Below are 72,089 nucleotides of genomic sequence, written 5' to 3' on the forward strand. Positions count from 1 at the left end.
TTGTAAAATGGTGTCGCGCTAGTCCATATCCAACAATACTGATAAACAGACTGATATATAAGAGTAAGTCCCAAATGTGCTGGCAGAGTCCACATCCACTGTAATGATGGAGAAATGTGAAACAGGAAAGACCACCACCAAGCAAGATATTAGGGTACTCTTACCGACTGTACAGACCCCTACGGGTCAAAACAAGCCCAAAATGTGTTGCTAACACTGGCAGGAAGGGACCAAACAATTTCCAGAAGCCTCTTTCCAATACTGATAAAACTGGGTTCCCCCAACTCCTCCTTCAGGCACTCCAAAAATATAAAAAATAGAATCCCCTCATGGTGTAGCATATCAATACAGCATTTATTTGTGAAAGATAAAAAGCAGCTTACATTTCCATGGAGGTGTACTCGCACATCGGTAGCGTGGGTTTCTAACTGACAAGATGGCCGCCGCGTCCCTCGTCTGCGCATGCGTCTCGGCGCCAGCCAATCCCGACGCGTTTCGTCATGAAATGACGTCGTCAGGGGAACATTATGCCATAACTCCACCAGTAGAAGGGGAAACCCCCCTGTCTATACTGCCCTAATAAAAGATATGCAGCGACTATACCATCCAAAGGTCACAATACTGGTACCTGGGGACTGGCTGACCAGATGGAAGTATTATTACAAATAATTTGTCCGATAAGCACATGACATTCCTTTTACAGCTTCTATGAAGTAAAATTCTGCAAATTTTGCTCCATGAACTGGAATGCTGATGTAATAGGATGCAAAATCGGATGAATGATCACACGGGAAGGAACTTTAACTTGTAATTTAATTAACAGCTGAAAAGTAGCTTCAGTAATGCAAAATAGGCTCAAAATGGCAAAGAGCATCCATAAATATAGACTCTTCACAGCAATGTGTCTGTAACTCAATCAGGGTCCCATGTGACTGCATAGCATTGCCTCTATAAGAATCTACGACACAACATAGAGTCTAGCTGAGGATTGCTAATACAGTAAAAAAAAAAGTTCAGAACACAACTACTTGTGATTATCCTCCTAAATAGCATCCCTCACAGAGAAGTCCAGGGTAGCTCTGGAAATACAGGTGAAGAGCTGGAGGGATCCCAGGGCCCCCAAGCACTAGGGCAACCCCACTGGAACTGCAGTACTCTGGCAGCAGTTTGGGAAGGGCTCCTCACAGTAGCGGGTCTTCCAGAGAAGCTGCATGCTATTAGGCTCCTGCCCAGCTAGCTACCCCATGCTGGTTCTGACAGTGGAGGGCCTTTTACCTGGCTGCAGATCACTTGTTTAGCTACTTCCCCCTGATCAGGTGTGGTCTTTCTGGACTGTGGAAGATGGGAAGTGGAGAACTAATTTTCCCTGGGTAATGGGCCATACACACTATACAATTTTGTTTAGATTTTTTCCTTCAGACTTACCAAAACCATATAATATGAGGTCAAACCTAAACACTTTCAATTTGTATGCAATCAGGCAGGCCCTTGCACTACATAGTAAAGGTAAATCTAAAGGAAATCTGACAACAAAAGTTGTATAGTGTGTATCCAGCTTAAGTCCAGGAACCCAGGGAGTTTTGGGAAAATGAGTTAAATGGCCTACGCCTCCATCTGAGCATGGCTATGCTACAGTGACACTGAGGATGGAAGCAGACATTGGGGTTGATTTGCTAAAGGTATAGAGGCAGTGAATACTCGCTTTGCAAATTGAATCTTCAATTTTAGCTTGGTAAATAGGGTGAAGCTATATTTTCTTTAACTACCCAATCATGTGTAAGGAAAAATGTATTCAGTCAAAAATATTATTTTCTTGCAAATGATTGGAAGATCAGTGAACACCCACTTTGCTATATAAACAGTATTTTAGTAATTCCGTTCCCTTAGTATTGTACCATGGTCTTTACATATACAGTCTTTCCTTAATATATATTAAAGTAGTTGTAAAGGCTTAAGGTTTTTGGAATTCATGAAGGTAAAAAACCTTCTGTGTGCAGAAGCCCCCTAATACTTACCTGAGCCCCATCTCGATCCAGTGATGTGCACAAGAGCAGCGGCTCTCCCATGTCTCTTCCTCCTCATTGGCTGAGACAGCAGCAAGGGCCATCGGTTCTCACCATTGACTCCTGCTAATGTCTATCACAGCCAGTGAGCCAATGTGGAGAGAGCGGGGGCAGGGCTGAGCTGCACTCCCTGTGTGAATGGACACACGGAGTAGCGACTCAGAAATGAGCTCAGGTGACCCTACAGCAAGCTGCTCGCTATGGGGCACTGAGCAGGAGGGAGGGGTCAGGAGCACCGGTGGGGGGCCTGAGAATAGGAGGATTGGGCTGCTTAGTGCAAAATCATTGCACAGAGCTGGTAAGTATAACATTTCTTTTATTAAAAGAAAATATATCTGCCTTTAATATCACTTTAAGGGCCTGTTCACACAAGCAGCTGAGCAGCAGTAAAATATGTACTTCTGACCCGACTAAACCTGCAATGGCAGTCGGATGGGTTATACGCTTGCTGCAACAGGCAGGCAGGCTATGTCATGGAGGAGAGAAGAGGGGAAGTGTTTGTAGTCCAAATAAGGAGCAAAAATTAGAGTGACTACTCTGCTCCTCCAATGATGCAATGAGTGAGCACGAGGTAAAAATAAAGGAACAAAAAAAAGCTTTACAAAGGAATCAAATGAAGCTATCATATCTAAGGACTGCTAAGCTGCAATATATTAAAACTTTGTTTTTTTGCTTTAGATACACTTTAAATCTGAACTCCAGGATAAGCAAATATTATCTAACTACAAGAGTCCTGTATATTCTTATCTGGATCTTGGTGTGCTTTGTGAATTTCTTTCAGATTTGTGCAGTAATCCAGTGTGAGACTTTCCCTCTGTGCAGGAGTTTCCTGTAATAAAGACCGCTCACTGCTACTCTCTCTCCTTGTGCAGGATGACTGGTCTTGTCTCCGCCTCCTCCTGGAAAAACATTTGCTGCGCACAGAAGGGTCAATGTATAAAAAATTTGTTGCACGAATGTGACACACACCTGCACAGCCCCAACAAAACTGCTCCTGTTATGTGTCATTTGATTACCTCCTATGATTTTAGCAGCTATCTGGTGCTGGCCATAATGTGGTATTTTATTTGAACCACTTGCCGACCGCCGCACGACTATTTACTGCGGCGGTCAGCCCCTCACAGGCAGAGCGACGTAGTACTACGTCGCTAGCCTGTGAGGGTCTAGGGAGCGAGCGCGCGCCCCCACGGGGTCACGGACCCCCCCGCGTGTGTGACCGGCAGACCAGATGTCCGCCGGTCACTCGGCGATCGTCGGTGCAGAGGGAGAAAGGCAGGCGGCTAGTGTAAACAAGCCGCCTGTCATTCTCCCCTGTGTATGAATGGTGATCATACGGTTCTACTATGTAGGACCGTTGATCACTGTTCATACACCTCAAGCCGCAGCCAATCACAGTTAGAATCACGCCCCTAGGGACACACATAACCCCTCCCTCTCAAAAAAGTTAACCCCTTCACTGCCAGTGTAATTTTACAGTAACAGTGCATATATATAGCACTGATTACTGTAGAAATGTCACTGGTACCCCCAAAAGTGTCAAAAATGTCAGTCAAGGGTCCGATCTGTCCGTCACAATGTCGCAGTACCGCAAACAAAAATCGCAGATCACCGCCATTACGCGTTAAAAAAAAAAACAACAAAAATGACAAAAATCTTTCCCTTTGTTAGTAAACGCGATAACTTTTGCGCAAACCAATCAAAATACGCTTTTTGCGATTTTTTTTTTTACCAAACATATGTAGCATAAAACAAATTGGCCGAAAATGTTAAAAAATTTTGATTTTTACATTTTGTTGGGGGGGAATTTCATATAAAAAAAAATGTGAAAAATATTGTTATTTTTGCAAAATTGAAGCTCTTTTTTTGTTTATAGCGCATGATCAAAAAATCGCACAGGTGATCAAATACCACCAAAAGAAAGCTCTGTTTGTGGGAAAAAAAGGACGTCAAATTCGTTTAGGTACAGCGTTGCACGACCGCGCAATTATCCGTTAAAGTCACGCAGTGCCGAATCGCAAAATAGGCCCTGGTCAGGAAGGGGGTAAAATCTTCCGGGGCTTAAGTGGTTAAATACCTCAGTCAGTTAGTCAGTTAAAAAAAACACAATATGGTTACTAGATGGCAATTACAATCATAGGAGATACAGAGATAGGGGGCAGAGCCACATTGCCGTGGTCACAATGCGTTGTGAACAGCCCCCTCTGGCTGTATTGTAGGCTTCAGATATGCCGTTGGGGAACTGTAAAACTGCAGCACAACTGTTTGTTTTTTGCGCCCGGCATTCGCCCATGCCCCAGAAAGCAGTAAAAACCAAAATTTGCTTGTAACCCTTCCCAATTCTGTCCAAGAACTATTAAAGAAAATTGGCTGGGCTTCCACTTGAACCCCTCTTACGTAACCTTTTTCCATGGTACGCCCAGTTGCTGAGAAGCTGCTTTTTATTATTAGCTGAACTTACTGTCTCCAGACTCTTCCCAAACATGGTGTTTATCTCGGTGTTAGTAAACTGTGAATAGATAGTTTTTCCAGTAAAACACATAAAGAGGAGAATTACCATTAAGCATCTGGAAAATCATTCTGGGTTTGTAATGTCTTGGCTATGAGTTGCTCTGATAATGGTTTTATATAGAAAAAGAAAATCACTTAGTGAGAGACAGAGGCTGCATCCTGGGTCTGAGTAAATGGGAACGTGCAGCTAAAATACAAACTAGACCCTGCCTGGAAAAGAAGTTCATAGAATCTGCAGACATTGCCATGAATTCCAAGATGGAAATACAGTACATCTACAGTATTTTAATCTCTGTGAATGTTACCGGCCTAATTAACATTTGCTAAAACTGAACACTGGGATAAGCAAATAAGAGTTGGGTATTTTTAAATGTACCCTGGTGTTCTTTATGTATTTTTTCCAGATCTGTGCAATAATTCACTTTTCCTCTGTGTAGGAGTCACCTGTAATAAAGACCGGTCACTGCTGCTCTCTCGCCTTGTGCAGAGTGGCTGGTCTTGTATCATGTCTGCACAGTCTCTGACCATCTCTTGTATCATGTCTGCACAGTCTCTGACCATCTCCTGTACCATGTCTGCACAGTCTCTGACCAATTCTTGTATCATGTCTGCACAGTCTCTGACCATCTCTTGTATCATGTCTACACAGTCTCTGACCATCTCTTGTATCATGTCTGCACAGTCTCTGACCATCTCTTGTATCATGTCTACACAGTCTCTGACCATCTCGTGTATCATGTTTGCACAGTCTCTGACCATCTCTTGTATCATATCTGCACAGTCTCTGACCGTCTGTTGTATCATGTCTGCACAGTCTCTGACCATCTCTTGTATCATGTCTACACAGTCTCTGACCGTCTCTTGTATCATATCTGCACAGTCTCTGACCGTCTCTTGTATCATATCTGCACAGTCTCTGACCGTCTGTTGTATCATGTCTGCACAGTCTCTGACCATCTCTTGTATCATGTCTACACAGTCTCTGACCATCTCTTGTATCATATCTGCACAGTCTCTGACCGTCTCTTGTATCATATCTGCACAGTCTCTGACCGTCTCTTATATCATGTCTGCACAGTCTCTGACCATCTCTTGCATCATGTCCACAAATGGTAGCAGTCATTAAAAAGGTGGGGTATACATGGGCAGAGGAAAGATGGTGGAGTCAGGGGCGAAATCAGGGGCGGCAAAATTAGGTTTTGCTTAGGGTGTCAAAAATCCTTGCAAAAGCCCTGGATCTGCACCTATAAATGTGAGTTAGTATTTTAATAAAAATTGAGTTATACAGTTCAACAGTATGTTGGTCCTCTATACTCTTTGAGCATTACCAGTCTGAGGGTCACTGCACACCTGAAGCAAGACCCTCCACCACAGGAAGAGAGCCGCCAGTCCAGGGATATTAACCCCCAAGGGGAAGGTTTATACAGACCTGGGTCAGGTTTATAAATGAAATAAGTATAAATGAAAAAGGCTGGGGTGAGTGTACCCACAGACTGGTGAAGGTGCAAAAGGTGTTTTGCTCATTGAGCACACAGAATCCATGGAATCCATCACTATTATTTATTCAAATTCATCTGTTTCACTAATAGTTTTTTACATATAAGAGGGTCAGCAGCACTTTACTGCTTTTTATTTAGTTTTTATGTACTGTCAGTATATGTGGGAACACGTATAGGTGGAAGCAGCAAAACCTACGTACATTTATTCATTATAGCCTTGGTACCGCATGTACACATAGTAGCTGAGGGGATCATACTTATTTATTATATCACATGTATGCTGCCATAGATTAGCGTCAGCAAAGGAAAATTATGATCAGTATTTGATACAGTTTTCCATTTTATATCATTTGTGGCTATTGAGAAATACACTGCCTGGCCAAAAAAAGAAGTTACCACCAAAAAAAAAAAGATAACACTCTCTAATACTTCATTGGCTTTGATTACGGCACGCATTCGCTGTGGCATTGTTTCGATAAGCTTCTGCAATGTCACAAGATTTATTTCCAACCAGTGTTACATTAATTTTTTACTATGATCTTGTATTGATGATGGAAAGAGTGGGACCACTGCGCAAAGCCTTCTCCAGCAAATCCCAAGGATTCTCAATGGGATTCAGTTCTGGACTCTGTGGTGGCCAATCCATGTGTGAAAATGATGTCTCATGCTCTCTGAACCACTCTACCACAATTTGAGCCCGATGAATCCTGGCATTGTCATCTTGGAAAATGCCCGTACCATCAGGGAAGAAAAAAATCCATTGATGGAATAACCTGGTCATTCAGAATATTTAGGTAGTCAGCTGACCTCATTTCTTGGGCACATGCAGTAACTAACCAATAGGATAAATACTATATTCTTAGTTTAGTTAGTTTCTTAGTTAATTCCAGGTGGTGACCTTTTTTTGGCCAGGCAGTGTATATTTATGTAAAAGTTTTTGTGATCGGAGTTCAGCTTTAAAGAAACTCTGTCAGGGGCAAAAAAATCTCAGCCAAAAGTCTCCTGTAAAGTAAGAGATTATATACAATACTTACTATATCTGGTCCATTGTCCATTTGTTGAATCCTCTCTCTACCACACAGCAATTCCACCCTGAAAAATCTTAACATTTTCCAATGGCCAATGGTATACGCAATTCCACTTTAAACTCAGGCCTATACAGGTGCATCTCATAAAATTAGAATATCATCAAAAAATTAATTTATTTTCGTAATTCAATTAAAAAAAGGAAACTCATACTGTATATTTTACAATAATATTATATTGCTGGTCGATCAAGCACAGTGATACCATGATCATTAACCACTTACTCCAAAAGCATGTACCTGTACACCATTTTGAGGAAGTGGTTGTACCGGAGTGATGCCTGCAGCTACAGGCATCACCCAAGTAAAATTTTTTAGAGCAGACCCCTTCCGCCGCATTCTGCCGCTCCGCCTATGTCTCCGTCCCACTGGGAGACCCGAGCGACCAGCCGATACGTTCGCCGGCTGGCCCGGAGACCCAAACAAAGCTGGAATCGGCTTCAATCGGGTCTCCAATGCAGTAACCCAGAAGCGACGTCACAACATCACTTCTGGTTTACTCAGCAGGCAATGGCGCCAATTAAAAAAAATCCAAAGTATACAAAATGCAGATTTTGGCATTTTGAATACTTTGAGGCGTAAAGGAGGGGTTTGGGGTCTTATAGACCCCAGATCTCTACATAAAAAAGTGTCTGTCTCTGCCTATTATTGTAGCAAGGGATGTTTACATCATACAATACACATAGTTTGGGGTTTTCACTAGCTGTAAGCCATAATCATCAAAATGAAAAGAAAGAAATGCTTGAAATGTATCACCCTATCTGTAATAAATCTATATAAAATATGAGTTTCACTTTTTTAATTGAATTACTAAATTAAGTAACTTTTTTGATGATATTCAAATTTTACTACATGCACCTGTATGTTAGATAAGGAGATGCCTAAAGCATAGAACCGATACAATACGTTATTTTAGAACAACATTAATAGCGCTAAACAACACTTTAGGTATCATCATATGACATTATCCAACAGAGCAGATCTGCCTTAACTTTCTTCTATCATGTGACATCATAAGACTTGCCCATTCAATACATTCTGTCCAAGTGACTTCTTTTGGACTTCCTCAGGAGAAACCCCATTGGAGGAAACATGTACATATCATTTTGTATGTATCACCTCACTGACCCCTGTCCAACATGAGAGAATTCTAGAGACAGAGTGGGTTAGCATTTACACCAACGATGAGTCCATGACTGAAAATGGGGGATGTAAGCAATTGGGCAAAATTTACTTTATTACCTAAAGATTCTATTCATAAAGCAACTCATAGGGAGAGATGGGTAGGAAATTCAAACACAAACTTATATCCCCTGGGTGTATCCAAAGCCTAGGGGCTTGCGGGAACCCAAGGGATTGTAGGTGTCCTGGTTAAATGAGCTCACACCTACATCTGAGCATGCAGTGTCAAAGGGCGCTTTGCTACATGCATAGAAAAGGTTCTAAAGTGACAATGAAAATGAAGGTGAGTAGAGGGAATCCATGAGTGCCATATGTAGTAAGCCTGAGGGTAACCCATTTACTTATACACCCTCCAAAGCGTTGGAGTATATTATATTATAAATCAAACTTAATATTTTGTTTAAATTAGCTAAATACATTTCAAGTACAAAAACCGAAACTGTGAAAAGTCTTACAGTTGGTTTTCTTTGAAAATCAGCCACAACTTGAGTAGAAAATTCTGTCCCCTGCCAGCATGCTGCAGAGCTTTGCTGATTACAGAGCTAAAGGTCTGATTTAGTAGGGAGCGTATTGGGCATCTGCAGAGAGATCACAGAGAGCAAGGGTCCCACTCTTCAGGTGCTGGCTGGGGTCAGGCTTTTCTATTCAGGTTGTGGCTACTTTAGAAAGAAAACTAATAGCTAGTCATGAAAAACATTTAGTTTTGATGTACCTGGTTGGTATTTAGCTGATTTAAACTGAAAGTTCAGTTGGGCTTTAACCGCTTGCCGACCGCCGCAAGTAGATTTACTGCCGCGGTCAGCCCCTGCCAGGCAGAGTGACGTTAACGTCACTAGCCTGGGAGGGTCTGGGGAGCGAGCGCGCCCCCGCGGAGGCGCGCTCCCGCTCCTGCGCGGTCACGGACCCCCCCGCGCGTGTGACCAGCGGACCCGATGTCCGCCGGTCACTCGGCGATCGGCGGGGGAGAGGGAGAATGTCAGGCAGCTTGTGTAAACAAGCCACCTGTCATTCTCCTCGGTGTAAAGACACTGATCACACGGATCTACTATGTAGATCCGTTGATCAGTGTCCTTACAGCTCAAGCCACAGCCAATCACAGTAGAAAGCACGCCCCTAGGGACACACACAGCCCCTCCCTCCCAAATAAAGTTAACCCCTTCACTACCAGTGTATTTTTACAGTAACAGTGCATATGTATAGCACTGATTACTGTAGAAATGTCACTGGTAAGCCCAAAAGTGTCAAAAATGTCAGTCAAGGGTCCGATCTGTCCGCCACAATGTCGCAGTACCGCAAAAAAAATCGCAGATCACCGCCATTACGCGTTAAAAAAAAAACAACAAAAATGACAAAAATCTTTCCCTTTGTTAGTAAACGCGATAACTTTTGCGCAAACCAATAAAAATATGCTTTTTGCAATTTTTTTTACCAAACATAGGTAGGATAAAACAAATTGGCCAAAAATGTTAAAAAATTTTGATTTTTAATTTTTTTTTTGGGGGAATTTCATATAAAAAAATGTGAAAAATATTGCTATTTTTGCAAAATTGTCGCTCTTTTTTTGTTTATAGCACATGATCAAAAAATCGCACAGGTGATCAAATACCACCAAAAGAAAGCTCTGTTTGTGGGAAAAAAAGGACGTCAAATTCGTTTAGGTACAGCGTCGCACGACCGCGCAATTGTCCGTTAAATTCATGCAGTGCCGAATCGCAAAATAGGCCCTGGTCTTTTAGCAGGAAAATCCTCCGGGGCTTAAGTGGTTAAAGCTGAACAAAACCCTCCCAGCGTCTTATCCTCCAAGGGCAGTGCTATCTTAGCCTCTATTTAGATCTGCAGTTACCATGGTGCTAAACTTGTGATGAATACAATATCTAATGATTCATATACAAGATTTTATTTATAGGCCAGTACCAGTAAGATTGTTTGACAAAAGGTTCAATGACTATGGCATGGGGTGCTTAGTGTAGCCCAATACTCCCACCATGTACTCCGGTTTCTGTAAATAATTTCATACAGGTTTCTTAATTCCCTTCATACCTCCATTAGCTGCGTCTGGTAGTCCGACCACCCACATTAAACTGCTGCTGTCTGAATAGACCCTACAGCCGTGCAGACCTGATGCCTTGCACGGGGCCCCAACATTCCTGGCTATTATAGTATAATGCCACCTTCCTGTAGGAAAACAAAAGACTTGTTCTAGTGCAGCACGCATCTGGTAATAGGTGAGCCGTACAGAGGCACGGGCCCAGGCAGCCTTAGAAGAATTACTCTGCTTCCAGATCAGCGCTCAGTAACCTTTTCCATGATCATCTTGTTTTGCTTTGCTTGCTTGACAATTTCCCCGTTTGGAAAGGTTAACAAACCAGAAACATGAAGCATATCCGAGTAATCATTGTAAAACCATCTGCAAAATTATGTTGTCTAGCAGAAGGGCTGGCAGCCTGTATGGCATTGTCTATGAGTCTGTAGAACTACAATTGACAGCATGTCTTGCATAACTGAAGCCACATGGAACTTACTGAGCAAGAAAACTGAGGTTACCATGTTAAATATTAAAATTGATTATTGAAGAGTAAGACCCAGCCAAGCCAATTGACCCGTTATTTGTTAAAAAAAGTGTACAATGTTCCTTTTCTTTCCCTTTGCCTTTCCTTTTCCTTACTTTCTTTTTCCTTTCATTTTCTTTTCCTTTCTCTCCTCTCCCTTTCCTCTTTTTCTCTTTCCTTTTTCTTTGCTATTTTCCCTTTTCTCTTTTTTACTTATCAATTTCCTTTCCCTTTAAAGGTTCTTAACCTTTTGTTTTGTTTTTTGTTTTTTACAATTATCATTATTAACAGTCCTATTACATACTAGTAAATTGGTTTTACTTTACATATGAATAGCTTGGAACAGCTGAAAGAAAATCATTATTATTTTATCATATTAATTTACATAAAAATAGGAAATCACAAATACACAAGTGAGCTACAACTAGTGAAGTTGTTGCTGTTGTTTTTTGCACTGAAAACATGGATTTAGGATCCAGTTACTGGAATCCTGTGTCAATTATAATTATTTGTTCAGTGATCCGATCCTGCACCCCCATCATTTGGTTCCCATACCCAAGGTTAAACATTTTTATAAGATTTTTTGAATATTTTTATTTATTATCTTAAGGGGGAAACATGCAGTCAAGTAAATATGAAATATTGCATATACTGTATGTTATGTATACTCTGAGCTTTAAACACATTTTCCTCCGTTTCCCTTAAGAAAAAAAAAAGAAAAGTTGCTTACAGTGCTCTATAGTGAAGATGAATTTTACACACAAAGGTATGCAATGATGTTAAAATGGCATTATATGTATAAGATAGGACTGAAGGCCTTCAAGCCTGCTAGGAACAGTTGTTCCAGTGCCTCAGTGCCTATCGCCCACATTTAGGGCTCAATTTGATGGGCGAAAAGGGCCACACGCCGTAAAGAGTAAGCATATTTTTGAGGTAAGGAGCACATATCTTGGTGATCAGCTTCGGGGAACAGGCTGTACAAATCAATGACAGGTTAACCGATGCCACAACAGTTTGCATGTAACCACAGTTTGCATGTAAGGTAAAGTAGTTACATGGGTTTAGGGTTAAATGAGTGGTGTGGGATGCAGACAGTTTGACTCTAGAGGTATTTGGTCCCTCCTGGCAATCTGAATGGATCCTCAATGCCATTTGAACATCTTTACCATGGCTATTTGATATTCACACCTTTGCCCATGTGGCTCATACAGCTCAAACTTATCCTAGACTTAATTGGATAATGTATTTAGTACAAGAAACTTTTACAAACTTTCACATTACATCATGTTATTGGACAATAAGCAGCTACCTTGATACATTTTATGACACCATGGTTATTGATTTAAGGTGACATGGGGATGCCCATGCTGGCTGTGAATGCTGAGGCATGCTTCCAACACATGTTTGAACTGTGGAAGCAACTTGGTTTAGTGGTAAAATGTCTTAAACATTACATAACAAGGCCATTTTGGTTAGATACCATTTCCCTCAATTCCAACAACCAGTCCCTTAAAGTCTATTGACCGCCTCTTAAAAATTCTAGGCCATTTTGGTCAGATACCATTTCCCCTAGTTCAAACCTCCAGTCCCTTAATGTTTATTGACCTGCTCTTACAAAGTCTAGGCCATTTTGTTCAGATACCATTTTCCCAAGTTCCAACCTCCAATCCCTTATAGTCTCTAATAACCTCCTCTTACAAAGTTTAGGCCATTATGGCCAGATGCAATTCATTCTACTACATGGAGAGAACATTCCTAATGGGTTTCAAACCCATAGTGAGGAAAAGTAACAGTACAAACTGCTTAGCCATAACATTGTCCTGTACCAGACGACTGGCGAAAAACTGGCTGCAGTGGTCAGCACACATTTTTTTTTCCCTCTCTCGTTGGGGTTCATCTTTTCCCAAAAAAATCCAGCTGCCAAAAGGCTTTCTCTCTTTTCCATATCAGAATGCTGGGTGTTGAATCTGGAGTCCCATTGGTTGTGCCCAAGCATCCTGTTTAATTCACCTTCTGCTATCCACGCCGTTAAAGGGTTTATTGGGCTTTTGGCTGCATCTTGATCTCATTTATTCCTTCAGATTACAAGATGAAATCCTTGTGTATGGTTTTGGTAAGCGCTGTAGTCTGCCTGCATTTAAACACATGTTTTGTATTAGTTATGTAGAGTGGTGACAGGAAATGGTATGCAAGGCCTTGGAAGAGCATGAAAGCTAATTCCATTACCTCTTTCCAGGGTGGCTTGTTACACTCACATAGGTAAACTCTTTCCAACTGGAACTGAATTTAAAGTACAAAAAGAGCATTTTAAAATGTGATTTATAGGTATACAGTGGTGCGATCAGAACTTATAGTTTATAGTCTCTTGTCTTGAGGATACTGGGTAAAAGGAGGGCACCAAAAAACTTGTAATTTGTAGATGTTGGACAAACTAATTTTCTGAAAGGATAAGAAAAAATTTTCATCAGGCAATCAAAATCGACAGATGTTATCAGTGGGAATAACCAGCAAGAAGGGGGTATTAATTCCGTGTTACAGCTTCTTGAATCATCTGGTTCCAATGATTGGAGACACAAGGCCAAATCTTTATAGATATTGGTAAAATATCATCCTGTTTATTTTCAGCCTGAGAGGAACATAAAGCCTTAAGAAATTAGAAGGAATGTATTGGGGTTTTCTACTCTATTCACTATGCTAAAGATCATACACCTTAAAGTGCTTGTAAAGACTGAAGTTTTTTTACCCTAATGAGACCCATTGGAATTAGCGCAGTTTCTGCACATTTCACACTTTTTAAAAAAATTATTGGCGTACAATCACTTTACCACTGACGTTTAATCAGCCTGTGTTTTTCCTCCCCCCTCTTCTCAGCTTCCTCATCAATATATTAGTTATCTTTTTAAATACAGTCTTCCTGTTTTCATTACATACTTTATTTTAGGCCCAGTGACACCATTACTGGGTGTCTGTGTTTGCAGGCAGACCATGACTGGTGGGGGGATATAAACCGCTTCCTGAAAACATCGCCATACCTTGCTTTGGTACTTTTTAAGACGCCACGACTCTGATTCTAGCAATCACCTGGCTCATGGGAAGAGTAATGCAAATATCAAAATGCCTCAAAGGGTGTAGATGTGGGGGATTCCTAGGCAGGCTGCATTTAACCACTTAAGCCCCGGAAGATTTTACCCCCTTCCTGACCAGGCCCTATTTTGCGATTCGGCACTGCGTGATTTTAACGGACAATTGCACGGTCGTGCGACGCTGTACCCAAATGAAATTGACGTCCTTTTTCTCCCCACAAACAGAGCTTTCTTTTGGTGGTATTTGATCACCTGTGCGATTTTTACTTTTTGCGCTATAAACAAAAAAAAGTGTAAATTTTGAAAAAAATAACAATATTTTTCACAATTCCCCCCAAAAAAATGTAAAAATCAAATTTTTTTAACATTTTTGGCCAATTTGTTTTCTGCTACATATGTTTGGTAAAAAAAATTGCAATAAGCGTATTTTGATTGGTTTGCGCAAAAGTTATTGCGTTTACTAACTAAGGGAAAGATTTCTGTCATTTTTGGTGTTGTTTTTTTTTTAACGAGTAATGGTGGCCATCTGCAATTTTTTTGCGGGACTGCCACATTGCAGCGGACAGATCGGACCCTTGACTGACATTTTTGACACTTTTGGGGTTACCAGTGACATTACTACAGTAATCAGTGCTATACATATGCACTGTTACTGTAAAAATGACACTGGCAGGGAAGGGGTTAACTTTATTAGTGATCAACGGGTTAAGTGTGTCCCTAGGGCAGTGGTTCTTAACCTGGGTTCGATCGAACCCCAGGGGTTCGGTGGGTCAGTATCGAGGGTTCGGCACACCCTCCGCTAGTACCACTTCGCTGTCAGGGACTATTTCTCCAGTTTCGGGCATGTCCTTCCGCTCCCGCTCCGCGCTGTCATCATGGAAATACATAACATCCAGTGGCGTAGCGTGGGGGGTGCAGGGGGGGGGGGGCGGCCGCACCGGGTGCAACATCTGGGGGGGGGCGCATCCACTCCGCAGTGTCATGTCACTCACTCTGTCATGATAGGCTGGCCGCCGCCGCCCGCTGAGTCTGCTCGCACTCGCAGCTCTCTCTGCCCCTGGCTCACTCTCACTGCTGGCTGTGCAGCTCGGCTCCCGGCCGAATCCGATCCAGCCGGAGCCGGCGTCGCCCACTGTGGAGTGGTGGTAGGGGGGGGGGACAGGCCAGGCGTGCGGTGCGGAGAGGGACTGTCTGGGGGAGGGACTAACCCGTGCAGCGGCCGCCTAGCGCAGCGCGGGAGAGAACCACCAGTCCAGGCAGCCGCAGCAGCAGAAGAAGCCGGCAGGTGAGAGGCCAGAGAGCCAGTGGTGACAGTGGTGCTGCAGCCTGCAGGAGGAAAACCTAGCCTGTGATCGGGAGTCGGGACACAGGTGAAAAAAAAGGTAGGACTGGAGTAGTACTGGCTGTACTAGTCTAGTGACTGACTGTCTGACTGACTGTGTGAGAACACTGAGCAGACTATGTAAAGGGGATCTATTTTATAGGGAACCTGGCCTGCTGTAAGGGGGGAGATCTAAATGGGGGACGGGACCTCACCTCACCCTGGCCTGCTGTAAGGGGGGATCTATATGGGGGACATGATCCCCCCTTACAGTAGGCCAGGGTGAGGTGAGGTTCCCCATATAGATCCCCCCCTACAGCAGACCAGGGTGAGGTTAGGTCACTCTGGGGTCCCCTATATAGACCCCCCCTTACAGCAGGCCAGGGTGAGGTTAGGTCTCTCTGGGGTCCCCCATATAGATTCCCCCCTACAGCAGGCCAGGGTCCGGACCTCACCTCACCCTGTCCTGCTGTAAGGGTGGAGATCTATATGGGGGACGGACCTCACCTCACCCTTGCCTGCTGTAAGGAGGGATCTATATGGGGGACCTGGGATCTATATGGGGGACCTCACCCTGGCCTGCTGTAAGGGGGGATCTATATGGGGGACCAGGTCCCCCACATAGATCCCCCCTTACAGCAGGCCAGAGTGAGCAGAGGTCCCGTCCCCATATAGATCTCCCCCCCTTACTGCAGGCCAGGGTGAGGTGAGGTCCGGGGTCCCCCATATAGATCCCTCTCACCCTGGCCTACTGTAAAGGGGGTGATCTATATGGGGGACGGGACCGCACCTCACCCTGTCCTGCTGTAAGGGTGGAGATCTATATGGGGGAGGGGACCTCACCTCACCCTGGCCTGCTGTAAGGGGGGATGTTGGACATAAAAACAAAGAAAAGCCGCGCATTTCTGAACTGGTCTCTGAAAGACAACAGCAGAAGTCACACTAATTTGCAGTAAATATTCATTATTATGTTTTTGTTTTTGTGTAAAAATGTTTTAATGGTTTTGTTCTTTGTTCTTAATGGTTTTGTTCATTTTGTGCACCTATGTATAAATATATACCTAGAATAATATATACCTATGTTTTGAATTTGAAAAAATCCAATTTTATTTTTCCAATTAAGAAGGGTTCGATGAATGCGCATATGAAACTGGTGGGGTTCAGTACCTTCAACAAGGTTAAGAACCACTGCCCTAGGGGCTTGCTTCTAACTGTAAAGGGGTGTGGCTAGTGGTGTAACAACAGAGACATACGCTCCTACATAGCAGGACCGTATGATCTCTGTTATTACACAGGGGAATATGACAGGCGGCTGTGTTTACATTAGCCGCCTGCCTTTCTCCCTCTCCACGGGGAGATTGCGAGTGACCGGCGGACATCGGGTCTGCCAGTCACTCGCGCGGACTGCTTAGGGAACTAGAGCGTCACAGGTGAGCGACGTAGTACTACGTCACTTTGCCTGTGAGGGGCTGACCGCCGCCGTAAATAGTCGTGCGGCGGTCGGCAAGCGGTTAAATGCAGACAGGCTCTATCTGACTTGCTGCTGCTTCTTGCTGCTGCACACTTTAAAAAGCCCACAGTGTGCAGTGAAATCAAAGTAAGCAATTACAATACAGGAGAGGCACCAAGACTGAAGGCAAGACTGAAGTGCCACTTTAGGAGTAGCACTTTGGGTAAATATTATCTTAAGGTTTAAATCTTTAAACTGTATTTTACTATTGCAATCATCATTTTACACATAAACATTAGATACATAAAAAGGATCCCTAGAGCACAACAGTAAGTTACAGAAGCAACATAGCTGAAGCAGCATCCTTAAAGACATAATATATCTAAATGACTGAGTCATTTCACTGTACAAAGAAGGGGCTTCTTTAACCACTTCCCGACCACCCGCCGCCTTTTTAATGCGGCAGGGGGGCTCTCCTGCGCAAACCGATGAAGGTCTACGTCGGTCACGCGCAGGAAGCTAGGGGGCAGCGGGGAAGCCGATGCACGGGTCAGGCGGCTCCGATTGCTGCCTGACACCCGCGATCACTCCCCACTGAAAGAGAAGAATGAGCGGCTGTTGTAAACACAGCCGACCATCCTTCTCCCTGAAATGATCACAGAGCTTATGTGATCCTTCTATATAGGATCACATGTCTCTATGGTCATCTCAGAAGCCACTCCCCCCCCACAGTTAGAATCACTCCCCTAGGATCACATTTAACCCCTTGATCACCTATACTGTTAACCCCTTCCCTGCCAGTGTCATTAATACAGTAACAGTGCATATTTTTAGAACTGATTACTGTAGTCACTGTCACTGGTCCCCCCAAAAGTGTCAAAAATGTCAGTTAGGGGTCCAATCTGTTCGCCGCAATGTCGCAGTCCCACAAAAAATCACAGATCACCGCCATTACTAGTAAAAAAAACAATAAAAATGACATAAATCTTTCCCGTAGTTAGTAGACGCGATAACTTTTGCGCAAACCAATCAAAATACGCTTATTGCGATTTTTTTTTTAGCAAACATATGTAGCAGAAAACAAATTGGCCTAAAATGTTAAAAAATTTTGATTTTTACATTTTTTTTTGAGAATGTCTTACAGCAGAATGTGAAAAATATTGTTTTTTTTTTCCAAAATTGTCGCTCTTTTTGTTTATAGCGCAAAAAATAAAAATCACACAGGTGATCAAATGCCACCAAAAGCTCTATTTGTGGGGAAAAAAAGGACATCAATTTAATTTGGGTACAGCGTCGCACGACCGCGCAATTGTCCATTAAAGTAACGCAGTGCTGAATCGCAAAATAGGGCCTGGTCATTAAGGGGGCAAATCCTTCAGGTCTTAAAGTGGTTAATCAAAGGAGCAAACTGGGAATCTTTGTGTGAAAAGAAGCCCCATTTGCTGGTTCAAATGGAAAAAGCAAAAATATCAATTTGTATGAATATGTCATATTTACAGAACAAAAAAAAAGGAACAAAAAATCTGATCATTGAGGTTTATAATGATGTCCATTGTGCTTTTGGAACATATCATAACTGTCAGTCTGGGCCTGCTTAGCCCCCAAGTAACCTTACAATTTACCATCAGTAGAGGAAGTGTTTTTACAGTAAGAACAGCAGTGGAATGCCTAAGGAAAAAAGATGGTGAAATCAATGAAGGAATTTAAAAAAGGTTTGGGTAATTTTTTTTTTTTTTAAATAATGGAATCTAATATTACCATTACTAGGGATACTATTTTCCTAAATCTAAACTAGTCTGACTGCCCTGTTATGATGTCTGGTGTAATCACAAAAAAGTGCAGCGCTCTCCGGTAATAAAGTGCATTCAAATTCTAGTGCATAAATAAATATCTGAAAACAGTGTAAAAATCATCTATGTATAATAAATAAATTAGTAACATGAGTCTATATTTTCTTTTGAATATATATACAATCCAACAATAAATGATTCAATGTCCGTGAAAAAAAGAGGTGCAGTCACATATGTTGGAGATGCAACAACTTTAAGCTTAGCCTATTAACTGCAGTTCACAAATAGGACACTAGATGTCGCTAATGCTCAGTGATATGCTATGCATTTTCTATGATGTGTTGTAATTTCCTGTACATTGTACTGTACTTGTTGGTTACCTTTTTCCTGTCTGTGTTTTTCTCACCATGAGAAGTTGACATCTTTGCTATCTGTGGTTATGTTCCAATAAAAGAAGCCTGTTCCTGTTACTCCACAATGTCTGATCTGAATAGACTCCGCTGCACCCAGTGATCGCACTCTGCAACACCATACACCAGAAACTCTTCAGTAACTGTCTCTGATCACGACAGTGCTCTTCACCCCACCTATGGGTGTCTTCTCACCTGCTTGAATGGAACTCACTAATTAAAAGAGGTCTATATGCACTTTGCAGTGTTATAAGTGCAGAGATGTATAGTAACTAAGTAGAACTACTTCACTACTGTACTTAAGTACCGAAAGGCGGTATCTGTACTTTCCTAGAGTAGAGTTTTTTTCTCCTACTTCCACTTTTACTTCACTACATTTTTTCGATGATTTCAATACTTCTACTCCGATTTTTTTTTTTTTTTTGCTGCATAGTTACTATTATAAAAATTACCACTGCCAGAACAGTAGATGGCAGGTTTCATGAAGCTCAAAACATGTGTATTATCAGCGCATATGAAAATAAATGCTACTGTATGTATAAATAAAAGCTGCATTTGAAATAATAAAAAACAATATGATGTTCAAACTTTTGACTTCTTTCTTTAATAACTACATAACACAGTACTTGTACTTTTACTTTCAGTACTTGAGTAGCAATTTTTTTTTCAAAACTACTGGTACTTTTACTTTCACTACTTGAGTAGCAAAATTAAAAAAAAAACTACTTGCAATACTTAAGTACAAAAAATGTTGAATACTTTAGTACTTCTACTCAAGTCACTTTTTGATTGAGCACTTCCACTTCTACTCAAGTCACTTTTTGATCGAGCACTTGTACTTTTACTCAAGTATGGGTTTCGAGTACTTTATACAACCCTGTAAATAAGTGGCAATGCTCCCACTGGCCGTCCACTCCAAATCTATGGCTCTCAGCAGCTCTCAGCGTGGTGTCAATCATATAGGAGGCAAGAGGAAAGAACCATAGTGCAAATCGCTAATAAAAAGCATTTATTTCCATATAAAAATCCACTCACATTTCAGAAGTAAAAAACAAGCATTTCACAATACAATCCTCGGCATACATAACTCCACCTGGTCCCAATGTGATTACGTCACCGCCCACCTCACACGTAGTGCCCAATGGGCTTTCTCAAAGGTTCAGGCTGACAGACTATGTAACGTTATCAGACCCACTGTATGTAATAGCAACTAAGCAGTACAAAAATAATTCTGCCAGTAATGGGAGTTCCTGCGGTGTAAACTGTACCAGACATCATTATCTGAGATTATTTGTTTTCTCCTTTAGGATTGCTCGAGGGCTGTAGAGGACTGAAATTAACACAAATGCCAAGTGGCCCTATACTGGTTGAAAGTGAGCAAACAGGCACAGCTGAATATAGAAGATCATTATTGTAGCTGGACAGTTACTATTTTTGGACTCTGAAAAAGAAAGACTTAGCAAGCTTAGCATATTTGTCCTTATTGATGGGCTATTCGGTCCTTTTTACAAGTCCATCTCTCATTATCTTCTAGGAAGAAGCCAACATCAATGTAAGGATTGATTCAGTAGATGTAATGAGTTGTGTACAGATGTACTCGATGGCTAAGAAAATTATACCAGATATACTGAAGGAGCAAAATAAGTATTTGTTGTAGAACCTACCATAACGACCAGTATACATCAGCACTTTCAGCCAATGTTTCAAACTTCATGCTGCCATTGGCTCTTCTATAAAAGTTAAGGAGTAGAGAGTTGTAAATCACTAAAAATAGGAATGTATTGAAATAAAACTTAAACATAAATCTCTCCAGCTCAGCTTTATACAGTGCATGGATTTAATCAAAGGTAATGGCAGACCCTTACCTGCTCCTGCTCTGTAGGTTCTATTCAGATGAGGTTTTAGTGTGAAACGGTAAGGAACATTGTACTGGTTTCACTGGATTAACCCAGGCTTAATGACACAGGCTATGCATGTGCTCGCTCCTTCTATCCCCCCCCCCCCACCCTCACCTCCTGGCTGCATTAGTACAGATACACAGAGGAGGATGGAGGATGTGGCTTCAATGGAACCTGGGGCATTGCACAATGTAAGAGGATGGGCAGTGGACTATAGGGGATACAACTTCCTGCCTGCACACAGAGGAGGAGAGAACAGGACTTTTCCTGGGCACATCTGCAGAAATCTGGGTGTCTAGTGCGGGGAGCCAGAGAGCATAGACCTGCTGCTGGGGTCTGTGCAAAGTGCTAGAGAGGACAGAGCCTATGCAGAGGCTTGGGTGGCATCTTGGTGTTCTGTTTGACCAGAGAGCATGTGGACCAGAGCCGAAGATTGAAACACTAAAGGGCCATGCTGGGACCGAGAACTGGAGGGACCTGTTACTGTGAGAACCTGTTCATGAATACCTGATCATGAAGACTGAGCCTTCTTGACAACTGACCGCCAAGCGCGTTGACCGAGATCTGCTACACACCAGGAGGGGTAAGCTGAACCATCTGTGCATTTCTCAACACAGATACAGTTAATGCATTAGAGACTGTCCTTTGTTTAGCAGTCCATCAACTATCCACTGCACACTCTTAAAGGGACATCTACATGTGCACTACCTTACAGAAGGGCCCCAACTATAGCCGGCTAATACTGACACTTAGGCACCAGGTACTTTAAAGCCACCTTCAGAGGTACCCCTTTGACAGTAGCTTTTACATCCACCCACTATTGGGGCTGTATGCATAGTATGCACATGGGGACCTTTATTACTACAGTTCACTTGATTGCATTCCTTTGGTTCAGTGTTCATCCTACTTAGTTCAGAATTTTTAAATGTATTCAGTTGCCTACCTATTCGTTTATGCATTATGTTGACCTACTTTTTTACAATATACTTAGTTTATCAACCACCCAATTCCTTGTAGCCTACCTTATAGAGTGGTAGCATACTAACCCTCACACAGGTGTGAGTGGCCTTCAACCTATAACCTGTTGTGTCAGTGGGGACCAAGTACCTTAAAAGTTGTGGCAGAACAGAGAAACCATTATCTCAAGAAGCTCCTGCAGGGGTAAGTGCTACACGTGCATATTGCATTTAATGGATCATTTGTATTGGAATCAGGTTTTTAGCACAATTATTATGGCATACTTTACAGTATGTCATTGCCAACATTTTCATCACTCATATATTATGTAACGGATTTATGTAAGTTCAATAGGATTGTCGCAACAGTATTATTGGCATTAGCATTAGCTTTCTATTTACAATAATGTCATTTATAAAACTATCAAGAAGAAATGTGTTGGAGGTGCTGGATCTGAAGTGTGTTTGCTCTTGAAAATTGATGCTGCTAGTTGAACCCTCCAATAAATGAGTCACTCTCACTAATGGAGTTTATACGGTAGCCAATTGGTGTTCATTCTGCAAACATGGTTTAACCATAGAAGTCTGCTTTTTTTGATTTGCTTTTTGACTGAAGGTTGAAAGTCGAAAGTTGTCTCATTTTGATGGTAATCATGAAGAGAGACACCCAAGATCTGCCTCACTTATTGCATTGGGAAGACCTTGATCTTAATCATATCAGCTTTTTTTTTTTTTCATAGAAATGCAGTTTATTGAGAAATAAGAGGCATGTCAAAAGGTATGGAAAAAGATCATATTAATATTTTATCAGACTCTAGCACGAGCAATACAAAAGTTCCCCACATTACAGCAGCATTGAATAGATTGCAAAATAAAACCTAAAATAACAAAAGAAACTGAATGCCCAGTAAATGTCCCAACACACCTTCAAACATTGTGTACAGTCATACACTCAAGTAAATATGTAATAATAGATTCTATTAGAAATCTTTTTGTAGAGAAGTGATTAGATGGTATCAGCTAGCATTGGCTGCTCTGACAGATGCAAATGGTGGACTTTTTTCCTTTTAGGCATTGGAATTGTTTTTCATTAAATGAATATCTGATTCTACCATCTCCTTTACCAGCTCTTCAAATGAGACTTTGGGTTCCCAGCTCAGCTTCTGTTTGGCTTTTCTACAGTCTCCTTGGAGGAAGTCCACTTCAGTTGGTCTGTAGTACTTGAGATCAACTTTCACATAAATCTTTCCAGTCTCACTGCAGCCCACTTCATTTTCATTCTTGCCCTTCCACACAATGGTTTTCCCGATATGCTTGAAAGCTTTCTCCACAAACTTCCGAATGCTGTGGACCTCCTCAGTAGATATCACAAAGTCCTCAGGCTTATCTGTTTGCAGCGTCAGCCACATAGCATCAACATAGTCTTTGGCATGACCCCAACCCCTCTTGGCATCCAGATTTCCAAGGCTGAAACACTCCATCTGTCCGAGGTGAATCTTAGCTACTGAACGGCTAATTTTGTGGGTTACAAAATTTTCCCCCTCGACAAGGACTCTAATGGCTGAAGAGAATACCATTGACTGCAAACCGGTTATACGCTTCCCTAAAATTAACGACAATCCAGTAAGCATAGAGTTTTGCTGCACCACATGGCGATCAAGGGTAAAATGGTGTGGTTTCCTTCTGGGGGATTTCCTGTACTTTTCCATACAGTTCACTTATTGAGGCTTGATAGAATGTTGCTGACTCAATTGAGCTACATGTCTTCACTGCATTAAGAAGTCACAAACTACCTACACCATCAACGTCTGCTGTGTATTCTTTCAAGTCAAAGGAAATCTTTACATGAATCTGAGCTCCTAGATTATAGATTTAAGTAGGTTTGACATCATTTTGACCAAACTGGTACTGTCAGTGAGATCTCCATAGTGTAGATTCATATTCCCTTCAATGTGAGCTTGTGGATTCTTGTACAGATACTTAATCCTGCCTGTGTTGATCGACGTACAATGCCATGCACCTCATAGCCCTTTTCTAACTGGAATTCAGCCAAATAAGAGCCATCCTGGCCAGTAATTTCCGTGATTAGTGCCACCTTCCTAGGCTTTCCACCATTGGATGGGGATCCGTTTTACTAATTGCATGCCATGCTTCAAGACTGTTGATCTGCGTAGAGAAGAGTCCTGCTGTGTGCTCTCAGCCAGGGGAGGGCTGGCAGCCTTAGGCCTGGGGGGCAAGTCCAGTCAAGTGGCCCATTGAACCACCGAATCAGCTCACTATCCATGCCCACCTGGTTTTAGAAGGGATATTGATGTTATGAAGCAAGACAAATATAATACAATGTGGTAACATCATTTAATGTTAATAGCAACAAAGGAGGTTTAACAAAAATAATGCATCAATGCAGCCTCACCAGTGCCCATCAGTGCAGCCTCATCAGTGCCGATCAATGCAGTCTGATTAGTGCCCATTAATGCAGCCTTACCAGTGCCCATCAATGTAGCCTGATCAGTGCCCAGTAATGTAGCCTCACCAGTGCCCATCAATGCAGCCTCACCAGTGCCCATCAATGACCATCAATGCAGCCTTATCAGTGCCCATTAATGCAGCATCACCAGTGCCCATCAATGCACCCTGATCAGGGCCCATCAATGCACCCTGATTAGGGCCCATCAATGCAGCCTGATCAGGGCCCATCAATGCAGGCCCACCAGGGCCCATCAATGCAGCCCCACCAGGGCCCATCAATGCAGCCCCACCAGTGCGAATCAATGCAGCCTGATCAGTGCCCTTCAATCCAGCCTCAAGAGTGCCCATCAATGCAGCCTCACCAGTGCCCATCAGTGCAGCCTCATCAGTGCCCATCAATGCCTATAAATGCAGCCTCACCAGTGTCCATCAATGCAGCCTCACCAATGTCCATCAATGCAGTCTGATCAGTGCCCTTCAATGCACCTTGATCAGTGCCCATCAATTCAGCCTGATCAGTGCCCATCAATTCAGCCTGATCAGTGCCCATCAATGCAGCCTGATCAGTGCCCATCAATGTAGCCTCACCAGTGCCCATCAATGCAGCCTTACCATTGCCCATAAGCTCAGCCTCATCAGTGCCCATCAATGAAAATCAATGCAGCCTGATCAGTGCCCATCAAGGCAGCATCACCAGTGTCCATCAGTACAGCCTTAGCAGTGTCCATTAATGAACCCTAATCAGTGCCCATGAATGAAGCCTGATCAGGGCCCATCAATGCAGCCCCACCAGTGCCCATCAATGCAGCTTCACCAGTGCTCATCAATGCAGCCTGATCAGTGCCCATCAATGCAGCCTTACCAGTGCCCATCAATTCAGCCTCATCAGTACCCATCATCTCAGCCTCATAAGTGCCCATCAATGCTTATCAATGCAGCCTCACAAGTGTCCATCAATGCAGCCTCACCAGTGCCCATCAATGCAGTCTCACCAGTGCCCATCAATGCAGTTTCACCAGTGCCCATCAATGCAGCCTCACCAGTGCCCGCCAGTGTAGCCTGATAAGTGCCCATCAATGCACCCTGATCACTGCCCATCAATTCAGCCTGATTAGTGCCCATCAATGCAGCCTCACCAGTGTCCATCAATGCAGCCCGATCATTGTCCTTCAGCTGCGCCTCATCAGTGCAGCCTGAGCAGTGCCCATTAATGTACCCTGATCAGTGCCCATCAATGCAGCCTGATCAGGGCCCATTAATGCAGCCCCACAAATGCCCATCAATGCAGTCCCACCAGTGCCCATTAATGCAGCCTCACCAGTCTGCACAATTCCCCCTGCCCCTAGTCTCCACAATCCCCACCATCTGCACAATCCCCCCTCCCCCAGTCTGCACAATCCTCCCTCCTAGTCTGCACAATCCCCCCCAGTTTGCACAACCCCCCCAGTTTGCACAACCCCCCCAGTTTGTACATTCCCCCAGTTTGCAAAATCCCCCCTCCCCCGTTTGCACAATCTCCCCACAGTCTGCACAACCCCCCCCCCCCAGTTTACACAATCCCCCCTGCCCCTAGTCTCCACAATCCCCCCCCATCTGCACAATCCCTCCCTCCCCCAGTCTGCACAATACCCCCCTCCTAGTCTGCACAACCCCCCCCCCAGTTTGCACAGTCCCTCCCAGTTTGCACAATCCCCGCCAGTTTGCACAACCCCCCTCCCCAGTCTGCATAACCCCCCCGCCCAGTTTGCACAACCCCCCAGTTTGAACAATACCCCCTCCCCCATTTGCGCAATCCCCCCCAGTCTGCACAATCTCCCCTCCCCCCATTTGCACAATCCCCCCTAGTCTGCACAATCCCCCCTCAGTTTACACAATCCCCTCTCCCTCTAGTTTGCACAATCCCCCCTCCCCTTAGTCTACACAATCCCCCCCCAGTGGACACAGTTCCCCCCCCCAGTTTACACAACCCCCCTCCCCCTGTCTGCACAGTCACCCCTTAGTTTACACAATCCCCCATCCCCCCAGTCTGCACAATCCCCCCCCCTCAGTCTGCACAATCCCCCCCCCCGCTTAGTCTGCACAATTCCCGCTCAGTTTACACAATTCCCCCTCCCCTCAGTTTACACAACTCCCCTCCCCCCAGTCTGCACAATTCCCCCCCCCCCATTCTGCACAGTACCCCTTCAGTTTACACAATCCCCCCTCTTCCTAGTCTGCACCCCCTCCCCAGTTTGAACACGGAGAGTAAGAAATTAGAAGGGAAAGAAGAGGTAAAGCAAAAAGAGGTTGGGGGAGAGAGGGGGGTTGTGCAGGGTGCAGATAGTTCACTCACCAATTAATTTTCCCCCCTCTCCACAGGTCGGCTGAAAACAGTGCAGGCACTGCATGCAAGGGGCTGGAGTGTGGGTGGCGTTTGGGTGGAAACAAATGGGAGGAGGAGTGTTGGATTATGCAGGCGGCCAAGTGAAGGAGGAGCTAGGAAGACAGTGGGCGGCGACGGGACAGGCGACAAAGCAGACACAGCCCAACTTCCAGGAAACCCCTGTTCTCTGACAAAGTGAACAAGAAGACACAGACAGACAAAATCAATCATGTCAGGTTTGAGCAGAATCCATGTTGGCATGATGGATTGGCAGAATCCATGTTCAGAAGAGGACAGTTTTGGCCTTGGCGGAGATATAAGCCTAATTACAGAAGCACCAGGCAGGCACACAGAATTTTCCATAGCACTCTGAAGTCAAGAAACAGTCTTTGCAGCTTTGTTTTTTTTGTGGTTGTATTAGGGGTTTTGGATTTGGATGGGGTTAAGGGTATTATGTGATGCTCATTTGACTTTAGTAGAAATTTTCAGGGACAACTTCTTCCATACAGTCTATTTACACACTCCTTAGCTCCTCCAGCACAAAACTTGCCTTAAGCACAAAATTCCCAGGACCAACTGGTAAACTGTTAGGTGATCTGACAAAAGGGCTCAGTCAGATTTTAGCAAATGCCGTGTACAGGTAGGGACCGCAGGCCCCTTGTTTGTATAGCAAAGTCCCTGTGCCCAGATGTCCTCCTGTGGCTACTGATCCCAGCACCACCTCTTCAGGCACTGCCAGCCCACCTGGCTGCATTTGCCCCTTTCTCTAACCCTCCAAGCTAAGCTTCCACAGTCCTCCCAGACTGGCTCTGCACCAATCTCAGACTGCTTTCATCCAGTCCTCCCAGGCTGCCTCTCAGTCCTCCCTGACTGTAGCACTCACCAGTCTACCTGGCTGTCTTCTTCTTGGAGATCTCTTGGATGTGCTCTCTGGCTCCTGCTGTCCTCACACCTGCTCCTGTCCCACAGGAAAGGATTCCTTCTTGGGATATCAGAGGATCCCTCTTGCACCCAAGCTCCCAGGCCCAAGGTCACCCCCCCCCCAGACTAGGGGGTTACCCTCAGGGGGCCCACTGGCAGCCTCCTAGCACTCTATCTCCAACGTCCACTAAACTCTCCTGCCCAGCTGGGCTGACCCTGAGTATTTGAGGGAGCCTGCCCCCTGCCAACCCATCCATTGGGGATTGTCCAGGGCCCTCATGAATACTCCAGGCAGCTCCTCCTAACCTCCCCCCCATTATTCTGGAAATTTCCAGCAAGTTCAAGAAGTAGGGGGAGGTACCAGAGATGCTGCCTGATAAGTCATACCAGCCCTCCTTGGATCACTCACCCAACCCAGATTAAAACACAGGTTTGGCTGCCAGCCAAGCCAAAACATTTTAACTGCACTGCCAAAAACCAAACACTACCTAATATAGGACATTAGCGGTGCTACAGGAGGCAGGGCTGCTATTAGAAATCGCGGCACCCCGTACAGACTACCTGGCAGGGCACCCCCAAGAAAATATTAAAGAAATATTTAGCTAAAATTACAACAAAATCACTATTAGCAGACACAAATATAACAGAACTCGCATAATTCCTGCTAAATCTAAAAAAAAAAACTACGTTAAATAAAAAAGAAGATGAGATGAGAAAAATATACAGGCTGGGCAGTTGGAGCTCAGTGATCAGAGAGACAGAGAGAGAGAAACAAAGTTACAATTTACAAATAAACTCCTGAGCAGAGATAAGTGCTGGGAGGGAGGGGGGGCCACACAAGGGAGGGGGATTAGTGAGGGACAACTGTCTCATTCTCAACAGATAAAAGCTGATAGCAGGGAGAGGGACAGATCAGATTCAGGTGCTGGAGGAAGATTTCTGTATTTGTTGTCCATCACTAATCCCCCTCTCTGTGTGGGCCCCCCCTGTGTGCTCGGGCCCCCTACAAGAGGGCTGGTGGTCCCTCCCTATCAGCGGCCCTGTCAGGAGGTAAGAAACTTTACAGTCTGAAATCTTCAAACTGTAATGTGGACTTATGAAGTAACTGCGCTGTACCCCTCAAAGAGCATATATATTCAAAGAATGTCAAATATGCATAAAAACCGGCTATTAAATGGTAGTATTGCACAATATAGAAACCGCCTAAAACATCATTATGCCAGGATAATAATTAATTATTAAAACTTCTAAAAATTGAACTTTCATAAAGCCATCTAAAGGAGAGAAAAGTGCAATAGTGCGGAAAAGTCTCTGTATAAAACTGGCTGTATTGTGTCCCTTCGCCGATCACCACTGGTGCTCAAATAGTAAGAAGGTTCACTTACCAGATGTAGTGGATTCCTGATGGCGTACGCCAACAAGGAATCAAAAAGGCTTCATCTTTGTGCCTGCTGGCTCCTAAAACCGGCTAGGGTCCTCTGGATATGGCTATCTTCCTGGGTGCTGGCGGACACGGAACTCCTTTCCCCCGGGTACTTGGTGGCTCAGAGTGTGGGGATATAAACAAAAAGGACTTCTCCTCGTGTAGAGTGTTAAAAATTCCTTTATTTTATCCACACACATAAATATGATAAAACCACTGCAAGTTCCTCAACCACTTGCCGACCGCCGCACGACTATCTACGTCGGCGGACAGCCCCTCACAGGCAAACTAACGTGGGGCTACGTTGTTTGCTTGTGAGGGTCTAGGGAGCGAGAGCGCGCCCCCGGAGGCGCGCTCCCGCTCCCGCGTGGTCACGGACCCCCCCGCGCGTGTGACCAGCGGACCCAATGTCCGCCGGCCACTCGGCGATCGGCGGGGGAGAGGGAGAATGTCAGGCAGCTTGTGTAAACAAGCTGCCTGTCATTCTCTTCGCTGCAAAGACACTGATCACATGGATCTACTATGTAGATCCGTTGATCAGTGTCCTTACAGCTGAAGCCACAGCCAATCACAGTAGAAAGTACGCCCCTAGGGACACACACAGCCCCTCCCTCCCAAATAAAGTTAACCCCTTCACTACCAGTGTATTTTTACAGTAACAGTGCATATATATAGCACTGATTACTGTAGAAATGTCACTGGTAACCCCAAAAGTGTCAAAAATGTCAGTCAAGGGTCCGATATGTCCGCCGCAATGTCGCAGTACCGCAAAAAAAATTGCAGATCGCCGCCATTACGCGTTAAAAAAAAACAACAAAAATGACAAAAATCTTTCCCTTTGTTAGTAAACGCGATAACTTTTGCGCAAACCAATCAAAATACGCTTTTTGCAATTTTTTTTACCAAACATAGGTAGCATAAAACAAATTGGCCGAAAATGTTAAAAAATTTTGATTTTTACATTTTTTTTTGGGGGAATTTCATATAAAAAAATGTGAAAAATATTGTTATTTTTGCAAAATTGACGCTCTTTTTTTGTTTATAGCGCGTGATCAAAAAATCGCACAGGTGACCAAATACCACCAAAAGAAAGCTCTGTTTGTGGGAAAAAAAGGACGCCAAATTCGTTTAGGTACAGCGTCGCACGACCGCGCAATTGTCCGTTAAATTCACGCAGTGCCGAATCGCAAAATACCCCCTGGTCGGAATGGGGGTAAAATCTACCGGGGCTTAAGTGGTTAAAAGCATTCCGGAATGAATGTGCACTCGGTGTGAAACTCCACTCAAAATCGTGTGCAATAGATTTAAAATCCAAAAAAAACAGTCTTTCCAAACAAATATAAAAAGTGCTACTGCCCTTATTGGTGTGTTTCCTGCCTCGCGGCTGGGTTTTTCCGTGTGCTTCGGTAGCTCCGCCGAACCCGGAAGTGTGGTCTCGGCGTGCGTTCCACCAGCGGGCTTCAGAGCGAGGCAACGTGCGTACCAACTTGAAGCGTTTCGTCAGAGATGTGACGTCTTCCGAAGATCTGGTAAGTGAGCCTTCTTACCATTTGAGCACCAGTGGTGATCGGCGAAGGGACACAATACAGCCAGTTTTATACAGAGACTTTTCCGCACTATTGCACTTTTCTCTCCTTTAGATGGTTTTATGAAAGTTCCATTTTTAGAAGTTTTAATAATTAATTATTATCCTGGCATAATGATGTTTTAGGCAGTTTCTATATTGTGCAATACTACCATTTAATAGCCGGTTTTTATGCATATTTGACATTCTTTGAATATATATGCTCTTTGAGGGGTACAGCGCAGTTACTTCATATATTCACTTGTTATAACCATTTATAGTTATTTAACGTGCAGCTTACCATTATACCAATATACCAGTGGCGCATAGTTTTTCTCTTACTGTAATGTGGACTGCAGACGTATAAGTTTCTCATCTCACCCATCATACCTCACACTAGAATTAGTGAAGAGTTTAGGGTGAATTCTAGCTGTAAATCACATACAGAGACTCTACAAGTGCTTATTACCAGCCTAAAATGGAATATGATATTTCAGTTTTCTGTTCTGCTAAATCAGTGAAATTCACAGTGCATCTATTATGTTTCAAATGTAACTACATTGTATTATGCCAACAGCCCAGACTGAATATTCACATATGAAACCTGTCAGTCAGGTGGTGTGGCCATCTCACAGCTGCAGTAGCTGGCTGAACATGCACAATAATCAGATTAATAAAGAATCCTCATTGTCATTGTTGAATGTGATGCAGTTGTTAGTTTAATCCAGGAGACTGAATACTGTGAAACACAACTTCTGTTTTAAAGAAATCTCTTTCTTTTTGGTCACGATCATATTTCAGGAGGTCTTGAAGACTCAGTAGCTGCATTGCAAATCGATAATTTGCACGGTCTGTCTGACTATAAAACATTCATCTTCAAGTTTGCTTCGTCCATATGTTGGATTCTTCGGTATTCCGAGGCAAGTTCATTTCTCCGCTAAGTCTCTGTATAAAGGGGCCCCCTAGTAGTAATATCTGACCCTTGCAAAGCTCCTCCGCTGCTTAGCCCAATGATAAGCATACCTAAGGTCTCAGCTGGAACTTCTACGAACGTAGAGCTTTGTGACATTTGATTTGGTTCTGAGCACAGGCAGAAGATGCTGGATTAACCTGAACTTGAGGCCTTAAAAGTAGAACTTGAAGAAACCAGCTCAGTACACAAATACAATACAATACAATTAATGGAGCTGCTTTACATGCCAAAAGAAGTTGTATTTCTGTCTATCCGGTTTTAAAATTTATACAACTTTGCCAACTTACGCACAGCCATGTCTGGCAGGGCAGGAGACCTGATTTTTTTGATAATGCAGTTAAGTAACACTTTTAAATATTTGCAAAGGAAGGAAATAGCCCTGGGACTTTGAATGAGGCGGCCAATGGAAGTAAAGTAAATATAAATATAATTTTATTGAGAGCGAAAAAATCATCATAGAATGCAAATACTGTACATATGCCAAATTGATCAATCACAGAGTACATGAGAGTATACGTGTTTATGAATAACAACTGAAGTTACATAATGATATAGAAGCATCTTATAACTCGACGCCTTTCGTGAGTCGCAGCTTACTTCTTCAGGAGTAGATGCGCATATATATGTCTAAAAACATACAACATGATATCAATATGAGAGTGTGCATGATGGTAACCAATGAGAAATATTCATGAAGGACCCTAATGAGGGATCCATACTCACAAATCGGCCAAGCCGTGATGAACAAACGGTACTGCTGTCCGGCGGAGGCAAAGAGTCTAGTGACGTCATTGTGTTGGCCTTACACCACGTCATCCTTCTATGGCTTGTGGATGCCGTCGCTTTTGCACTTTTGCCCCTACATTCATGTTTCTGCTGTATTATGTTTCTATTCTTCCGATACCTCTTCAATTCTGCCATCATCACCATATGATGCAGTCTTTTATCCCATATTATTTTATTACATTATAATTTTTACATGTACATACATTTGTTTCATTCAGCGATCATGGACATTAGGGGCCATCTTCCCACACATATACGGGACACCTATCCTCCACTTGCTCCCCATTGGGATGTTTTTTGGTCTCACGCCTCCAGCTCCCGGACCAGGCCCTCTTTGCCTCCCCCCGGATCTATGTGCCCAGTTTCTGCCAGTCCTAGCGATACAACAACAGGGGTCTTGCTGTTCAGATGTCAGCTCACTTCTGAATCTACCTGGAGCAACTCTGGGTCCTCAGCACATGACCTCAGGCTTGTAGCAGATTGATATGCAAACAGGAGCAGCAATGTGCACACCTTGGTCACCTTGCAGCAAAGAGGAAATCCCTTGGTATTTAGCCTGTAAAAATACAACTCTCTTTCTCTTTATACCCGGCTCGTATTGGGATTTATAGTCCAATAGTCCATTAACTGTCATATTAAGGTTTCTGTCTTGAACTTAATCTCCCATAATTTAATGCTGCCAACCACCAAGTCCCTTGAGTTCCTTCTGCTTGTCGGCTTCCCCTGGTGGATGAAGGTAAGTTAGTGTTAACCCATTCAGCTGAAGTCCATTGGGACCACAGAGGGCACTTCAGCACAATTACCTAAATTACTCTCTTTCTCTGCCAAGCACCTGGCTACATTAGCGTGCTTGCTCCAGGCCTGTAGCTCAAAGAGTATTGAAGCTTTTGTCTAAACCAGTCAATCTCAACTAGGGCTGCATGGAACCCTGTGGTTTGTCCAGACATTGCTAGGAAGAGTTTCCTTAAGCTGCGACTGATTTGTCTGCAATTTGATGGTGCCTGATTAGTTCAGGGGTCAATGCTACTTGGCAAAGCCAGCAGCATAATAACTATTATCTTTTTAGCTGTCTGCAAGCGTGCCACTCTGACCACCACTGTAAGGGTTGCATTCTTCCTACTAGTCGCCAAAGTAAGGAGCATTTTTATCGTTTACCCCTAGTGAATTCATTTTAGTATGGATTCCCAGAGACCTGAACAATATTTTAGGGGTTCCTCTGGGGTAAAAAGGTTGAGAAAGGTACAATGCAATCAGGCAACAAACATTTTAAAAAGTTTCAGTCTCATTATCTTTTCAGTACAGGTTTACTTTAAAGTTGATAGAAAGAGGAGTTTGGGACTTTATACGAGGCACAAATGCTAATGTGCCTCCATCCCTATATTTGAAGAACAAAAAGGAAGGTTTGGGACTTTGTATGAGGTGTGTGACCCGTCAAAATATACTGCAAATGAACATCATATGTCTATACATACAAAAGTATTCAAAAAAGTATAAATAGAAAACAAGTATTTTATTGAGTAATCTTTGCAACAAATGATAGCAGAAGCAATTCATAAATAATATTATATACATGACTGATAAAATTGATCCATATGCCCAGAAGATACAGTGTAGCCATAAAGCATTAAAAAACAGTGTGAATTGGTAGATACAAGTAGTAATAATGCATATTCATGATTGACGTAAATAAATATATAAGCAATATTCAAACATGTAGTAAAACCTAAAAAGGCTGTATCCTAATGTGTTCTACGCGTTTCGTGAAAAATCACTTCCTCAGGAGCAGGTGGAGTCCATGCATCTAAAAAGAATATATGTTAATTTACACAGTCATGTGTCCAAATAAATGGCACATACATGAACAGTATCAAACACAAATGTAACTTGCATATTAACTCAGTCTGTTGCCATGCATAATGCTTTATGGCTCAACTGTATCTTCTGGGCTTATGGATCAATTTTATCAGTCATGTATATAATATTATTTATGAATTGCTTCTGCTATCATTTGTTGCAAAGATTACTCAATAAAATATATAGACATATGATGTTTATATGCAGTATATTTTGATGGGTCACATACCTCATTCAAAGTCCCAAACCTTCCTTTTTGTACTTTAAAGATGATTACACACATTTTAGGGGAAGAAACACATGAGCTGTCAATGCTAACCACTTTGTGAAAATGTTTTCTAGCTCTCTCTGACTTTCTGACCTGGAATAAGCAAGTAGAAAGCAATAGCAATAGTAGCAACTCCTGTTCTACATAGTTGTTCCAGGGTAGAAACTCAGAAAGTCCTACATAAGAATCTGAGCTGACAATCAGGCCAAAAACACTTGGACAAGAGGGACAGCGGTGATAGTCCTTTAAAATGCTCTCCCTTAGGCATTTGCCTAGATTGCCTCTATGGCAGATGAAGTTCCCTGAGTTCATTACAAAGTATGTTTCAAGTTATATAACTGAGAGCTGAATTCTAAGAATACATTTTTCATAATCCAGGAGGACAGAGTGAGTTGCTCGCAGACCACAGGAATGTTCCACCACACCCTACAGCGCTGGGGCCAGATGGAACAGGCTCAGCATGGGTCTCCCAGCATCAGGTCCAGCATTGGATTCTGTGTCTGAAACATTTGGCTTTTCAATGTTACCAGGCCTTAAAGGGAAAGGACACTGCATTTTTACATAGCACCTATTTTGAGTTAAAACTGTACTGTTTGCCTTAAAGGAAAGCTGAACTAAGGTATTATAAAGGCAGCCATAGCTATCTTGATAATCCAATGGCTTCAGTTTATTCTATGTCACCTACCTGAATTTGAAGTATGTAGATCAGGAGATCTAACTTCACTTTGACTTTTCAAACCTGCATGAAAACCAGGCAATGAATATATTTAAAAGCAGGACAGCAGTAGCAGCCTACATATCTCTTAGTTTAGGTTTCCCTTAAAACCAAACTCCAGGTGGGAAACCCTTTACCACCTTTGCTTTCCTTAAAAATTGTGTTTTGTGGTCCTGTCCTGAAACATCACTGGCCTTCCTCCTTTCTTCTCTGGAGGTGAGCAGGTGCTGGATGCTGCAGAGAACGGCACCACATAACAACATGAGTGCTGTTTTCAGCAGTATTCTCTCATAAGCCTAGGTCAGCTTGATGATGGGCATGTCCTTGATGCCCTGGGCTCACAGCAAGTGGGTTGATGATGCTGGGTAGCATTAAATCCAGAAGCTGACACTAAATTGTGGAGCAGTGAGTCTACAGGGGACAACACCAGAGCTAGGGTAGAGAATTGCAGCATATGCTAAATTTGTTATTCTAACTACTGCAGGATATTTCTTAAAAAAAATAAATGGAGTTTGGCTCTGCAGTAAGAATATTTTTACAGTACTGTTTTTTCCATATTTTTCTTATAAATATTGATATAATTGTTAATGAAACACAAGAGGGAGATCTCTTTTTCATAGCAATCACCCAGCCTCATTCTCTGTGTAGCACCCTCCTAGGTAGGTGCTAGGAAAAAGAATAGTTTGCTCTTCCTGCTTCACATGGGAGCCTGATCTGTAGCAATGCTGGTTGCATGTGTCCAGTGGGTGATTCATCTGGGCTGAGGGAGTGTCTCCACTGTATCCAATAGGGAAGCCTGTTGGACAGTGGAGGAAACCTAGTCAGTGACACACAAGCTTTTGTGGCTGTCCCAGTGGGTTGGCACAAGAGTGGTGCATCCTGGGATACGTCATAAAAGTCAGGGGCACATGTGACAGGGTGTCTTTGGGTGGGAAGCCAGGTCCCAGGAAGAGGGTGATGGCTGTCTCTCCTCCTGTCTGCATGGAAGGTGGTCACAGGCAGTCGGCCTAATGAGTCAGAGTGTGGGACTGAGCCAAGAGGTCCAGGAAGCTTACGAGTGGAGTTGGAAGCAGAGCGGCCTTGGGAAAAACAGTGTCAGTGAGTACCAGGGAGCTTGCCAGGGTTCTGCCTAGGAAGGGGACCACTCCAGTAGGGTGTCAGTGGACAGAAGGTCAGCACACACAATCAGTGAGAAAGGGGTTGCCAAGTTAGACCCTGAAGAGTAACCTAAACAAGAGTAGATATTCTGTATCTTCACTTCAGTGGCAAGATGTAGCAGCGGTCAGTTGTCCTCAGGAATTGTGCATAGTTCAAGTTGGAGTATCCCACTCATCCATTCTCCCATCCAAGTTCCAATATAAACACAAAAAAACAAATCCCCTGGGCTGTTCATTGTCTGAGCCAAGTATTGAAAGAGATAGGTTTCTGCAGACTGTTGCTACGGGTAACCTAGGGGCAGTGCTACAGCTGCATAGAGACTGCTGAGTTTCAGTGGATTGGTTGACTCATAGGCTTGCACTGTAAGATGGTGCACAGGCAGAGTGTATCACTGGAAAGCAGGAAGCCAAACAGCAGGGCCGGCGCTACCTGTAAGGCGACCCAGGCAGTCGCCTAGGGCACAACTCAGCAGGGGCACCAGCATCCTGCCCACTGCACCGGAATCAGTATGGACCGGCGGGTGCGGGCGACGCCCCCTCATGCTGTGCTAGCCTGTGCCAACTGCGCCCTCGGCGGCCTGGGTGCTTTTGAGCTGAGTGACAGTGAGTCTCAGGGGCAGGGCTGAGTGCCGGGATCCAGTGTTGGAAATCTTCGTAGCTGCGGTGCCGCGCATGTGCACTACGTTTCCCCTGCCGATGACGTCAGCCGGCAGAGAAGACGGGGCGGGAGAGACTTAATGCGCATGCACGAGTCAGGACAGCGGAAAAGTTTGACTCGGCGCCGACTCGGCCAGCCGTCAGGTAAGTAGTCACTGACTCTCACTGTCTAAAGGGGTTTTAACAACTTCAACTTGGGATGGGGGTGGGAGGCTGCCTGGAACACAGGCTCTCCATTGGTGATGGTGAGGCTCCTCATTGGTGAGGCTCTCTAAGTCTCTATATCAGGGCTTCCCAAACTTTTTTGGGCCGAGACCCACTTATGAATACAGATTTTTTTCGGGACCCACTTTCTTGTAATTGAATTGTAAAGCGCTACAGAATTAAGGTATAGCGTGCCCCCTTTCAATGCAGAGAGACCAGTGTGCCCCCTTTCAATGCAGAGAGACCAGCGTGCCCCCTTCAATGCAGAGATACCAGCATGCTCCCTTTCAATGCAGAGATGCCAGCATGCCCCCTTTCAATGCAGAGATGCCAGAATGCCCCCTTTCAATGCAGAGATGCCAGCATGCCCCCTTTTGATTCAGAGATGCCAGCATGCCCCCTTTCAATGCAGAGATACCAGCATGCCCCCTTTTAATGCAAAGATGCCAGCATTCCCCCTTTCAATGCAGAGATGCCTGCATGCCCCCTTTCAATGCAGAGATGCCAGCATGCCCCCTTTCAATGCAGAGATGCCAACATGCCCCCTTTCAATGCAGAGATGCCAGCATGCCCCCTTTCAATGCAGAGATGCCAGCATACCCCCTTTTGATGCAGAGATACCAGCATGCCCCCCCCTTTCAATGCAGAGATACCAGCATGCCCCCCTTTCAATGCAGAGATGCCAGCATACCCCCTTTCAATGCAGAGATGCCAGCATACCCCCTTTCAATGCAGAGATGCCTGCATTCCCCCTTTCAATACAGAGATGCCAGGATGCCCCCTTCAATGCAGAGATACCAGCATGCCCCCTTTCAATGCAGAGATGCCAGCATGCCCCCTTTCAATGCAGAGATGCCAGAATGCCCCCTTTCAATACAGAGATGCCAGCATGCCCCCTTTTGATTCAGAGATGCCAACATGCCCCCTTTCAATGCAGAGATGCCAGCATGCCCCCTTTCAATGCAGAGATGCCAGCATACCCCCTTTTGATGCAGAGATGCCAGCATGCCCCCTTTCAATGCAGAGATGCCAACATGCCCCCTTTCAATGCAGAGATGCCAGCATACCCCCTTTTGATGCAGAGATACCAGCATGCCCCCCTTTCAATGCAGAAATGCCAGCATGCCCCCCTTTCAATGCCGCCATCACCCATCTGGGATTTCTCCCTCCTGATTGGCTGAGACACAGCAGCGGTGCAGTTGGCTCCTGCGGGTGTCAATCAAAGTCACTTAGCCAGTCAGGAGAAAGAGGAGGCAGGACAGAATGGCAACTTTTATGTCTGCAGCTCAGCGAAGAGGGAACCGAGAAGAGGAGGATCTGGGCTGCCCTGTGCAAAACCACTACACTACTACAGTCAGTGATGATTTGGGGAGCCATGTCATCTGCTGGTGTTGGTCCACTGTGTTTATCAAGCCCAAAGTCAGCGCAGCCTTCTACAGGAAATTCTAGAGCACTTCATGCTTCCCTCTGCTGACCAGAAATTCATGCAAAAGGAGCCCAGACCAAGTATTGAGTGAATACTATACTGTACATGGACATACTTTACTTTTCAGTAAGCCAACATTTCTGTATTAAAAATCCTTTTTTTTATTGGGCTTATATAATATTCTATTTTTTTTTGAGATACTGAATTTTCGGTTTTCACTAGCTGCAAGCCCTAATTCTCAAAATTAAAAGAAAGAAATGCTTGAAATATATCACTCTGTGTGTAACACATCTATATAAAATATATGAATTTCACTTTTTGTATTGAATTACTAAAATAAAATAACTTTTTGATGATATTCTAATTTTATGAGATGTACCTGTATACTTACCTGCTATTTTCAGGTCCCCTGCCAGCGCTCCTGGCCTCTCCTCTCTGTCCAGTGCCCCCACAGAAGCCGCTTCCCATGGGGGCTCTTATATGTGCTCATTCCCGAGCGCCCCTGCTGTGTCCATTGACACAGACAGAGGGACTCAGCCCCACCCCAGCTACCTTGTCACTGGCTTTGATTGACAGCACTGGGAGAAAATGGCTCCTGGCTCACCTGCAAAACCAGTGAGACCCGGAAGTAAGGGAGAGAAAAGCTGCAGACGTGCACAGTGCTGGATCGAATGAGGGTTCAGGTAAATAAAAGGGGAGGTGAGGGGAAATGCTGATGCCTAAACATTTTTTACCTCAACGCAAGGAATGCATTAAGATAAAATATATTAAGGCTTTAGAACCACTTTAAGTATGCCCATGTGCCGAAGCCTTCATTACAAACTATGCACGCAACCAACCTTTTAAAAACATGAATACATATCATTAACATTGTATACATCAAGCCGATCTCTGTATGTGTAGCTCTAATAATGAGCTATTTAAAGTAGATCTAAACCCAAAAACATAAATGTAAAATATTGTAGCTTACCAGCCCTTAGATGTAGTCCAGGTCAGGACAGCAGCCTGGGGTTACAACTAGGGATGCACCGATCCGATATTCGGATCGGATATCGGCGCTGATATGGCCATTTTAGATGGAGCGGGGGATCGGTAACATTGACCGATCCACAGGGCCGATCCGGTTTTTGCAGAGTAATGTCTAAGCCATCCCTTACTAGGTGCAGTAGTAGTATGGGATGGGAGCCGCTACTTCCTGTATAGGTCCGGCTCACAGGCGGAGTGATATCAGATGCACTCCGCCTGTGAATGGAGGAGCCGTACACATGAAGCAGCGGCTTTGCTCTGTACTGCAGCCGCTTGCTTTGTGTGTAGCTCCGGATCGGTTCCGGCATCGATATCGGCGATTTCACAACTCCAGATATCAGTATCGAGTCCAAAAAAGTCATATCGGTGCATCCCTAGTTACAACGCTGCCCCTCCATAGATAGAGGATAGGAAGTGCAGGATCATAAAGTGAAAATAAATAAATAAATAAAAAAAAGTCTGAAAAAAGGAAACAAATGCAGCCACCACATCTAAGGACTAGTAAACTGCCATCTAGTAAATTAGTGTTTTGGGGTTTGTAAATACTTTAAAACTCAGGTAGAGAATCCCTCAAGCATTTATATTTTTGTACCTATCCATGTGAATGAGCACCATTATAATATTGCCCAATACAGTGTTTAGTATTACTTATTTACCATTTTGTTTATTGCTCAAGATGGCTGCTGGTTAAAGGTAGACATTGAGGTACTTAGGTATACAATGGTCAATTCATGTTTTCCTTTGTAACACTTTCCCTTATAATTTACATTGCGTTTTGTGTTTCCCATGGCTGACAGGCCGCCACAATTCTGAGAATTCTGTGAATTGCTGAGGATATTAAACACGCCGTATAAAATTACTCTGGAACAATGGGAGCCATTTTGAGCCATACTTTCCCACAGAGCAAACTTCTATGAGGTCCAGCTGCTTGTTTTGCTTTCAGACAGTGACTCAGAGGTCGGAAAGTTGGACCGCGGAGTGGGCAGGCATGAAATTTGGCAGCACAAAAAAAATATAGAAACCTAATTTAACCTTTGCAGACACTTAAAGGACCATCTGGCTGTTCATTGTTCCGCCAGTGGAATAACGCAGCTTTCTAAAACCAGTTCACATTTTGGTAACCCTTCCTCCAGCTTCTTAGTGAGGATGCAATATAGTATTTGATGGCAGCTGAGTGCATATTTTGAGGGTTCTAAAGTATACCTGTAATGTAAGATCAAGGGGGATAATAAATCCAAGGTATGGGGAGAATAAAGCAATGAGCTGTATCTCTGTGCCTACCTAAATTCCTACCTATTCCTAAATTGTAGACCTTAAGACAAAAACTTATGAAAATAGGACTTTAGTGGTACTACTCATTATATACCTCTACTGTATATCCAAATAGAGAAACATACATAACTATTGGATAAAAAAATTACGTTGTATAATGTTAAATTACCAAATCATTAAAACCTCATTTAAAAGATGTCGACACTTGCATATGTATAATTATAGATAACCACAAAATAATTACCACCTCTTAGTCTTGGTCACTAAAACCTCCCTTCCATATTGTCTTAATGTAGATATCAACAAAGTACTGGGGGAGGAGAAGGTGGCTGTACTTGGTTGAGCCTTACAATTTTTTGTGATTTTTTTTTTTAAGACATAGTCTACTCGGGTCAAGCGATCCGTTGGGAGCCTGAGCCGGAGGCTCCCACCCCCTCCATAGCCCAGAGCTTCAGTGAGCGTAGGGATGGGGGGGGGTTGAGCAGAGAGCCAGTGACTGAGTCACTGGCTCTCTGCTCATGCAGCTCTGAGAGCCGAGTGATCAGCGGTGTTTGATCTCTCCGTTCTCGGTCTTAGAGTTGGCAGGGGACAGGTGCAGCATCGGTGCACCTAGGTATGATTCTTAAAAAAATTGTGTTCAATACTTCTCTTTTAACCACCTTACATGTTTCTTGTAAATGTTATATACAATAATATATATATTAGTGCTCGATGGCTCCCGCGCGCATGTGTGGGAGTGACGTCACGTGGCTCTGGCCAGTAATACAGCCGGAGTCCGCAGACCCGGAAAGGAAGACAGGCGAAGATGGATGCGGCCGCCAGCGGTGACAACGGGGACTTCGTTTGCAGGTAAGTGTCACATAATGTGGCAGTATGCGATGCATACCAGCACATTATGCATTTACTTTGCAGGGAAGAAAAAAAAGAAAAAAAACTGGAAGACTTTACTTCCCCTTTAAAAGTCTTCCAAGGGGTTCAATTCTACATAAGGAGCCCCTTATGGTTTTTTGTTCACCATTAAATTAGGAAAGCTCACAGTGAGATTGAAGGCCATAAAACACAGAAATCAGTGTTGACACTTACACAAGAGATTCAAATCCAGGTGATAAGACTAACTGAGTGAACATTAAAAAATCTTTATCCAATAATCATTGCAAAATACTGTTTCAGGCTTGGTTCACACTGGCGGGATGCGGGAACCACAACAATTTCTGTGCGGGTTCCCGCATCGTATCTTAAGCCCCGTACACACGTACCGATGGTCGGCTTACAAATGTTCCTCTTTTCTCCCCGGGATGTCGGTGTCTGCTGAAAAGTGCAAAGACAGCACAAGGACAGCACAAGAATTTTGTCCGCCGACTGCAGAAGTGATGTCATGTAATGGCTAACTTTCCCTGTGTTTTCTATTTTCTGAGCATGCCCAGTCTTGCAAATCTGCGGTCTGTCGGCCGAATTGTGTACTGACAGGCGAACAATCGTCCGTTCTGGTGTCGGCATACAAATATTTTCATGTTTGCACGAAAGACTTTTGTCCGCGGATTGTGCGCAGACATCTGTCGGAGGCACCATACTAACACGCGTACAATCGGCAGATCCTTCGTCCACCGACGTTTGTATGCCGACGATCGGTACGTGTGTACGGGCCTTTAGTCGCAGGCAGTTAATACTGCACTCTGTGAACTCCTGTTGGAGTCAATATAAAGTTAATGACACCCCTAAATCGGTTCGCAGAAAGCAGTGTGAACTGCGGAATTGGATGAAATCGGATTGCTCATATCCAGTCTGGAGAAGGATCTTTGCCTCCCTCACTGCATGGAAGCTGGTGGGCAGATGGCTATCATAGGACATTGTGAATAAGACCTGGTTATAGACTCTCGGGTGTGCATGTGCTGAGGGAATTGAGTGCCAGAGGTTACTGGATAGACTGGGTCTGCTCTCACAGACATATAGTTACTGGCCATCCCTATTACCCCCAGCCATTGCTGTTTCAAGAGGATTTTGTAATAAATTTGTCTTCCTGTTGATTTCTGCTACCGTTTTGAAGTTTCCTGAATCCTTCATACCCCTCTTGTTCAAATTGCTGCAAATAAAATCAGCTAAAAGACATCCCCTAGACTAGGAGTGGCCAACCGCTGGCCCGCAGGTCACATGTGGCCCGCAGAGCCCTCTGATGTGACCCATGAGCCATGACCTCCTGCTCTGGGATGGCGGGATGGCAAGCCTAAATCGTGGGTTCTCGATCCCCAAATCCCAGTGCATCAGTGTTGAGAATCAAACCAGCAGTAAAGGAAGGATGTGGCTGCAGTAGAGAGCAGAGCTGATGCTTCGGGTATAGCGCCGGCTCCTGTCACAGGGGGAGTGACACCAAATGCACTCCGCCTGGGACAGCAACAGCCAGTGATCTCTGAGATTGAGGTCAGTTTTTACCACTTCTGGAATAGAAAATTTTCCCCCTTAACCACTTCTGGACCGGAAGCCCCCTTAATGACCATTTTTTGTGATTCGGCACTGCGTTATTTTAACGGACAATTGTGCAGTCGTGCAACGCTTTACCCCAAAAAAATTGATGTCCTTTATTTCCCACAAATAGAGCTTTCTTTTGGTGGTATTTGATCACCTCTGCGATTTTTATTTTTCGCGCTATAAACAAAAAAAGAGCAACAATTCTGAAAAAAAAAACAATATTTTTCACATTCTGCTATACGACATTCCCAAAAAAAAATGTAAAAATCAAAATTTTTTAACATTTTAGGCCAATTTGTTTTCTGCTACAAGCGTATTTTGATTGGTTTGCGCAAAAGTTATTGCGTCTACTAGCTACGGCAAAGATTTATGTCATTTCTATTGTTTTTTTTTTTACTAGTAATGGTGGTGATCTGCGATTTTTTGTGGGACTGCAACATTGTGGCGGACAGATCGGACCCCTAACTGACATTTTTGACACTTTTGGGGGTACCAGTGACATTACTACAGTAATCAGTGCTAAAAAAAAAGCACTGTTACTGTAATAATGCCATTGGCAGGGAAGGGGCTAATATTGTTGGTGATCAAGGGGTTAAATGTAAGCCTAGGGGAGTGATTCTAACTGTGGGGGGGTTGGACTTGTGAGATGACCATAGAGACATGCGATCCTATATAGCAGGATCGCATAGTCTCTGTGATCATCTCAGGGAGAAGGACGGTCGGCTGTGTTTACATCAGCTGTCCATCCTTCTCTGTCAGCAGTGGGGGATTTCGCCGGTGTCAGGCGGCAATCTGAGTCGTCTGACACCCGCACTGGCTTCACCGCTGACGATCGGGGGTGGGAGCTCACCGCCGGTGGCGCGTGCTCGCCCCCTAGCCTCCTGAGAGCGAGCGACGTAGAGCCGCGTCGTTTCGCCCAGGAGCGGCTGCCTGCCGCAGTATATCTGCGGCGGGCGGTCGTCTAGTGGTTAAAGTGAAACTCCAGCAAAAAGGTTTTGTTGAACTTTGGGTAGAGTGGGGAATACCCATGTCAGGGGTCAGTTGCCGTCTGTGTCCTTGTTACAGAGATCTAATTTAACCACTTGCCGACCGCCCGCTGCAAATCTACCGCGCAAATTGACCTATGGGAATGCCGATTCGCAGGAGCAGTGCTGGGGGGGCATGCGCATGCAGCCGGCGGTGCGCTCCCGCCCCCACTAGGCAGCAGGGATGCCGATACACGGGGCCGGTGGGCGCGATTGCTGCAAGGCACCCGCGATCCCTCCCCGCTGAGAGAGAACCCCCAAAAGTGTCAAAAATGTCAGTTAGGTGTCTGTCCGCCGCAATGTCGCAGTCCCGCTAAAAATTTCAGATCGCTGCCATTACTAGTAAAAAAATAAAAATGACATACGTAAATCTTTCCCCTAGCTTGTAGATGTGATAACTTTTGCGCAAACCAATCAAAATACGCTTGTTGGGATTTTTTTACCAAAAATATATAGCAGAATACAAATTGACCTAAAAGGATGAAAAAATTTAGATTTTTACATTTTTTTGGGGGGGAATGTTTTTTTTTTTCAGAATTGTGATAATTTTTGTTTATAGCGCAAAAAATAAAAATCGCACAGGTGATCAAATATTACCAAAAGAAAGCTCTGTTTGTGGGAAAAAAAAGGACATCGATTTTATTTAGGTACAGCGTCGCATAACCGTGCAATTGCCTGTTAAAATAATGCAGTACCGAATCACAAAAAATGGCCTGGTCATTAAGGGGGAAAATCCTTCCGGTCCAGAAGTGGTCAACCATGTGTTCTTTTGACCATTTCCCCCAGGACAGAAGCTTGCAGCCATTTTAAAACTTGACTGTTGTCACCAATGAAGTCATAGAAGATGTATCTTCCAATGGGGACACTTGTAACCGGTTGCCGACCACAGGCCGCCATTTTACTACGGCAGTGTGGCTCTCCCAGGCAATCCGATATAGGTCTACGTTGGTTGCGCGCCTGCAGCTAGGGGGCGAGCGCGTGCTGCCAGCAGTGTGCTCCCGCCCCCGCTCGTCAGCAGGGAAGCCGATGCACGGGGCAGGCGGCTCCAATTGCCGCCTGACACCCACGGTCGCTCTCCGCTGAGATAGAAGAACAGTCAGCGGTTGTAAACACAGCTGACCGTTCTTCTCTCTGCAATGATCACAGAACCCATGTAATCCTTCTATATAGGATCACAGGTCTCTATGGTCATTCCACAAGCCACGTCCCCCACAGTTAGAAACACACCCCTAGGTACATATTTAACCCCTTGATCACCTACAATGTTATCCCCTTCTCTGCTAGTGTCATTATTACAGTAACAGTGCATATTTTTAGCACTGATTACTGTAGTAATGTCACTGGTCCCCCCAAAAGTGTCAAAAATGTCAGTCAGGGGTCCGATCTGTCCGCTGTAATGTCGCAGTCCTGCGAAAAATTGCAGATCACCACCATTATTAGTTAAAAAAAAAAAACATTAAAAATGACAAAAATCTTTCCCGTAGTTAGTAAACACGATAACTTTTGCGCAAGCCAATCAATATACACTTATTGCGATTTTTTTTTTACCAAAAATTTGTAGCAGAAAACAAATTGGCCTAAAATGTTAAAAAATTTTGATTTTTACATTTTTTTTTTTTTTGAGAATGTTATATAGCAGAATGTGAAAAACATTGTTTTTTTTTTTTCTTCAGAATTGTCGCTCTTTTTTTGTTTATAGCGCAAAAAATAAAAAATCGCACAGGTGATCAAATGCCACCAAAAGAAAACTCTATTTGTGAGAAAAAAGGACATCAATACTATTTTGGTACAGCGTCGCACGACCGCGCAATTGTCCATTAAAGTAACGCAGTGCCAAATCGCAAAATATGGCCTGGTCATTAAGGGGTAAAATCTTCCGGTCCAGAAGTGGTTAAAAGCACATTAAAAATGCCGTACTGCATTTTTAAGGGCACCAGTGCAAAAGAGCCCCATAGTGTGCATGGCTCTTATGGTAAGTACAGCCATTGTCCAGTAAACCATTATAGAAGATCCTGTAGAGCTCAAGGCCAGTTGTCTTCTATACACAAAAAGGATAGAAATGTGGTTATCCGTCTAGACACATTTCCTCGCTCCTTTTCCCCATTTTGTTACCCTACTGAGCTTTTCATTTGCAAGCAAAATGCCAGCGAAGATTGTACATGAACACAATCCTCTTTCTAGATCACAAACATTGAATAGGCTCTTTAAATTGCATAGTAATTTTCTACAATAAGCTTTTTCCTGGTGCTTTAAAGGTCTTTACATAGAAGATTATGCACGCATGCTGAATATGTATAGAAGGATAGGAGAGGGGAAGTATATGGATACATGTGTGCTTTGAAAGTTATATGGTATGTTTTATCATAAGGCTATTAGGTGTCACTTTGGCTGTGTGTGATGAAGAGACCATAGGCCAAGTACATTATAACCAGGTGAGTAGGTTGAGAACATCAGGTCTCTTTTTTTTTTTTTTTAAAGATTCCTCCAGGCCAGGACAAGAGGTGGGCAGGAGGGACAGCTGCCCTGGGCACTGAGGTATTATGTGAGGTGGGGGGGGGGGCACCACAAGAAGATTGGGGGAGCAGATTTATGTTGGAAGGGGGAAACTGGGGGGCGGGGGGGGCAGCAGGGGGTAAGTATTGTTTTAGTTGGGGAAATTGGGGGGGGGGAGAGGGCTAAGAGTGGTTATTAAAGGGGATTTAGGTTGGGAGGAGGATGGGGGGAAGAAGATTTATGCTAGGAGGGGGGATTTGGGCAAAATTTGTGCTGGGAGGGGGGATTTGAAGTAGAAGGGGGATGACTTGTGCTAGGAGGAGTTCATTTTTTTGGGGTGGGATTTGGGGGATGGAGGGCAAAGAAAGGTGCTGGGAGGGGGGATTTCAGCAGGGGGTGATTTGTACTGGGAGGAAGGGGAATTTATGCTTGAGGGGTAAATATGCAGAGGGCTTAAGTCTTTTTTTGGGGGGATGTTTGCTGACACATAATGCTCATACATCTTGGGGGCGGGAAGAAGATTTGTGCTAGGAAGGGGGATTTGGGTGAAATTTGTGCTGGGAGGGGGGATTTGAAGTAGAAGGGGGAGGACTTGTGCTAGGAAGAGGTAATTTATTTGTGGGGGGCATTTGGGGGATGGGGGGCAAAGAATGGTGCTGGGAGGGGGGATTTCACCAGGGGGTGATTTGTACTGGGAGGAAGGGGAATTCATGCTTAGGGGGTAAACATGCAGAGTGCTTAAGTCTTTTTTTTGGGGGGATGTTTGCTGACACATAATGCTCATACATCTTGGGGGCGGGTGCAGTTTGGCATGTTCGCCCGGGGCTCTAGATGACCTTGTCCCAGCACTGCTGGTGGCCAAGGAGCTTTGAAAATATAAATATGCTTTGATGAGTGGATGTCAGTCCGGAGGAATGGGTTTGCATGCAAACTGCCCATGTAATGCCCATATGTGATGCTGAGCCGCATGTTTAAAAGAATACTCCCAATACCAAAACCAAAATGTTAGAACTCACATTAAAGGCAAAACTTATTTTTTCGTTTTGGATTGAGTGGAGAAGGATTAGAACATCTGTAAAATGTTAAGGCTGTCTGTGCCCCTGTAAGGAAGATTCCCCCTCTCTATCGGTCCTGTTTACCATTGTCATTAAAGGTGAAAGTAAAAGAAAATCCCAAATTTTGGGTTATCCCTAGAAATGTAATAGAGGGGAAATCTTCCAATGGGGACACTAGTTCTGGTGACCTGGGGGCCCCCAAGGAATTCACTTACTTTGCAGGGATTTCCCCTCACTTCCTGTTTGGGACAGGAAGTGAACGGAAATCTCCACAATGGGACACAGATGGTGAAAACATATCTGACATAGGTTATAACTAGGAATAGACCGATATGGTTTTTTCAGGGCCGATATCGATACCAATATTTTGGTCACAACGTATCGTTATCAGCCGATATGGGCCAATATTTTGTACATTTAAAGTTTTGGAAAATAAAGACAATTTTTGACACAAATCTGGTACTGAACATGTTAATTTTTGTTTAATGCTTAATGGCTGGCTGGCTGGCATCCTGTGGTGGGTGGCTGGCACCCTGTGGTGGGTGGATGGCTGGCTGGCACCCTGTTGTGGGTGGATGGCACCCTGTGGTGGATGGCTGGCTGGCACCCTGTAATGGCTGGCTGGCTAGCACCCTGTGGTGGGTGGCTGGCTGGCTGGCACCCTGTGGTGGGTGGCTGGCTGGCACCCTATGGTAGGTGGGTGGCTGGCACAGGGCCTGTGGGTGGCTGGCTGGTACAGGGCCTCTGGCTGGCTGGTACAGGGTCTGTGGGTGGCTAGGTGTCTGGCACCCTGTCTGTGGGTGGCTGGCTGTCTGGCACCCTGTGGAGGGTGGCTGGCTGTCTGGCACCATGTGGTGGGTGGCTGGCACAGGGGCTGTGGGTGGCTGGCTGGTACAAGGCCTGTGGGTGGACGGCTGGCTCGCAGGTACAGTGCCTGTGGCTGGCTGGCTGGTACAGGGCCTGTGGATGTGTGTGGCTGGCTGGCACTAGGCTGCTGTGGGTGGGTGTATGGCTGTGATACACTCCTGCGAGACTAGTCCCAACTCCAGACGAGGCAGTCCAAGGCGAGGGAGGCGGCCTAAGAAGCCAGAATAACTTCACAAAAATATCAGCAATATCGGCCAGTTCCAGGGCTGACACCCATATATCGGGGAAAGTGCATATCGGCCCCTGATATATATTGGCCTTGTCGATAATCGGTCTATCCCTAGTTATAACCCTCCCTTACTCTATACAAAATCAAAAAAATAAATAAATAAAGTTTTGCCTATAGTTCTACGTAAGTACAGTTCAAAGCCAAAAACTGCATAGGTGTCCCACCGATGATAGAAAAATCACGGCCGCTGGAGAGGCTCACAGGGCTGGAGGAGATGTATAGGCGGTCTGCCCACAAACTGACATAACTTCCACCCTATACACACGGGGTCCCAAAACTTCTTCTCCAGCCCTGTGAGCACCTCCAGCGGCTGTGATTTTTTATTATCGGCCGGACCAGGATACCTATGCAGATTTTGCATTTGTCTAGATACGTATTAATGTGAGTTCTAACATCTATATTAATAAAAGCCAAGTGTCCCTGCGTCCAGATTCCAGATTCCCTGTGTCCATGGAAATGCGCTACTGCGCATGTGCCACACATGTACTGCCGATAGTTTCAGTACACCGTTCTGAATTCGTATGTGCTGGGGAGGCGGGAGGCGGAGTTCCGATCAGTTGCCTTAGATTTAAAAATGGCGCCACACGGCGCCAACATGTCACTGCTCATGCGCCGCTGCTCGGTAAAAGCCGTACACGTTCGGCTATTCCCGGGAATAGCCGAATGTATTCGAGCTTTCCCGAGCGGCGGCGCATACAAAATGACGTGTTGGCGCCGGGGGGCGCCATTTTTAAATCTAAGGCAACTGATCGGAACTCCGCCTCCAGCCTCCCCAGCACATACGAATTCAGAATGGCCCTCACACCGCACCATTATCGGGGGTGACCCCCAACACCCGGGACCCGGCCTCCGACACCGAGGAGCTCCCCCATCCTCCCCAGCACATATCAGGAACAGGTAAGTGAGACTCCACTGCCGCACTGCCTGCCATTATGCGGGGCTGCAGGCATACTATAAGAGATGCAGTGCTGCAGGCATGGTACTCCTGTACCATGCCCGCAGCACTGCATCTCCTGTACCATGTACGCAGCCCCGCATTCCCCTGTACCATGTCCGCAGCCCCGCATTCCCCTGTACCATGTCCGCAGCCCCGCATTCCCCTGTACCATGTCCGCAGCCCCGCATTCCCCTGTACCATGTCCGCAGCCCCGCATCCCCCTGTACCATGTCCGCAGCCCCGCATTCCCCTGTACCATGTCCGCAGCCCCGCATTCTCCTGTACCCTGTCCGCAGCCCCGCATTCCCCTGTACCATGTCCGCAGCCCCGCATTCCCCTGTACCATGCCCGCAGCCCCGCATTCCCCTGTACCATGCCCGCAGCCCCGCATTCCCCTGTACCATGCCCGCAGCCCCGCATTCCCCTGTACCATGCCCGCAACCCCGTATTCCCCTGTACCATGCCCCCAGCCCCGCATTCCCCTGTGCCACGCCCGCAGCCCCGCATTATCCTGTGCCATGCCTGCAGCCCCGCATTCCCCTGTACCATGTCCACAGCCCCGCATTCCCCTGTACCATGCCCGCAGCCCCGCATTCCCCTGTACCATGCCCGCAGCCCCGCATTCCCCTGTACCATGCCCGCAACCCCGTATTCCCCTGTACCATACCCCCAGCCCCGCATTCCCCTGTGCCATGCCCGCAGCCCCGCATTATCCTGTGCCATGCCCGCAGCCCCGCATTCCCCTGTACCATGTGCGCAGCCCCGCATTCCCCTGTATCATGTGCGCAGCCCCGCATTCCCCTGTATCATGTGCGCAGCCCCGCATTCTCCTGTACCATGTGCGCAGCCCCGCATTTTACTGTACCATGTGCGCAGCCCCGCATTCTCCTGTACCATGTGCGCAGCCCCTCATTCTCCTGTACCATGTGCGCAGCCCCTCATTCTCCTGTACCATGCGCGCAGCCCCGCATTCTCCGGGCAAAGAGCAGCAAGACTACAACTACGGAGAGCGGCCGGAGACAAATCATCTCCGCCTGAGGAAACCACTGCCATCTACTGGCCAACTGTGAGTATTACAACTGGGAATTCACCTCACAGGGCTGAGGACAGAAATCACCTCATCATATATTGTGATATCCTACATACTATACACCCCAATATAATCACCTCATCATATACTATACACCCCAATATAATCACCTCATCGTATACTATACACCCCAGTATCATCAGGATATCTGGAGGAGGTGATGATACTGGGGTGTATAGTATATGATGAGGTGATTATATTGGGGTGTATAGTATATGATGAGGTGATAATACTGGGGTGTATGTAGGATATCACAAGATGGCGGTGGTTTCCTTCTGGCGGAGATGATTTGTCTCCGGCCGCTCTCCGTAGTTGTAGTCTTGCTGCTCTTTGCCCGGACTCGGAGCTGTCAGTGAGTTTGGTCGGTCGGTCGGTGTGCGAATTGTGTGTGTGTGGCCGGTCATGGCCTCTAGCGGCTCTATCCAGATCCCCCGGCGCCTGCCTCTTCTCCTGACCCATGACGGGGTGCTCCTGCCCGGCTCCAGCATGCAGGTGAGTGTAGACTCTCCGGGGAATATGGAGCTGGTCCGGAGCCGCCTGCTCAGAGGAACTTCCCTGAAGAGCACCATTATCGTGGTAGCCCCCAACACCCGGGACCCGGCCTCCGACACCGAGGAGCTCCCCATCCTACACAGGTCAGTGTGACTTACTTCTGGGGCCCCTGACATGGTGCCCACCCCCAGTCCCAACGGCTGTCCGTGGGGCACATGCGCAGTAGCGCAATCCCACAGACACAGGGACGGACGCATAGAGACACTTGCATATTATTAATATAGAATAGATATCCTTCATACACCCCAGTCGGGCGGCCGGCCAAAACTCTTGAAGCGGCGGGTGTGCGCGGGCAGAAGGCGGGTACGCGCTCGCACGTGAGAGCCGCTCGGTCAGCTCTGCGCGTGTCTCTGTTGCAAGGGCAACAGGGACGCTATGTGCAGAGCTGGCTATGTCATGCGGCTCTCGCGTTGTTAGAAACAAAAAGAGATAAGCGAGAGCCGCTCAGTCAGCCATATGTTCTAGCGCCCGTAAATTTAACAGGCTTAATGTCTAGTTTTTAATAAACTACCCACTAGATGGCGCTTCCCTTTCTATAGACACACACACATAGGAGCTGTGGGGGAAATCACGTACGATTCGGAACAGGAATTGCACCGCTATCCTGTTCTAATTGCATGTGATATTTTGCAGTGTGATTTGAGCCCATTTATTTTGTATTGTTGCAAATCACACCACAAAGTATCGGTACTCTGTATTGGCCAGTACTTGACCAAAAGTATCTGTACTCGCACTCACTGATAAAAAAACAATATTGGTGCAACCCTACTTGTTATACAAGAATATACCTTCCTCCTCACCTCTAAGTTTTGGCATATACTATTTGACACCATGCTAGAAGTATCTGTACTATCTGACATAAAGAGTATAAATGAAAAATTTAAAAACAGGGCAGTAATCTGAATTAGCACACATAAGCAGAGGTAAAAAAAAAAGCTTAAAAATATTTTCTGTGCTTGGAGCTCTGCTTAAAGTAATCTTAAAAAGCAGATCTAAACCATAAGTGGATGATGTGATAACTCAGCCTTACCTTGTGTAGAAATTTTCCAGCTTTCAGGACAATTGAAGCACCCACAGAGTGAGAGTGATCAACAATGGAGCCTGTTACCCCATAATTACCACCTTAAACACACACAGCAGCCCCCTCCAATTGCTTTATTTAAACACGCTTGTTTTATTGTAGAAACATCTGATTTGTCAGAGTCATTGGCACTTACTTTTAGCATTTCTTCATAGTTCTGATGTTAAAGTGGGTTTTACAGGCATGAAGGTGTTTTACCCTAATTTAGTCTCTGCCTCCCTAAATACTTACCTGAGCCCATTCTCTTTCTCTCTCCTACTCTTTCACATGCTGTCAATCAAATCCTGTGAAAAGAGAGTGGGGGACAGGGCCAAGCCGCACTGTGTGAGTCAATGGACAAACATAGCCTGGTTCAGGAGTGAGCCCGCATGGCTGCACCCATAGCAAGACACAGAAGAGGAAGGAGCAAACAGCACCAGCAAGGGACTCCAAAAGAGGAGGTTCAGGGCCACACTGGGCACTAGTACCATTGCACAGAGCAGGTAAGTATACCATGTTTATTATTTTAATAAAAAAATAAATAGCTTTACAACCACTTTAAGAGAGAGCCCAGAGCTGCAAATGCAGCCATCTTTTCTGGTCCATGAACACGGTAATTACAGAAGTAACATAACCATTCAAAGGGTCTAAGAAGTCAAACATTTTTATTATACATCAGAGGACACTCTCTTAATGGCAATAATTCCAACTATACCTTGATTTCCAGATGTAAAGGTTTCACAATCCAATAACGAACAGACTATTGAGTGAAATTTAAATTTGCTAGAGACCAAATATGATATAAATTAGATGTATATGCCTTTGAGGAGGTTGTATGCAAATGTGGCCAAGAGGGAAAAAAAACAGGCAATTGAGTTGTGTTTTTACAACCCCCCCCACCACCAAGTTACCATAGTAAGTGGCTACGTTAGTGCACACTGTCTCAGTGTGGTACTGCACAATTTACAACAGGTCTCATTCTGCAGGTAGTCCTGCTACCAACTGTGACCCATTCAAGTGAATGGATCCCCACATTGCAAAATCCCTTTGTGTAATGCATATTACAGCGGTATGGTGTGCTGGGTTTTTAGTGGTTAACACAGGCGTTAAGGAGGCAACATATCGCCTTTGATTTGCCAGGTAAAATCCACATGCACATTAATGACACGCTTCTTAGTATGTCTGCACGCTTGCAGGGAATCCTGGCACATGGGTACAGATGCTGTGGGTCTGCACAATGCTTGATGTTACAAAAAGCTAACAACATTTGTACGCATGCTCAAAGATCTTACACGTGCACAGACATACCATATGTCTCTGCCAGGCCCCAAATACCATGCGCTACATTTTTCAAAATGGTGGCCTGGACAAGATACAGGGGGAGGGGAATGATGACGTGATGAAGTTCCACTTTAACTATTGGGCTCTGCTATTTGTTACGGTCATGCATACTTAGGAGCTTGCAGACAGCATGTATTGTGAGCATAAGGTCAAACAGCTCACAGAGCAACAACTGTCAGACCTCAAAAAGACTAACTGTCATATCCCCAGACACACTGGGGGTGATAAAATAAAACTGGAGAGTGCAAAAACTCATGCAGCTCTGCATAAAAACCAATCAGCTTCCATGATTTATTGTCAAAGCTTAATCAAACAAACTGAAATTAGAAGCTGATTGGCTACCATGCACAGCTGCGTCAGATTTTGCACTCTCCAGTTTTAGTAAATAAACCCCAGTAAGTAAAGCTAACTTAAGGGGCAAATGTAAATCTTAACCACTTGTAGACCACGCTATAGACGAATGATGGCAATAGTGCAGTTGTCTGGGACACCGTCATATGATGTGCTCCAGTGATTGTGCCCACTGCACAGGCCGCTGCGGGGTGCGGATTTCACGCTCTGTGATTGCAGTGTCTGGAGTGTCGCAGTAAAGAGCCAATCAGTGGCTCTTTACCACGTGATCAGCTGTGTCCAATCACAGCTGATCACGAATGCCAATAGAAGCCGGTTATCGGCACACTTTTCCTCATGCTGACAGCATGAGAAGAGGAGAAATGAGCCAATAACCGACTTCTCTAAAAGGGCATTTGCACTGATAATCAGGGCACTGATTATCATTGTCCTGATTATCAGTGCAGTTCCAACAGTGCCCACCAGGGCTGCCAATCAGTGCTGCCAATCATTGCCCATCAGTGCCTCCTCATCAGTGGTACTTATCAGTGCAGCAAACCAGTGTCCATCAGTGCCGCCTATCAGTGCCCATCAGTGCCGCCTCATCAGTGCCGCCTCATTAGTGCACATATCAGTGCCCATCAATGCCCATCAGTGCCACCTCATCAGTGCCCATCAGTGAAGCCTATTAGTGCCGCCTCATCAGCGCTCATCAGTGAAGGAGAAAAATTACCTGTTTGCAAAATTTTATAACAAACTATGAAAAAAGATTTTTTTGTTCAAAATTTTCAGTCTTTATTTGTTTATTTAGCAAACAATCAAACACCCAGTGGTGATTAAATACCACCAAAAGAAAGCTCTATTAGTGCGGGAAAAAAATGATAAAAACGTCATATGGGTACAGTGTGGCATGACCGTGCAATTGTCATTCTAAGTGTGACAGCACTGAAAGCTGAAAATTGGCCTGGGCAAGAAAGGGGGTAAAAGTGCCCAGTAGGAAAGTAGTTAAATAGGAGGGTGTTCATATCCATAATCATTTCAGAATTGCCATTCAAATTCCTTTGGAAGACCAGTCATGACTGGTTCCCTTTAAGACAGTCAAACAATCGGTCAGCCACCACCTTCTCAAACTTTGCCACCCTAGGTCCAAGGGCCCATGAGGCCTCTCCACTAAGCCAGGCCTTCTGCCCAGCATGTCATTAAAACCACTAAACACTCAACCAGATTTGTTTTCATCCTCTTAGATTTCCAATTTACAAGCTAAAAATCCTTTTCAGCTGGATCAGCATCCCTGCATCGCCCCGGCCGCCCAGACCATTAATGTCCTAACCAGTACACAGAAAGCAAGCAGGGAACCGCTCCAACTATAACATTAAAAAGGTCTCGCCTTAAAACTGTGGATTTCCTTTCTGGAGTTTTCAAAGAATGATTCCACAGTTCAGCCCTGCAGCTCGTCCAGCGGTGCTGGGATGTGTCTGCGGTTTTTGCCTCCACAGTAACCCTATTGTTCGTTTATGGAAAGAGAAAAAAATGTTTATGTAACATGTAACTTGCTTCACTTTAGACTTTTTTTTTTTTCAGGAAAAAAAAAAAAAATTGGGTATGGAAGAAGGCCAGTCCAAACATAGGTTTTCCTCCCCTCTGGACGCAGATGTTGCGAGGGGAAAAAAAAAATCTTTGTCTAGATACTTAAACTAACAGCATTTCCATTTATAGAAGTTGTTTTGCAATTATGTAGGTCAGTCGTGTAAGCTGAAGCAGCATATGATTACTTTTTATTAGCATGGATAGAACTTATTTTCAACACTCTCCGTGGCCTGCAGGGCCTTTTACACCCCAGAGACAATTGGCATGCCTCGGAACTCTGGGAAAAAGACAAATTCTAATCTGCATTTGTGCTATTATGCTTGGTGAAGAAAAAGAGGCTTCAACCCGGTGGAATCCACGTTTCCTTTTTATTTTAAGCTGAATTGGTAGAGAATGTAAAAGACAACCATTTAATTTCCTTATGTATTCATTGTGGTGATTGTATGACAATGTCCTTCTGTGTGTGGGCAGCATACTGTTCTGTATATCAAATTTGACACGCTGGATCAAAATATTGTCAATCAGACTGAAACCATTCAGAAAGCACTCCTGCCTTCAATCAGCATTACCGTGTTGTTTAACCACTTCTGGACTGGAAGGTTTTGCCCCCTTAATGACCAGGCCATTTCTTGCAATTCGGCACTGTGTTACTTTAACCGCTTGCCGACCCTTCACAGGCAAAGTGACGTAAATAAACGTCACTAGCCTGTGAGGCTCTGGGGAGCAAGCGCGCGCCGCCGGAGGCGCGCTCCCGCGCGGTCACGGACCCCCCCGCGCGTGTGACCGGCGGACCCGATGTCCGCCGGTCACTCTGCGATCGTCGGGGGAGAGGGAGAAAGGCAGGCGGCTAGTGTAAACAATCTGCCTGTCATTCTCCCCTGTGTAGAAACACTGATCATACGGTTCTACTATGTAGGACCGTTGATCAGTGTTCCTACAGCTCAAGCCACAGCCAATCACAGTTAGAATCACGCCCCTAGGGACACACATAGCCCCTCCCTCTCAAATAAAGTTAACCCCTTCACTGCCAGTGTAATTTTACAGTAACAGTGCATATATATAGCACTGATTACTGTAGAAATGTCACTGGTAACCCCAAAAGTGTCAAAAATATCAGACAAGGGTCCGATCTGTCCGCCGCAATGTCGCAGTACCGCAAAAAAATTGCAGATCGCCGCCATTACGCGTTAAAAAAAAAAAACAACAAAAATTACAAAAATCTTTCCCTTTGTTAGTAAACGCGATAACTTTTGCGCAAACCAATCAAAATATGCTTTTTGCGATTTTTTTTACCAAACATATGTAGCATAAAACAAATTGACCGAAAATGTTAAAAAATTTTGATTTTTACTTTTTTTTGGGGGGGGGGGAATTTCATATAAAAAAATTTGAAAAATATTGTTATTTTTGCAAAATTGACACTCTTTTTTTGTTTTTAGCGCATGATCAAAAAATCGCACAGGTGATCAAATACCACCAAAAGAAAGCTCTGTTTCTGGGGAAAAAAAGGACATAAATTTAGTTTGGGTACGGCGTCGCACGACCGCGCAATTGTCAGTTAAAGTCGCACAGTGCCGAATCGCACAAAGTGGCCTGGACGTAAGACAGCAAAATCCTCCGGTGGTAAAGTGGTTAAAAGACCACCATTTAATTTACTTATGTATTAATTGTGGTGGTTGTATGACAATGTCCTTCTGTGTGTGGGCAGCATGCTGTACTGTATATCAAATTTGGCACGCTGGATCAAAATATTGTCAATCAGACTGAAATCATTCAGAAAGCACTCCTGCCTTCAATCAGCATTAGCGTGTTGTTTAACCACTTCTGGGCCGGAAGGTTTTGCCCCCTTAATGACAAGGCCATTTCTTGCAATTCGGCACTGCGTTACTTTAACCACTTAACCCCCAGAAGATTTTACCCCCTTCCTGACCAGGGCCTATTTTGCGATTCGGCACTGCGTGACTTTAACAAACAATTGCGCGGTCGTGCGACGCTGTACCCAAATTAAATTGACGTCCTTTTTTCCCACAAACAGAGATTTCTTTTGGTGGTATTTGATCACCTGTGCGATTTTTTGATCATGCGCTATAAACAAAAAAAGAGCGACAATTTTGCAAAAATAACAATATTTTTCACATTTTTTTATATGAAATTCCCCCCAAAAAAATGTAAAAATTAAAATTTTTTAACATTTTAGGAAAATTTGTTTTATGCTACATATGTTTGGTAAAAAAAAAACGCAAAAAGCGTATTTTGATTGGTTTGCGCAAAAGGTATTGCGTTTACTAACTAAGGGAAAGATTTTTGTCATTTTTATTGGTTTTTTTTTTAACGAGTAATGGCGGCGATCTGCAATTTTTTTTGCAGGACTGCAAAATTGCGGCGGACAGATCGGACCCTTGACTGACATTTTTGACACTTTTGGGGTTACCAGTGACATTACTGCAGTAATCAGTGCTATACATATGCACTGTTACTGTAAAAATGTCCCTGGAAGGGAAAGGGGTAACCTAGGGGTAAACAAAGGTTTAAGTTCGAGGCTAGGGGGTGTTTTCTAACTGTGAGTGAGATTGGCTTGTGAAATCAATACAGAGACCTGTGATCCTAAATAGGAGGAACACAGGAGCTCTGCATTGATTCCAGAGAGAACAACGGTCTGCTGTGTTGACAGCTCGTCAGCGGGGAAGCCGATGCACGGGGCAGGCGGCTCCGATTGCTCTCCGCTGAGAGACATCAGGTCCACCGGTCACTCGGGCGGGGGGGTCCGTGAGCGAGCGGGAGCGGGAGCACACCTCCAGCGGCGCGCACTCTCTCCCTAGAGCTTCACAGGCTAGTGACGTAGTACTACGTTGCTTTGCCTGTGAGGGGCTGACTGCCAATGTAAATAGTCGTTAGGCAATCAGCAAGTGGTTAACGGACAATTGAGCGGTCGTGCGACGCTGTACCTAAATAAAATTGATGTCCTTTTTTCCCACAAATAGAGCTTTCTTTTGGTGGTGTTTGATCACCTCTGCGATTTTTATTTTTTCCGTTATAAACAAAAAATAACGACAATTCTGAAAAAAAAAACAATATTTTTCACATTCTGCTATATAACATTCCCAAAAAAAAATTTAAAAATCAAAAATCTTTTAACATTTTAGGCCAATTTGTTTTCTGCTACATATTTTTGGTAAAAAATTGCAATAAGTGTATTTTGATTGGTTTGCGCAAAACTTATCGTGTCTACTAACTACGGGAAAGATTTGTCATTTTTATTGTTTTTTTTACTAGTAATGGCGGCGATCTGCGATTTTTAGCGGGACTGCGACATTACGGCGGACAGATAGGACCCCCTAACTGACATTTTTGACACTTTAGGGGGACCAGTGACATTACTACAGTAATTAGTGCTAAAAATATGCACTGTTACTGCAATAATGACACTGGCAGGGTAGGGGTTAGCAGAGTGGGTGATCAAGGGGTTAAATGTAAGCCTAGGGGAGTGTTTTCTTACTGTATGGGGGTTGGGCTTTTGAAATGATCACAGAGACCTGTGATCCTACATAGATAGGGCACACAACTTGGGGAGGGGGGCGGGCCGCAATGCGTTTCTGAGGTTGATACTATCACCTGGATTACCATCTTGGGTTACCACACACGATACCACAGCACCTCTACATGCATTCTGCAAGTTATTCAGATGTAAGTGGATATTGGAAAAAAGTGTTGTTGTTTTTTACTCGCACTGACCTGGCGCCTTTTCTCCTTTTATTTCTGTTCTCGAGAGAATCCCAAACTTCAGCAAGTAGCTCCCGTCTTGTGTATATTCTGTCCAGTCACCACCTGCCGCTTTTCCCATTGGCCTTGTTATCCTGTGGTTCTCACCTATTTATGGACTACATGGACTTAAAACACCATAATATTATTTCATTTTTTTTCTCTGTTCTTATCATTCTGCATAATTTTTTTTTTATTTCCATTTATTCATATATAGATCTCATCTAATGTTAGTGAGTGCTGACTCACTTACTTTTAGTTGGGTAATTGTTTGCATGTCCCTGATTTCGAGGGACTGTCCCTGGTTTGGAACAAAGTCCCTCTGTCCCTCTTTCCTCCTCTTTTGTCCCTCACCTTGGTCTGATCTATAGAGTTGTATTATTTTATCTTTTAAAAAGTGTTTCCCAGTGCTAAATCTTTCATCCAAATTCTAAAAATTAAAAACCTCCTGCCAGTAGAGATGGGCCCCCTGTTTCGGTTTCGCAGCAGAACTCCGGAACAGGAGAAAAGTTCTGCCCCGAACAGCAAACTGGGTAATACCCAGTCTATCTTTGACTGGGAGACAACATAGGACTCATTCTTGGCATAAGACCTAATATATCCCAGCCTGAAACTCTAGGCTGTTAGAGTCACCACATTTTTATTCAGGTCAATTTGCCCTGGCTTACACTTTGTCCTTGCACAGTCCAGTATCCCCCAGGGGGATTACCCGGGAGCCTCTGGAATCTGGGCATTTCCCTCTAATTGGACATGGATACCTTGTGCTCCATCATGTGATTGAACAATGCTGCCTATCTCTGCCATCAGGGGTTTCTTCTTTTCTTTTTTTGTTGGCCAATATTAGGGTCTCTGAGGAAGCATCATATGAACACGTTTGTTCTGCGAAACACGTCAGACCAGACCTATTGACCAACATTTTGGAGACTGTCATTGTTATTGGATGGTCCCCGTCGAATGGTGTCAATTTGTAACTATGTGTAACTGTTTACACTTGAATGTTTTTATGAATGTACATGTTTATGTTTAATAAATCTATATGAATTTTATATCTAGTCTTTGTTATGCTCACTGATTGAATACCCTACATCCGTTAAAGGGGATCAGGGGTGGTTTTTTCCCCCCTTTTTTCCTGTTTAATATTTGTCCTATTACTGTATATCTGATCATAGGATGTGGATGTAGTTGGTAGCATTCAGAACCAACACCACAAATGTTTGTTTGTTCTTTGTCAGCTAGTAGTTGCTATAGGGGGGAGATCACTGTTTGTATTGTTAATTGTGCTAATTAACTCACCTATTGTCTGCTAGGGGTGTGTGTTTACACTTGTAATAATGTGCATTGTATGCCTGCAAGTCTGACCTGGAATGAGATCCCTGATTGTCAAGGTGGTCAGTTTAATTAACTTAATGTTTAGCTAGGGTAATTATATTCCAGTGCGCAGTTTGTATTGTTAGGGTAATATGATCAGGAGGGGGGTGTATTCTGTGTGAGTTTGTTCAATAAAGAGTTCCAGATCTTATACAAGCTAAGTTGTTGGCCAGTCTTGTATGGTGCGGCTATAATATCTGATATCTATGTTCAAGACTGGAGGAAGCGGTATACCGACGAAAGCACTCAAGCACAGCGTGGGTCGGTTCTGTCACATTGGTGACAAGTGGTGGGATGCTTCCTGCAGTCTGGGACATCCAAACCTCCCCCTTTCTGGGGATTTGGGAGGCGACTTCTTTTCCCTCCTTTCACAACTGTGTAGCATGCAGCCGAGTGAGGTGTTGTGAGTCAGACCAATGTCAGCGGCACATTACTGAAAACCCGGGAATACCAAACACAACGGACTGAGAGGCATTTATAAAGGCTGGGGGGGATTTTAAAGGAAGGGAAGCATTTGTAAAGGCTGAGGGGCATTTGTGAGAGCTGAGAGGGCATTTGTGAGAGCTGAGAGGGCATTTGTGAGAGCTGAGGCGGCATTCGTGAAGCTGAGGGGCCATTTGTAAAGGCTGGGGGCATTTGTGAGAGCTGAGGAGACATTTGTGAGAGCTGAGAGGGCATTTGTGAGAGCTGAGAGGGCATTTGTGAGAGCTGAGGTGGCATTTGTGAAGCTGAGGGGCCATTTTTAAAGGCTGGGGGCATTTGTGAGAGCTGAGGAGACATTTGTGAGAGCTGGGGGCATTTGTGAGAGCTAGAGGGCATTTGTAAAGGCTGAGGGGCATTTGTGAGAGCTGAGGGGGCATTTGTGAGTGCTGCGGACTTCTGCTAGAGCTGGGGGGCAATTGTGAGAGCTGGGGGCATTTGTAAAGGCTAAGTGGCATTTGTAAAGGCTGGGGGTGGGGTCAGGGGCGTGATTGGGGGTGGAGAGTTGGCCTATGAAGGTGGGTTCCTGCACCTTTTCTCTGAGAAAAAAGCCCTGGGTATTGGTAATCTGAAAGTTAGTAAACAGTCTCCACAGATTTATGTAGGTGGACCTGCCAGGAATGATCAGATTTTATTAGGGAAGACACAACAGATGGGTAGCAAATATTTTTGACAGGATCTTAAGATCGGTATTAATCAAGGAGTTTGGGTGGTAGGACTCATGGCAATTAATATATTTTATACTTTTTTAAGTATTTAATAACTGCTGGGTTTCTTTTTTTAAAATAGAAAGGCAAAAAGACCAAAAATCTTGAAAAATAATGTTTTCCCTTGCTTTCTATGGCAACACATATAAAAAATAAATGCCAGAAGAGTATGTAAACCCCCAAAATGACTCCTTTTAGGAAAGTAGACAATATGATCTCATTTTTTGCAACTATTTTTTTGCAAATGAAGAAACAGGTTGGTATTGAGGTAGTCCATTTTTTTTTTTTTTTTTTAATTAAATTGAGAAGCATGTTATACTTAACTGCTCAGGGCAGCCCAAATCCTCTTCTCAGGTCCCTGGCTGGAGCTCCTGCTGGCCCCTCCCTCCTGTTGAGTGCCCCCACAGCAAGCAGCTTGCTATGGGGCATCCGGGCTGAGCTGCAGCTCCGTGTGTCCATGAGTTTGATTGACAGCAGTATGAGCCAATGGTGCCGCTGCTGTGTCTCAGTCAATCAGGAGAGAGCTGAGGCATTCGTGGACAAGCTGGATAGTGAAGGGGCTCAGGTAAGTAGTAGGGGGGCTGAGGGGGGTTTGCTACTCACAGAAGGCTTTTTATCCTAATGCATAGAATGCATTAAGATAAAAAAACCTTCTGACTTTACAACTCCTTTAAAGTGATACTAAAGCCTTGTTTTTTTTTTTTTAAATAACAAACATGGTATACTTGTCGGCTCTGTGCAGTTGGTTTTGCAAAGAGCAGTCCTGATCCTCTTCTTCCTGGGTCCCTCATTGGCACTCCTGGCTCCTCCCTCCTGCAAGGTTCCCCCTACACCATGCAGCTTGCTCTGGGAGCACCCAAGCAGGGGCACTCCCGACCTGCTGCTGTGTGTGTCCATTCACACATGAAGCCATGGTTTGGCCCTGCCCCCTCCATCTCCTGATTGGCTCACAGGGCTGGGCGCTGACTGACTCTACAGAGAAAGAAGAAGGTGTGAAGGACATCCATCACGGCTGCTGCGGAGGTTAGCAGCACCTCAGTCTGTGAGGAGGATGACAGCTGGGGAGGTGGAGGAGGCAGGCACGAGGACAGCTGGGAAAGCAGAGGAGGAGGGCATGAGGATAGCTGGGAAGGCAGAGGAGCCGGACAGGAAGACAGCTGGGGAGGCGGAGGAGCCGGACAGGAGGACAGCTGGGGAGGCGGAGGAGGCGGGCACGAGGACAGCTGGGGAGGCGGAGGAGGCGGGCACGAGGACAGCTGGGGAGGCGGAGGAGTCGGACATTAGGACAGCTGGGGAGGCGGAGGAGCCGGACAGGAGGACAGCTGGGGAGGCGGAGGAGTAGGACTTGAGGACAGCTGGGGAGGCAGAGGAGGTGGGCACCATGTCTCAGGTCTCCAGAAGTAGGAGAAATTCTGCTGCCCCGGTGAGTCCGCTCTGACCCTGTTGTAATCAACCGCGCACAAAAAAAAACCACTTGTCAAACTCACCTTTTGTGTTCAGTGAGGAAGCTGACAGCCTCAGAGTGGCATGCCGACAGTGGGGGCATTGCATGCCGGACAGGAACAGCCAAAGGGCTGGATTTGGCTCTGTGGCCGCCATTTTCCTGGGTAAGAATAAGCATATAGTCGGACAGATTGGGGTAAGGAATTCAAGAGGATGAGAGAGATATAAAAAGTCCTGCCTACGTTCCACCCAATGCATGAATGCATGTTGACTCACATAAGAATGTGTTTTAGCATGAATTTAAACCGTGCATTAATGCGCACAACCTGACATGAAAATACATGCAATAATGTGCATCATACAGGCTCCTTACTGCATGTGAATGAGCGCTTGAAAACTTTGAAGGGAATCACACAAGCCAGGTTAAACCGGTTATATTAGGCACTTATTGAGAAATATAGGGTTCCAGACAAGGGACTGGACTCGGGTTACCCCCATTCCTAATTAGTTGCAGTTGAATTAACAATTCTGCATTCACAAAAAAAGCCTCTTTAATGTTGTGCACTTCTATCATCGGTGTAAGTCTTCCGCCGCACAAGCCAGATTCAACAAACAGCCCATGAAAGCAGCTTTAAAACTGTCAATGAGGCATAACAGGACTCAAAGACACTCTGTTACACAGCCAGACATTGTCCTGTTCTGGAGAGGTGTGTTAATGATGGGCATGACATGGAGGTTTCAGCAGAGGAAGCGATTTGCGGTAGGAAGCTAATTATCAAAAGGGCGGCTGTTTAACTCAAGGAAAATATTTCGGGGCTCAGGGTTTTTTTTTTTGTAATAATTAAAAATAAATCAATAAAAGAATTTCTTTAGACACATCATCATGTGGGGAAGTGTTTTTGTATAGTCTGCATTTACAACCATTTAGTTTACATCAAAGAATACAATAATCATAGATGGCAACTGCCATGGATTTGCAGAGATAGTCTTGCATCTTTCCCCTGATGCTGATGCTGTGTCCTGGGCCATGTTCTGTGATCACAGCTTCAACCCTATTTCAGTTACTGCACATGTGCAGAATGGGAGGAGAGAGTAAAAATCACGCAACAATTTGATCTGTTGAAGTTAAGCACTGCTTAGGGCTAAAATTAAAGGAGAAGTAGGGCCAAAGATCTTTGCAGAATGAAGTGCACTCCTGTTACCTGTTTTCAGCTGACAGTAGGCTAAAGTCCAATGTCGGCTGATGTCACTGAGCTGGTCCAGGCTCTGGAGAGATCCTGACTTTAATGTTGGGATCCACTCAGATTTCTGGACCGGTAGCTGGCTCAGCATCTCAGTGAGCCGCTGGAAGACTGAGCCAGCCGCTCCCACCCCCTCCGATACAGTGTAAGGGATCACGGCAAGTTTAGATGTAAAAGTGAAACTCTGTGGATTCAGATGTAAAGGGGGAACTCTGTGGACTCTGATGTAAAGGGGAAACTCCGCAGATTCAGATGTAAAAGGAGAACTCTGCGAAATCAGATGTTAAGGGGGAACTCTGTGGACTTTGATGTAAAGGGGGAACTCTGCGGATTTAGATGAAAGGGGAACTCTGCGGATTCAGATGTAAAAGGGGAACTCTGTGGACTCTGATGTAAAGGGGGAGATCTGCGGATACAGATGTAAAAGGAGAACTCTGCAGATTCAGATGTAAAGGGGGAATTCTGTGGACTCTGATGTAAAGGAGGACTCTTGTGATTAACTTGATATGATTAGAAATGTTATTTAATCGCAAAATATATGTAGTTTATACTATAAAAATGTAGCACCACCACCGCAGGAGCTGCTGATTATGTTATTGGGTATACACCCTGCCTAACAACCCTATAGAACTGGCTCGATCCCTCCTCAGGCACAACTGACCCAGAATAGGACTGGACTATCAAATGGATACACAGGTTGGAATACAATACTCCAATATGCAACAGTGACTTATTACCTTCTTGGTGGTAGTCCTTCTGGGTGACACAATAGAACAGCACACAGGATTGTAATTAACCAAAGCTTAATTTACTGTATATCAAATTGAACAAGGGAGATACAATGAAACACAGTTCCTTAAAATGGGTCACTTAAATCAGCTTTAAAAGATAAAAGAAATACCCCACACTACTCCCTCATTGATGCTAGACACAGTACCAGATAAGTAGGCCTATCTGAGTCCCTTCCCCAAAGTCCTCTTCCTTCTTCTTCTTCTTGAATCTTTGCTAGCACTGGAACTGCGCAGATATATTTGTAATCCGCATTAGGAATGAAGATCAAGAGAGAGAAAAAAAGAACAGTGGACTGTTGATTGTCACTGCAGGGTGTCTGTGTAGCTGAGCGGTAACTTCCGTGAGTGAGGTAGGCCTCTGGCGGCTCCTTTAAAGTTATTATTGATTGTCTAAGAGTGTCCTGAAGTGATATGCTAATCTACCCCGGGGTATATCACCTTCTATTGCGCTATCGCTATATGTAAGTAAAGCCACTTCCTTGACAGACAAAGTCAGTCTTTTTGGGCAAGTGCCCTCTCACCACAGGAGTTTCCCTTTCGCGCGCTCCACTGCGATCTCAGTCCTTTGGCTCGATATCAGCCTCGCGGGGTCTTTCTGGTGGATGGCTCCGGTCTCTGCGAACAGCGGTAAGGGGCTCCGGGAATGTGTCTCGTGCTTGAGATGGGACGGATCAATGTCATCACTCCAGGCTTAGAGGCTTTGGCCTAATATCCAGCATCAGTCCTCAGCTCCAGCTTCTTAGTTCCTCGGAGTCCAGCACAGAAGGGCCGAGCTTGGCTCCTCCCTTCCTTTAAATAACTTCCCCCATAAAGCTGTGCGGTGCAGCCGTGCACCCTGAATCTTACAATGCACACTGGGAGATGTAGTCTTTTCATCAGGCCAAAAAAGGAAGTCACAGCCCGGGAAATTCCATGCAGCTACCACTAGAGGGAGCCTAATTCCTTCTCACATATCAACAGTATCTTTAGGCATATTTAACCCCGCTACACACTCCCCCCACTTGAGAAACTTTGGTCCCCAAAGAGGTCAACAGTATGGACCCTAGTGCATAGGTTGCCATTATATAACAAAAACATTAACATATGCCTAACAGGGAGTTATCTGGCTTTTCAGGAGCCGAAGCCAAACTCAACAACTGCATATTACAACACAGGTTCGACAAGGGAACCTCCCACCAATTGTCGGGGGAGGGAAGACAAGTCTGGTCACAGACCCCCGACACTTGGGTGGCTTGTACAGATGTGCCTGGGGGTGAGCTAGGGTTGTCTTCCACCAAATCGGCAGTGGAAGAGCTAGGCTGGTCAGGAGATCTTTTTGAGGTAAAGACAGCTTCTTCTGAACATTCACCCAATTGATCATAGGTTAATCTCTTAGGTGGGTGAATGACTCTCCTTTCCCTCTGTTCCTGTGGAGGCATGCTCACAGAAGTACTAGGACCAGGCAATTCAGCGGACTCATCAATGTCCACCTCTTCATGTCCCCATACATAGGAATCTGATGGTTCAAGAGCAGTGAGTTCTTCTTCAGAGAAAGGTGCAACCTCCTCTTCAGGGTCTTCTTCCTCAGCAACTTCTTCTGGAAGCGTGTGAGAGGGTATGAATTCAGGGGCTTCTGCCCGAAGGGCTCCTCTGTCAGCCAAGTCAGATGAAGACAGGGAGGCAGGTGTGGGTTCTGGCAACTGAGATGACCACAACCAGTCAGGTACCTCCTCTTCATCTTCCAAATCTTCAGATGGAGAACTTCCCTCCCCCTCATCTGGGAGTGTCGTCTGAGATCTGGTAACTGGTCTGGACCGGCGAGAAGTCGAAGGGGCCTCTGACAAATCTTCCACAGGGGGCATACGAACCGCTTCAGAAAGAGGTAGCAAATGGTTCCTATGCCAAGTCTTCAATGGACCCACACTTCCTTCAGGCCGAATTTGGTACACAGGAAGGTTCGGCAGTTGCTTGCAGATAACATAAGGTTGGGACTTCCAGCGGTCTGCCAACTTGTGTTTTCCTGGGACACCCAAGTTTCTCAACAAAACCCTGTCCCCTGGTTGCAAGTTATGGAACCAAACTTTTAGGTCGAAAGTTTTTTTATTCCGCAGTCTACGTTGATCAGAGGTGGCCTGAGCCTTGTCATAGGCTGCTTTCAGACTCTTCCGCAGTCGGTCCACATATCCTTTATGCGATGCTGAAGAGGTATGATCAGGCGAAATGCCAAAGGCCAAATCCACTGGTAACCGAGCCTCCCTCCCAAACATCAGCCGATAAGGGGAATAGCCAGTAGCATCACTGACAGTGCTGTTGTAGGCATGCACAATGACCGCTACATGTTTGCCCCAGTGCTGTTTCTTCTCTGAGCTCAAAGTTCCCAACATGTCCAAAAGAGTCCTGTTAAATCGTTCAGGCTGGGCATCCCCTTGTGGATGGTAGGGAGTGGTTCTAGTCTTTTGAATGCCTAACACACCTAACAGTCTCTTGATCAGTCTGCTTTCGAAGTCCCTCCCTTGATCAGAATGGAGGCGTTGTGGTAGTCCATAGTGTACAAAGAACTTCTCTACAAGAACTTTGGCTACCGTTGAGGCCTTCTGATCCCTTGTTGGGAATGCTTGAGCGTATCTGGTAAAATGGTCTGTTACCACAAGGACATTCCCTTGGCCACTCAGATCAGGCTCTAAGCAAAGGAAATCAATGCACACCAGCTCCATGGGTCCCTGGCTTTGCAGATGGCCCATTGGGGCTGCTTGACGTGGCAGAGTCTTCCTTTGTATACACCAGACACAAGAATGACAGTATCCTTCAACTTCGGCCCTCATACAAGGCCAGTAGAACCTGTCCCTGACAAGCTGAAAGGTTCTTTCGTGCCCCAGATGGCCATGATTATCATGAAGAGCGGTCAGAACTCCCTCTCTGTATTTAGCTGGTAAGAATAGTTGCCACTTCTCCTCCGGATCTTCAGATGGACCTCTCCGGTAGGCCACTCCTTCTCTGATCTGTAACTGGGTCCACTCTTTATGCAACAAACGGGCCCCTTGAGGGGAGTCAGTTAGAAGTAACTCAGGGCGCTGGATCTCCAAGGCTTCCAACAGAAGTTTTCCCAAAGGGTCTTCCAACTGCTCCTTCCGCAAGTCCCTTTTTGACAGCCGGGGCAAATCTTCCCCTCCAACCTGGGTCACCCTGCAATAGTATTTGGGCACTCCGACAGCCGAAACCCCAATCTCTTCTGCTCTTGACCCTCCTCTGGATTGGAATTCCGTTCCCTGATATAGGGCACGCACCCCTTCTGGAGCCAAATGAGTCCATTCTTCCTCAGGTTCCTGTGGAGCATGCAACCTTCTGGATAGGGCGTCTGCATCCCTGTTTCCAATTCCTGGCCGATACTTCAGGCTAAAATTGAAACTAGAGAGGGCGGCCAACCATCGGTGTCCTGTTGCATCCAGCTTGGCCGTAGTCAACAGATAAGTGAGGGGATTATTATCCGTCTTGACAATGAATTCAGCTCCATACAGGTAGTCTTTCAGTTTGTCAACCACTGCCCACTTCAAGGCCAAGAATTCAAGTTTGTGGGTAGGGTAATTCCTTTCAGCAGGTAATAGGCTTCTGCTCACGTAGGCGACAGGTCGCAGATGACCCTCATGCTCCTGGTAGAGTACCCCCCCCCCAGCCCATCTCGGCTGGCGTCGACATGCAGTTCATATGATTTTGTGGGGTCCGCATAGGCCAACACAGGGGCAGTGGTTAAGGTCTTCTTCAGCTGAACAAAGGCCTCTTCGCATTCTGGGGTCCACTGATCCTGGATGGATTCCTTAGCCTTCCGGGGTCCCATGGTGGACTTTGCCGGCTTTACCAACTCAGGAACATCATCTTCTTCGTTCTTCAAGAGCTCATTTAAGGGTCGGGCAATCTGGGCGAACCCCTCTACAAACCTCCTGTAATAGGAGCAAAAGCCCAAGAACGACCGGAGCTCGGTCACATTTGTGGGTCTCGGCCAGGAAGCGACAGCATCCAGCTTGTCCGGGTCGGTGGCCACCCCTTCTTCAGACACGATGTGGCCCAGGTAATGGACCGAGGACTGAAAGAATTGGCACTTCTCAGGAGAAAGTTTCAGACCTTCTTCATGTAGCCTCTTCAGGACCTTTTCCAGCCTCTCCTCGTGTTCTTCCAAAGTTCTGCCAAACACGATAACATCATCCAAGTACACCAGTACCTCTATCAAATTCATATCTCCGACGGTCCTTTCCATCAGCCTTTGGAAGGTAGCAGGGGCCCCGGACAACCCCTGCGGCATGCGATCGAACTCAAAGAACCCCACAGGGGTGATGAAGGCCGTCTTCTCCCGATCTTCAGGGTGCATGGGGATCTGATAATACCCACTCTTTAAGTCCATCACACTGAACCACTTCGCCCCTGACAGACTCTGTAGAGCATCTTCGATTCGAGGAGTGGTATACTGGTCTGGGATGGTTCTTCTGTTCAGCGTTCGGTAGTCGATACAAAGCCTCAGAGATCCATTTTTCTTCCGGACCACCACTATCGGAGAAGCATATGGGCTCCTGGACTCTCGGATAATCCCAGTCCTCTTGAGTTCTGCCAGCTGTTGACGTAGATCTTCCAAGTCACCTAAGGGGACTCGCCGGACTCTTTCCCTGAAAGGCTTGTCCTCACTCAGGCGGATCTTATGAGTGGCACTCCTGGCACATCCCACGTCAAACTCGTCCTTAGAGAATATTTCCCTCCATCGAGCGAGTTGTGCCTTGGCCCGCTTCACCCATTCCGGTGGGAGGGAAGCGTTTCCAGAGCAGAGCTCCTCTATGACAGCTTCGCCCCGTTCCTCTTCTTTAAGATCAATGGGGGCAACTGGGGTAGCCGGGTTAACTTGGCCCAGGAGCACTCTGGCCGGTACCTTCACCGGTGTAGTGGAGGTGTTTCTGACACTCACTAAAACCCTTCCACGGTTTTTCTGCAACACCTTCAAAGGGATCACTTCGGGGATCACTTCTATCCCTCTCTCTCTTTCCTTTTGACCTGATTCAAAGATGATAAAAGGACCCGGTTGTTGCCATGTGAGTTTAACAGAAGCCTTAAGACAGGCCACCTCTCCTGGCTGTAGGACTTTTTCCCCTCTGTCCAACTTCCAGAGTCGTCCAACACCTTCTGCGGGGGTCTCTTGTTCCAACACTAATCGTTGGTAGGCCTGCCGTAGCATGGGGTGGATCCTTGGCGCTGGAGCATCTTGTCCTTGGACCAGCTGTATCAGAAGGCGCCTTACCAGGTCAGTGTTTGTTCCTACGATAAGAGAGCTTTTGTTGGCCCCTGGTGGACGAGGACAGACCACCGCTAAGGTGTCGAAGGTTTCCGATTTACCAGCCATTGATGGATCAAAGGTCAGCTTGATTGGCAGATACCCGTCATAGGGAAAACTTTGAGTCCCAATGCCCCATATCTCCAGATCTTCCAACTTCTGCAAAGGTAGATGGGTAAGATGTCTATCGTAGAAATCTCTATACAAAAGAGTCACTTGGGCCCCTGTGTCAAGGAGGGCTCTTGTGTAAATTCCTTCTACCTGAACTGAGACCACTGGGGAGGGCCCGACCAAGTTAGTTGGGAATTCTCTTGATGTAGCCTTGTTGTCTGATTCAGTTCTCTGTACCCAGGCCCTCTTTTCCTTTTTCTTCCTTGGAATGGGCCCCCGCTGAACCCGGTGTGCATTGATTTTCCTTCCCTCAGTAACCCGGAGTCTATAACTGGGGGTATTGTATTTGGGCTTAACCCCCTGACTCAGTGTCCCTGAACCGGTGAGCCTCCTGGAGTCCCTGAAAACTGACGGACACCCGGTTGACTCCTTGACCGGTGTCCTCTGAAGTTTCCCGCCGGCTTGCGAGGTTTCGTGACAACCTTTCCTGGGCTGGGACATACTCCTCTAACATGCCCAATTCCCCCGCAGTTGAAACAAGTTAGCAATCTTGCAGGTCTTGGCTCTGGATCTGCGCTGAGGCCAGCAGGTTTATCTGGCTTCTCCGATATACCCCCCTTGGGCAGAGTGGATACCTGACCAGTCAGGATGGACACCATTTCTATTAACTGAGACACTTGGGTCTTTAGGAGTTCAACTTGAGAGTCACCCTCTTCTACACTTATCACCCTAACTCGGGCGGTTGAGTCAAACTGCCGACTTTTCTTTTTGTTATCCAACATGACCTCTTCCTCTCTGACCATTCGAATCAGGTCGGGGTATTCTAGAATGCCGCCATCTTGACGAGTTCGTAACAGTATGGCAATGGGATCTAAAGGTTGGGCCCCTTTCAGAACCTGTCGTGCACGAGTCTCATCTACTTTCCGGGGGTCTATTCCTTTC

The 72,089-nt window shown here is 45.1% G+C and overlaps 1 pseudogene across 1 annotated transcript; it reads right to left on the minus strand.

Annotated features, from left to right (window-relative positions):
- Nucleotides 1–22,550: 22,550 nt before the first annotated feature.
- LOC309550656 (GDP-mannose 4,6 dehydratase-like) lies at nt 22,551–23,922 on the minus strand (annotated as a pseudogene). The gene has a single exon. The product of its transcript is annotated as a GDP-mannose 4,6 dehydratase-like (transcript).
- Between the last annotated feature and the right edge of the window lie 48,167 nt (nt 23,923–72,089).

This window comes from Pelophylax lessonae, assembly GCF_965119305.1.
Source record: "Pelophylax lessonae genome assembly, chromosome: 3".
Classification (NCBI taxonomy): Eukaryota; Metazoa; Chordata; class Amphibia; order Anura; family Ranidae; genus Pelophylax; species Pelophylax lessonae.